Genomic DNA, 69,620 nt, shown 5'->3' with positions numbered 1-69,620 from the left:
GAGCAGAGGCCAACCGTTCGTGCTCTACTCCCTGGGATGCTGGGCAGCCCAGCACGGGTGCCAAAGAGGTTCCATTGTAATGGACTTTGAGTTGGGAAATGGAGGAGCGACAGCAATGCGGATGGCACCGTTGCAAAGCTGACTTTCTGCAGAAGAGGCACAGCTCCAGTTTTTTGCCCTGGCTCTTCGGCTGTGGGAGCAGAAGCCAACCGTCCGTGCTCTACTCCCTGGGATGCTGGGCAGCCCAGCACGGGTGCCAAACAGGTTCCATTGTAATGGCCTTTGAGTTGGGAAATCGAGGAGCGACAGCAATGCGGATGGCACCGTTGCAAAGCTGACTTTCTGCAGAAGAGGCACAGCTCCAGTTTTTTGCCCTGGCTCTTCGGCTGTGGGAGCAGAGGCCAACCGTTCATGCTCTACTCCCTGGGATGCTGGGCAGCCGAGCACGGGTGCCAAAGAGGTTCCATTGTAATGGACTTTGAGTTGGGAAATGGAGGAGCGACAGCAATGCGGATGGCACCGTTGCAAAGCTGACTTTCTGCAGAAGAGGCACAGCTCCAATTTTTTGCCCTGGCTCTTCGGCTGTGGGAGCAGAGGCCAACCGTTCGTGCTCTACTCCCTGGGATGCTGGGCAGCCCAGCACGGGTGTCAAAGAGGTTCCATTGTAATGGACTTTGAGTTGGGAAATGGAGGAGCGACAGCAATGCGGATGGCACCGTTGCAAAGCTGACTTTCTGCAGAAGAGGCACAGCTCAAGTTTTTTGCCCTGGCTCTTCGGCTGTGGGAGCAGAGGCCAACCGTTCGTGCTCTACTCCCTAGGATGCTGGGCAGCCCAGCACGGGTGCCAAAGAGGTTCCATTGTAATGGCCTTTGAGTTGGGAAATCGAGGACCGACAGCAATGCGGATGGCACCGTTGCAAAGCTGACTTTCTGCAGAAGAGGCACAGCTCAAGTTTTTTGCCCTGGCTCTTCAGCTGTGGGAGCAGATGCCAACCGTTCGTGCTCTACTCCCTGGGATGCTGGGCAGCCCAGCACGGGTGCCAAAGAGGTTCCATTGTAATGGACTTTGAGGTGGGAAACGGAGGAGCGACAGCAATGCGGATGGCACCGTTGCAAAGCTGACTTTCTGTAGAAGAGGCACAGCTCAAGGTTTTTGCCCTGGCTCTTCGGCTGTGGGAGCAGAGGCCAACCGTTCGTGCTCTACTCCCTGGGATGCTGGGCAGCCCAGCACGGGTGCCAAAGAGGTTCCATTGTAATGGACTTTGAGTTGGGAAATGGAGGAGCGACAGCAATGCGGATGGCACCGTTGCAAAGCTGACTTTCTGCAGAAGAGGCACAGCTCAAGTTTTTTGCCCTGGCTCTTTGGCTGTGGGAGCAGATGCCAACCGTTCGTGCTCTACTCCCTGGGATGCTGGGCAGCCCAGCACGGGTGCCAAAGAGGTTCCATTGTAATGGACTTTGAGTTGGGAAATCGAGGAGCGACAGCAATGCGGATGGCACCGTTGCAAAGCTGACTTTCTGCAGAAGAGGCACAGCTCAAGTTTTTTGCCCTGGCTCTTCGGCTGTGGGAGCAGAGGCCAACCGTTCGTGCTCTACTCCCTGGGATGCTGGGCAGCCCAGCACGGGTGCCAAAGAGGTTCCATTGTAATGGACTTTGAGTTGGGAAATGGAGGAGCGACAGCAATGCGGATGGCACCGTTGCAAAGCTGACTTTCTGCAGAAGAGGCACAGCTCCAGTTTTTTGCCCTGGCTCTTCGGCTGTGGGAGCAGAGGCCAACCGTTCGTGCTCTACTCCCTGGGATGCTGGGCAGCCCAGCACGGGTGCCAAAGAGGTTCCATTGTAATGGCCTTTGAGTTGGGAAATCGAGGAGCGACAGCAATGCGGATGGCACCGTTGCAAAGCTGACTTTCTGCAGAAGAGGCACAGCTCCAGTTTTTTGCCCTGGCTCTTCGGCTGTGGGAGCAGATGCCAACCGTTCGTGCTCTACTCCCTGGGATGCTGGGCAGTCCAGCACGTGTGCCAAAGAGGTTCCATTGTAATGGACTTTGAATTGGGAAACGGAGGAGCGACAGCAATGCGGATGGCACCGTTGCAAAGCTGACTTTCTGTAGAAGAGGCACAGCTCAAGTTTTTTGCCCTGGCTCAACGGCTGTAGGAGCAGAGGCCAGCCGTTCGTGCTCTACTCCCTGGGATGCTGGGCAGCCCAGCACGGGTGCCAAAGAGGTTCCATTTTAATGGACTTTGAGTTGGGAAATGGAGGAGCGACAGCAATGCGGATGGCACCGTTGCAAAGCTGACTTTCTGCAGAAGAGGCACAGCTCAAGGTTTTTGCCCTGGCTCTTTGGCTGTGGGAGCAGATGCCAACCGTTCGTGCTCTACTCCCTGGGATACTGGGCAGCCCAGCACGGGTGCCAAAGAGGTTCCATTGTAATGGACTTTGAATTGGGAAACGGAGGAGCGACAGCAATGCGGATGGCACCGTTGCAAAGCTGACTTTCTGCAGAAGAGGCACAGCTCCAGTTTTTTGCCCTGGCTCTTCGGCTGTGGGAGCAGATGCCAACCGTTCGTGCTCTACTCCCTGGGATGCTGGGCAGCCCAGCACGGGTGCCAAAGAGGTTCCATTGTAATGGACTTTGAGTTGGGAAATGGAGGAGCGACAGCAATGCGGATGGCACCGTTGCAAAGCTGACTTTCTGCAGAAGAGGCACAGCTCAAGGTTTTTGCCCTGGCTCAACGGCTGTAGGAGCAGAGGCCAACCGTTCGTGCTCTACTCCCTGGGATGCCGGGCAGCCCAGCATGGGTGCCAAAGAGGTTCCATTGTAATGGACTTTGAGTTGGGAAATCGAGGAGCGACAGCAATGCGGATGGCACCGTTGCAAAGCTGACTTTCTGCAGAAGAGGCACAGCTCCAGTTTTTTGCCCTGGCTCTTCGGCTGTGGGAGCAGAAGCCAACCGTTCGTGCTCTACTCCCTGGGATGCTGGGCAGCCCAGCACGGGTGCCAAAGAGGTTCCATTGTAATGGACTTTGAGTTGGGAAATCGAGGAGCGACAGCAATGTGGATGGCACCGTTGCAAAGCTGACTTTCTGCAGAAGAGGCACAGCTCCAGTTTTTTGCCCTGGCTCAAAGGCTGTAGGAGCAGAGGCCAACCGTTCGTGCTCTACTCCCTGGGATGCTGGGCAGCCCAGCACGGGTGCCAAAGAGGTTCCATTTTAATGGACTTTGAGTTGGGAAATGGAGGAGCGACAGCAATGCGGATGGCACCGTTGCAAAGCTGACTTTCTGCAGAAGAGGCACAGCTCAAGTTTTTTGCCCTGGCTCTTCGGCTGTGGGAGCAGAAGCCAACCGTCCGTGCTCTACTCCCTGGGATGCTGGGCAGCCCAGCACGGGTGCCAAACAGGTTCCATTGTAATGGCCTTTGAGTTGGGAAATCGAGGAGCGACAGCAATGCGGATGGCACCGTTGCAAAGCTGACTTTCTGCAGAAGAGGCACAGCTCCAGTTTTTTGCCCTGGCTCTTCGGTTGTGGGAGCAGAGGCCAACCGTTCGTGCTCTACTCCCTGGGATGCTGGGCAGCCCAGCACGGGTGCCAAAGAGGTTCCATTGTAATGGACTTTGAGTTGGGAAACGGAGGAGCGAAAGCAATGCGGATGGCACCGTTGCAAAGCTGAGTTTCTGCAGAAGACGCACACATCAAGTTTTTTGCCCTGTGTCAACGGCTGTGGGAGCAAAGGCCAACCGTTCGTGCTCTACTCCCTGGGATGCTGGGCAGCCGAGCACGGGTGCCAAAGAGGTTCCATTGTAATGGACTTTGAGTTGGGAAATGGAGGAGCGACAGCAATGCGGATGGCATCGTTGCAAAGCTGACTTTCTGCAGAAGAGGCACAGCTCAAGGTTTTTGCCCTGGCTCTTCGGCTGTGGAAGCAGAGGTCAAATGTTTGTGCTCTACTCCCTGGGATGCTGGGCAGCCCAGCACGCGTGCCAAAGAGGTTCCATTTTAATGGACTTTGAGTTGGGAAATCGAGGATCCTCAGCAATGCGGATGGCACCGTTGCAAAGCTGACTTTCTGCAGAAGAGGCACAGCTCCAGTTTTTTGCCCTGGCTCTTCGGCTGTGGGAACAGAAGCCAACCGTCCGTGCTCTACTCCCTGGGATGCTGGGCAGCCCAGCACGGGTGCCAAAGAGGTTCCATTGTAATGGCCTTTGAGTTGGGAAATCGAGGAGCGACAGCAATGCGGATGGCACCGTTGCAAAACTGACTTTCTGCAGAAGAGGCACAGCTCAAGTTTTTTGCCCTGGCTCTTCGGCTGTGGGAGCAGAGGCCAACCGTTCGTGCTCTACTCCCTGGGATGCTGGGCAGCCCAGCACGGGTGCCAAAGAGGTTCCATTGTAATGGACTTTGAGTTGGGAAATGGAGGAGCGACAGCAATGCGGATGGCACCGTTGCAAAGCTGACTTTCTGCAGAAGAGGCACAGCTCCAGTTTTTTGCCCTGGCTCTTCGGCTGTGGGAGAAAAGGCCAACCGTTCGTGCTCTACTCCCTGGGATGCTGGGCAGCCCAGCACGGGTGCCAAAGAGGTTCCATTGTAATGGCCTTTGAGTTGGGAAATCGAGGAGCGACAGCAATGCGGATGGCACCGTTGCAAAGCTGACTTTCTGCAGAAGAGGCACAGCTCCAGTTTTTTGCCCTGGCTCTTCGGCTGTGGGAGCAGATGCCAACCGTTCGTGCTCTACTCCCTGGGATGCTGGGCAGCCCAGCACGGGTGCCAAAGAGGTTCCATTGTAATGGACTTTGAGTTGGGAAACGGAGGAGCGACAGCAATGCGGATGGCACCGTTGCAAAGCTGACTTTCTGTAGAAGAGGCACAGCTCAAGGTTTTTGCCCTGGCTCAACGGCTGTGGGAGCAGAGGCCAACCGTTCGTGCTCTAGTCCCTGGGATGCTGGGCAGCCCAGCACGGGTGCCAAAGAGGTTCCATTGTAATGGACTTTGAGTTGGGAAATGGAGGAGCGACAGCAATGCGGATGGCACCGTTGCAAAGCTGACTTTCTGCAGAAGAGGCACAGCTCAAGTTTTTTGCCCTGGCTCTTTGGCTGTGGGAGCAGATGCCAACCGTTCGTGCTCTACTCCCTGGGATGCTGGGCAGCCCAGCACGGGTGCCAAAGAGGTTCCATTGTAATGGCCTTTGAGTTGGGAAATGGAGGAGCGACAGCAATGCGGATGGCACCGTTGCAAAGCTGACTTTCTGCAGAAGAGGCACAGCTCCAGTTTTTTGCCCTGGCTCTTCGGCTGTGGGAGAAAAGGCCAACCGTTCGTGCTCTACTCCCTGGGATGCTGGGCAGCCCAGCACGGGTGCCAAAGAGGTTCCATTGTAATGGCCTTTGAGTTGGGAAATCGAGGAGCGACAGCAATGCGGATGGCACCGTTGCAAAGCTGACTTTCTGCAGAAGAGGCACAGCTCCAGTTTTTTGCCCTGGCTCTTCGGCTGTGGGAGCAGATGCCAACCGTTCGTGCTCTACTCCCTGGGATGCTGGGCAGCCCAGCACGGGTGCCAAAGAGGTTCCATTGTAATGGACTTTGAGTTGGGAAACGGAGGAGCGACAGCAATGCGGATGGCACCGTTGCAAAGCTGACTTTCTGTAGAAGAGGCACAGCTCAAGGTTTTTGCCCTGGCTCAACGGCTGTGGGAGCAGAGGCCAACCGTTCGTGCTCTAGTCCCTGGGATGCTGGGCAGCCCAGCACGGGTGCCAAAGAGGTTCCATTGTAATGGACTTTGAGTTGGGAAATGGAGGAGCGACAGCAATGCGGATGGCACCGTTGCAAAGCTGACTTTCTGCAGAAGAGGCACAGCTCAAGTTTTTTGCCCTGGCTCTTTGGCTGTGGGAGCAGATGCCAACCGTTCGTGCTCTACTCCCTGGGATGCTGGGCAGCCCAGCACGGGTGCCAAAGAGGTTCCATTGTAATGGACTTTGAGTTGGGAAATGGAGGAGCGACAGCAATGCGGATGGCACCGTTGCAAAGCTGACTTTCTGCAGAAGAGGCACAGCTCAAGGTTTTTGCCCTGGCTCAACGGCTGTAGGAGCAGAGGCCAACCGTTCGTGCTCTACTCCCTGGGATGCCGGGCAGCCCAGCACGGGTGCCAAAGAGGTTCCATTGTAATGGACTTTGAGTTGGGAAATCGAGGAGCGACAGCAATGCGGATGGCACCGTTGCAAAGCTGACTTTCTGCAGAAGACCCACAGCTCAAGTTTTTTGCCCTGGCTCTTCGGCTGTGGGAGCAGAGGCCAACCGTTCGGGCTCTACTCCCTGGGATGCTGGGCAGCCCAGCACGGGTGCCAAAGAGGTTCCATTGTAATGGCCTTTGAGTTGGGAAATCGAGGAGCGACAGCAATGCGGATGGCACCGTTGCAAAGCTGACTTTCTGCAGAAGAGGCACAGCTCAAGTTTTTTGCCCTGGCTCTACAGCTGTGGGAGCAGAGGCCAACCGTTCGTGCTCTACTGCCTGGGATGCTGGGCAGCCCAGCACGGGTGCCAAAGAGGTTCCATTGTAATGGACTTTGAGTTGGGAAATGGAGGAGCGACAGCAATGCGGATGGCACCGTTGCAAAGCTGACTTTCTGCAGAAGAGGCACAGCTCCAGTTTTTTGCCCTGGCTCTTCGGCTGTGGGAGCAGAGGCCAACCGTTCGTGCTCTACTCCCTGGGATGCTGGGCAGCCCAGCACGGGTGCCAAAGAGGTTCCATTGTAATGGCCTTTGAGTTGTGAAATGGAGGAGCGTCAGCAATGCGGATGGCACCGTTGCAAAGCTGACTTTCTGCAGAAGAGGCACAGCTCAACTTTTTTGCCCTGGCTCTTCGGCTGTGGGAGCAGATGCCAACCGTTCGTGCTCTACTCCCTGGGATGCTGGGCAGCCCAGCACGGGTGCCAAAGAGGTTCCATTGTAATGGACTTTGAGTTGGGAAATCGAGGAGCGACAGCAATGTGGATGGCACCGTTGCAAAGCTGACTTTCTGCAGAAGAGGCACAGCTCCAGTTTTTTGCCCTGGCTCAAAGGCTGTAGGAGCAGAGGCCAACCGTTCGTGCTCTACTCCCTGGGATGCTGGGCAGCCCAGCACGGGTGCCAAAGAGGTTCCATTTTAATGGACTTTGAGTTGGGAAATGGAGGAGCGACAGCAATGCGGATGGCACCGTTGCAAAGCTGACTTTCTGCAGAAGAGGCACAGCTCCAGTTTTTTGCCCTGGCTCTTCGGCTGTGGGAGCAGAAGCCAACCGTCCGTGCTCTACTCCCTGGGATGCTGGGCAGCCCAGCACGGGTGCCAAACAGGTTCCATTGTAATGGCCTTTGAGTTGGGAAATCGAGGAGCGACAGCAATGCGGATGGCACCGTTGCAAAGCTGACTTTCTGCAGAAGAGGCACAGCTCCAGTTTTTTGCCCTGGCTCTTCGGTTGTGGGAGCAGAGGCCAACCGTTCGTGCTCTACTCCCTGGGATGCTGGGCAGCCCAGCACGGGTGCCAAAGAGGTTCCATTGTAATGGACTTTGAGTTGGGAAACGGAGGAGCGAAAGCAATGCGGATGGCACCGTTGCAAAGCTGACTTTCTGCAGAAGACGCACACATCAAGTTTTTTGCCCTGTGTCAACGGCTGTGGGAGCAGAGGCCAACCGTTCGTGCTCTACTCCCTGGGATGCTGGGCAGCCCAGCACGGGTGCCAAAGAGGTTCCATTGTAATGGACTCTGAGTTGGGAAATGGAGGAGCGACAGCAATGCGGATGGCACCGTTGCAAAGCTGACTTTCTGCAGAAGAGGCACAGCTCAAGGTTTTTGCCCTGGCTCTTCGGCTGTGGGAGCAGAGGCCAACCGTTCGTGCTCTACTCCCTGGGAGGCTGGGCAGCCCAGCACGGGTGCCAAAGAGGTTCCATTGTAATGGACTTTGAGTTGTGAAATGGAGGAGCGACAGCAATGCGGATGGCACCGTTGCAAAGCTGACTTTCTGCAGAAGACGCACAGATCCAGTTTTTTGCCCTGGCTCTTCGGCTGTGGGAGCAGAGGCCAACCGTTCGTGCTCTACTCCCTGGGATGCTGGGCAGCCCAGCACGGGTGCCAAACAGGTTCCATTGTAATGGCCTTTGAGTTGGGAAATCGAGGAGCGACAGCAATGCGGATGGCACCGTTGCAAAGCTGACTTTCTGCAGAAGAGGCACAGCTCCAGTTTTTTGCCCTGGCTCTTCGGTTGTGGGAGCAGAGGCCAACCGTTCGTGCTCTACTCCCTGGGATGCTGGGCAGCCCAGCACGGGTGCCAAAGAGGTTCCATTGTAATGGACTTTGAGTTGGGAAACGGAGGAGCGAAAGCAATGCGGATGGCACCGTTGCAAAGCTGAGTTTCTGCAGAAGACGCACACATCAAGTTTTTTGCCCTGTGTCAACGGCTGTGGGAGCAAAGGCCAACCGTTCGTGCTCTACTCCCTGGGATGCTGGGCAGCCGAGCACGGGTGCCAAAGAGGTTCCATTGTAATGGACTTTGAGTTGGGAAATGGAGGAGCGACAGCAATGCGGATGGCATCGTTGCAAAGCTGACTTTCTGCAGAAGAGGCACAGCTCAAGGTTTTTGCCCTGGCTCTTCGGCTGTGGAAGCAGAGGTCAAATGTTTGTGCTCTACTCCCTGGGATGCTGGGCAGCCCAGCACGCGTGCCAAAGAGGTTCCATTTTAATGGACTTTGAGTTGGGAAATCGAGGATCCTCAGCAATGCGGATGGCACCGTTGCAAAGCTGACTTTCTGCAGAAGAGGCACAGCTCAAGTTTTTTGCCCTGGCTCTTCGGCTGTGGGAACAGAAGCCAACCGTCCGTGCTCTACTCCCTGGGATGCTGGGCAGCCCAGCACGGGTGCCAAAGAGGTTCCATTGTAATGGCCTTTGAGTTGGGAAATCGAGGAGCGACAGCAATGCGGATGGCACCGTTGCAAAACTGACTTTCTGCAGAAGAGGCACAGCTCAAGTTTTTTGCCCTGGCTCTTCGGCTGTGGGAGCAGAGGCCAACCGTTCGTGCTCTACTCCCTGGGATGCTGGGCAGCCCAGCACGGGTGCCAAAGAGGTTCCATTGTAATGGACTTTGAGTTGGGAAATGGAGGAGTGACAGCAATGCGGATGGCACCGTTGCAAAGCTGACTTTCTGCAGAAGAGGCACAGCTCCAGTTTTTTGCCCTGGCTCTTCGGCTGTGGGAGAAAAGGCCAACCGTTCGTGCTCTACTCCCTGGGATGCTGGGCAGCCCAGCACGGGTGCCAAAGAGGTTCCATTGTAATGGCCTTTGAGTTGGGAAATCGAGGAGCGACAGCAATGCGGATGGCACCGTTGCAAAGCTGACTTTCTGCAGAAGAGGCACAGCTCCAGTTTTTTGCCCTGGCTCTTCGGCTGTGGGAGCAGATGCCAACCGTTCGTGCTCTACTCCCTGGGATGCTGGGCAGCCCAGCACGGGTGCCAAAGAGGTTCCATTGTAATGGACTTTGAGTTGGGAAACGGAGGAGCGACAGCAATGCGGATGGCACCGTTGCAAAGCTGACTTTCTGTAGAAGAGGCACAGCTCAAGGTTTTTGCCCTGGCTCAACGGCTGTGGGAGCAGAGGCCAACCGTTCGTGCTCTAGTCCCTGGGATGCTGGGCAGCCCAGCACGGGTGCCAAAGAGGTTCCATTGTAATGGACTTTGAGTTGGGAAATGGAGGAGCGACAGCAATGCGGATGGCACCGTTGCAAAGCTGACTTTCTGCAGAAGAGGCACAGCTCAAGTTTTTTGCCCTGGCTCTTTGGCTGTGGGAGCAGATGCCAACCGTTCGTGCTCTACTCCCTGGGATGCTGGGCAGCCCAGCACGGGTGCCAAAGAGGTTCCATTGTAATGGCCTTTGAGTTGGGAAATGGAGGAGCGACAGCAATGCGGATGGCACCGTTGCAAAGCTGACTTTCTGCAGAAGAGGCACAGCTCCAGTTTTTTGCCCTGGCTCTTCGGCTGTGGGAGAAAAGGCCAACCGTTCGTGCTCTACTCCCTGGGATGCTGGGCAGCCCAGCACGGGTGCCAAAGAGGTTCCATTGTAATGGCCTTTGAGTTGGGAAATCGAGGAGCGACAGCAATGCGGATGGCACCGTTGCAAAGCTGACTTTCTGCAGAAGAGGCACAGCTCCAGTTTTTTGCCCTGGCTCTTCGGCTGTGGGAGCAGATGCCAACCGTTCGTGCTCTACTCCCTGGGATGCTGGGCAGCCCAGCACGGGTGCCAAAGAGGTTCCATTGTAATGGACTTTGAGTTGGGAAACGGAGGAGCGACAGCAATGCGGATGGCACCGTTGCAAAGCTGACTTTCTGTAGAAGAGGCACAGCTCAAGGTTTTTGCCCTGGCTCAACGGCTGTGGGAGCAGAGGCCAACCGTTCGTGCTCTAGTCCCTGGGATGCTGGGCAGCCCAGCACGGGTGCCAAAGAGGTTCCATTGTAATGGACTTTGAGTTGGGAAATGGAGGAGCGACAGCAATGCGGATGGCACCGTTGCAAAGCTGACTTTCTGCAGAAGAGGCACAGCTCAAGTTTTTTGCCCTGGCTCTTTGGCTGTGGGAGCAGATGCCAACCGTTCGTGCTCTACTCCCTGGGATGCTGGGCAGCCCAGCACGGGTGCCAAAGAGGTTCCATTGTAATGGACTTTGAGTTGGGAAATGGAGGAGCGACAGCAATGCGGATGGCACCGTTGCAAAGCTGACTTTCTGCAGAAGAGGCACAGCTCAAGGTTTTTGCCCTGGCTCAACGGCTGTAGGAGCAGAGGCCAACCGTTCGTGCTCTACTCCCTGGGATGCCGGGCAGCCCAGCACGGGTGCCAAAGAGGTTCCATTGTAATGGACTTTGAGTTGGGAAATCGAGGAGCGACAGCAATGCGGATGGCACCGTTGCAAAGCTGACTTTCTGCAGAAGACCCACAGCTCAAGTTTTTTGCCCTGGCTCTTCGGCTGTGGGAGCAGAGGCCAACCGTTCGGGCTCTACTCCCTGGGATGCTGGGCAGCCCAGCACGGGTGCCAAAGAGGTTCCATTGTAATGGCCTTTGAGTTGGGAAATCGAGGAGCGACAGCAATGCGGATGGCACCGTTGCAAAGCTGACTTTCTGCAGAAGAGGCACAGCTCAAGTTTTTTGCCCTGGCTCTACAGCTGTGGGAGCAGAGGCCAACCGTTCGTGCTCTACTGCCTGGGATGCTGGGCAGCCCAGCACGGGTGCCAAAGAGGTTCCATTGTAATGGACTTTGAGTTGGGAAATGGAGGAGCGACAGCAATGCGGATGGCACCGTTGCAAAGCTGACTTTCTGCAGAAGAGGCACAGCTCCAGTTTTTTGCCCTGGCTCTTCGGCTGTGGGAGCAGAGGCCAACCGTTCGTGCTCTACTCCCTGGGATGCTGGGCAGCCCAGCACGGGTGCCAAAGAGGTTCCATTGTAATGGCCTTTGAGTTGTGAAATGGAGGAGCGTCAGCAATGCGGATGGCACCGTTGCAAAGCTGACTTTCTGCAGAAGAGGCACAGCTCAACTTTTTTGCCCTGGCTCTTCGGCTGTGGGAGCAGATGCCAACCGTTCGTGCTCTACTCCCTGGGATGCTGGGCAGCCCAGCACGGGTGCCAAAGAGGTTCCATTGTAATGGACTTTGAGTTGGGAAATCGAGGAGCGACAGCAATGTGGATGGCACCGTTGCAAAGCTGACTTTCTGCAGAAGAGGCACAGCTCCAGTTTTTTGCCCTGGCTCAAAGGCTGTAGGAGCAGAGGCCAACCGTTCGTGCTCTACTCCCTGGGATGCTGGGCAGCCCAGCACGGGTGCCAAAGAGGTTCCATTTTAATGGACTTTGAGTTGGGAAATGGAGGAGCGACAGCAATGCGGATGGCACCGTTGCAAAGCTGACTTTCTGCAGAAGAGGCACAGCTCCAGTTTTTTGCCCTGGCTCTTCGGCTGTGGGAGCAGAAGCCAACCGTCCGTGCTCTACTCCCTGGGATGCTGGGCAGCCCAGCACGGGTGCCAAACAGGTTCCATTGTAATGGCCTTTGAGTTGGGAAATCGAGGAGCGACAGCAATGCGGATGGCACCGTTGCAAAGCTGACTTTCTGCAGAAGAGGCACAGCTCCAGTTTTTTGCCCTGGCTCTTCGGTTGTGGGAGCAGAGGCCAACCGTTCGTGCTCTACTCCCTGGGATGCTGGGCAGCCCAGCACGGGTGCCAAAGAGGTTCCATTGTAATGGACTTTGAGTTGGGAAACGGAGGAGCGAAAGCAATGCGGATGGCACCGTTGCAAAGCTGACTTTCTGCAGAAGACGCACACATCAAGTTTTTTGCCCTGTGTCAACGGCTGTGGGAGCAAAGGCCAACCGTTCGTGCTCTACTCCCTGGGATGCTGGGCAGCCCAGCACGGGTGCCAAAGAGGTTCCATTGTAATGGACTCTGAGTTGGGAAATGGAGGAGCGACAGCAATGCGGATGGCACCGTTGCAAAGCTGACTTTCTGCAGAAGAGGCACAGCTCAAGGTTTTTGCCCTGGCTCTTCGGCTGTGGGAGCAGAGGCCAACCGTTCGTGCTCTACTCCCTGGGAGGCTGGGCAGCCCAGCACGGGTGCCAAAGAGGTTCCATTGTAATGGACTTTGAGTTGTGAAATGGAGGAGCGACAGCAATGCGGATGGCACCGTTGCAAAGCTGACTTTCTGCAGAAGACGCACAGATCCAGTTTTTTGCCCTGGCTCTTCGGCTGTGGGAGCAGAGGCCAACCGTTCGTGCTCTACTGCCTGGGATGCTGGGAAGCCCAGCACGGGTGCCAAAGAGGTTCCATTGTAATGGACTTTGAGTTGGGAAATGGAGGAGCGTCAGCAATGCGGATGGCACCGTTGCAAAGCTGACTTTCTGCAGAAGAGGCACAGCTCAACTTTTTTGCCCTGGCTCTTCGGCTGTGGGAGCAGATGCCAACCGTTCGTGCTCTACTCCCTGGGATGCTGGGCAGCCCAGCACTGGTGCCAAAGAGGTTCCATTGTAATGGACTTTGAGTTGGGAAATGGAGGAGCGACAGCAATGTGGATGGCACCGTTGCAAAGCTGACTTTCTGCAGAAGAGGCACAGCTCCAGTTTTTTGCCCTGGCTCAAAGGCTGTAGGAGCAGAGGCCAACCGTTCGTGCTCTACTCCCTGGGATGCTGGGCAGCCCAGCACGGGTGCCAAAGAGGTTCCATTTTAATGGACTTTGAGTTGGGAAATGGAGGAGTGACAGCAAAGCGGATGGCACCGTTGCAAAGCTGACTTTCTGCAGAAGAGGCACAGCTCAAGTTTTTTGCCCTGGCTCTTTGGCTGTGGGAGCAGAAGCCAACCGTCCGTGCTCTACTCCCTGGGATGCTGGGCAGCCCAGCACGGGTGCCAAACAGGTTCCATTGTAATGGCCTTTGAGTTGGGAAATGGAGGAGCGACAGCAATGCGGATGGCACCGTTGCAAAGCTGACTTTCTGCAGAAGAGGCACAGCTCCAGTTTTTTGCCCTGGCTCTTCGGTTGTGGGAGCAGAGGCCAACCGTTCGTGCTCTACTGCCTGGGATGCTGGGCAGCCCAGCACGGGTGCCAAAGAGGTTCCATTGTAATGGACTTTGAGTTGGGAATCGGAGGAGCGAAAGCAATGCGGATGGCACCGTTGCAAAGCTGACTTTCTGCAGAAGACGCACAGATCAAGTTTTTTGCCCTGTGTCAACGGCTGTGGGAGCAGAGGCCAACCGTTCGTGCTCTACTGCCTGGGATGCTGGGCAGCCCAGCACGGGTGCCAAAGAGGTTCCATTGTAATGGACTTTGATTTGGGAAATGGAGGAGCGACAGCAATGCGGATGGCACCGTTGCAAAGCTGACTTTCTGCAGAAGAGGCACAGCTCAAGGTTTTTGCCCTGGCTCTTCGGCTGTGGAAGCAGAGGTCAAATGTTTGTGCTCTACTCCCTGGGATGCTGGGCAGCCCAGCACGGGTGCCAAAGAGGTTCCATTTTAATGGACTTTGAGTTGGGAAATCGAGGATCCTCAGCAATGCGGATGGCACCGTTGCAAAGCTGACTTTCTGCAGAAGAGGCACAGCTCCAGTTTTTTGCCCTGGCTCTTCGGCTGTGGGAGCAGAAGCCAACCGTCCGTGCTCTACTCCCTGGGATGCTGGGCAGCCCAGCACGGGTGCCAAAGAGGTTCCATTGTAATGGCCTTTGAGTTGGGAAATGGAGGAGCGACAGCAATGCGGATGGCACCGTTGCAAAACTGACTTTCTGCAGAAGAGGCACAGCTCAAGTTTTTTGCCCTGGCTCTTCGGCTGTGGGAGCAGAGGCCAACCGTTCGTGCTCTACTCCCTGGGATGCTGGGCAGCCCAGCACGGGTGCCAAAGAGGTTCCATTGTAATGGCCTTTGAGTTGGGAAATGGAGGAGCGACAGCAATGCGGATGGCACCGTTGCAAAGCTGACTTTCTGCAGAAGAGGCACAGCTCCAGTTTTTTGCCCTGGCTCTTCGGCTGTGGGAGAAAAGGCCAACCGTTCGTGCTCTACTCCCTGGGATGCTGGGCAGCCCAGCACGGGTGCCAAAGAGGTTCCATTGTAATGGCCTTTGAGTTGGGAAATCGAGGAGCGACAGCAATGCGGATGGCACCGTTGCAAAGCTGACTTTCTGCAGAAGAGGCACAGCTCCAGTTTTTTGCCCTGGCTCTTTGGGTGTGGGAGCAGATGCCAACCGTTCGTGCTCTACTCCCTGGGATGCTGGGCAGCCCAGCACGGGTGCCAAAGAGGTTCCATTGTAATGGACTTTGAGTTGGGAAACGGAGGAGCGACAGCAATGTGGATGGCACCGTTGCAAAGCTGACTTTCTGTAGAAGAGGCACAGCTCAAGGTTTTTGCCCTGGCTCAACGGCTGTGGGAGCAGAGGCCAACCGTTCGTGCTCTACTCCCTGGGATGCTGGGCAGCCCAGCACGGGTGCCAAAGAGGTTCCATTGTAATGGCCTTTGAGTTGGGAAATCGAGGAGCGACAGCAATGCGGATGGCACCGTTGCAAAGCTGACTTTCTGCAGAAGAGGCACAGCTCCAGTTTTTTGCCCTGGCTCTTCGGCTGTGGGAGCAGATGCCAACCGTTCGTGCTCTACTCCCTGGGATGCTGGGCAGCCCAGCACGGGTGCCAAAGAGGTTCCATTGTAATGGACTTTGAGTTGGGAAACGGAGGAGCGACAGCAATGCGGATGGCACCGTTGCAAAGCTGACTTTCTGCAGAAGAGGCACAGCTCAAGGTTTTTGCCCTGGCTCAACGGCTGTGGGAGCAGAGGCCAACCGTTCGTGCTCTAGTCCCTGGGATGCTGGGCAGCCCAGCACGGGTGCCAAAGAGGTTCCATTGTAATGGACTTTGAGTTGGGAAATGGAGGAGCGACAGCAATGCGGATGGCACCGTTGCAAAGCTGACTTTCTGCAGAAGAGGCACAGCTCAAGTTTTTTGCCCTGGCTCTTTGGCTGTGGGAGCAGATGCCAACCGTTCGTGCTCTACTCCCTGGGATGCTGGGCAGCCCAGCACGGGTGCCAAAGAGGTTCCATTGTAATGGACTTTGAGTTGGGAAATGGAGGAGCGACAGCAATGCGGATGGCACCGTTGCAAAGCTGACTTTCTGCAGAAGAGGCACAGCTCAAGGTTTTTGCCCTGGCTCAACGGCTGTAGGAGCAGAGGCCAACCGTTCGTGCTCTACTCCCTGGGATGCCGGGCAGCCCAGCACGGGTGCCAAAGAGGTTCCATTGTAATGGACTTTGAGTTGGGAAATCGAGGAGCGACAGCAATGCGGATGGCACCGTTGCAAAGCTGACTTTCTGCAGAAGACCCACAGCTCAAGTTTTTTGCCCTGGCTCTTCGGCTGTGGGAGCAGAGGCCAACCGTTCGTGCTCTACTCCCTGGGATGCTGGGCAGCCCAGCACGGGTGCCAAAGAGGTTCCATTGTAATGGCCTTTGAGTTGGGAAATCGAGGAGCGACAGCAATGCGGATGGCACCGTTGCAAAGCTGACTTTCTGCAGAAGAGGCACAGCTCAAGTTTTTTGCCCTGGCTCTACAGCTGTGGGAGCAGAGGCCAACCGTTCGTGCTCTACTCCCTGGGATGCTGGGCAGCCCAGCACGGGTGCCAAAGAGGTTCCATTGTAATGGACTTTGAGTTGGGAAATGGAGGAGCGACAGCAATGCGGATGGCACCGTTGCAAAGCTGACTTTCTGCAGAAGACGCACAGATCCAGTTTTTTGCCCTGGCTCTTCGGCTGTGGGAGCAGAGGCCAACCGTTCGTGCTCTACTGCCTGGGATGCTGGGCAGCCCAGCACGGGTGCCAAAGAGGTTCCATTGTAATGGCCTTTGAGTTGTGAAATGGAGGAGCGTCAGCAATGTGGATGGCACCGTTGCAAAGCTGACTTTCTGCAGAAGAGGCACAGCTCAACTTTTTTGCCCTGGCTCTTCGGCTGTGGGAGCAGATGCCAACCATTCGTGCTCTACTCCCTGGGATGCTGGGCAGCCCAGCACGGGTGCCAAAGAGGTTCCATTGTAATGGACTTTGAGTTGGGAAATCGAGGAGCGACAGCAATGTGGATGGCACCGTTGCAAAGCTGACTTTCTGCAGAAGAGGCACAGCTCCAGTTTTTTGCCCTGGCTCAAAGGCTGTAGGAGCAGAGGCCAACCGTTCGTGCTCTACTCCCTGGGATGCTGGGCAGCCCAGCACGGGTGCCAAAGAGGTTCCATTTTAATGGACTTTGAGTTGGGAAATGGAGGAGCGACAGCAATGCGGATGGCACCGTTGCAAAGCTGACTTTCTGCAGAAGAGGCACAGCTCAAGTTTTTTGCCCTGGCTCTTCGGCTGTGGGAGCAAAGGCCAACCGTTCGTGCTCTACTCCCTGGGATGCTGGGCAGCCGAGCACGGGTGCCAAAGAGGTTCCATTGTAATGGACTTTGAGTTGGGAAATCGAGGAGCGACAGCAATGCGGATGGCACCGTTGCAAAGCTGACTTTCTGCAGAAGACCCACAGCTCAAGTTTTTTGCCCTGGCTCTTCGGCTGTGGGAGCAGAGGCCAACCGTTCGTGCTCTACTGCCTGGGATGCTGGGCAGCCCAGCACGGGTGCCAAAGAGGTTCCATTGTAATGGACTTTGAGTTGGGAAATGGAGGAGCGTCAGCAATGCGGATGGCACCGTTGCAAAGCTGACTTTCTGCAGAAGAGGCACAGCTCAAGCTTTTTGCCCTGGCTCTTCGGCTGTGGAAGCAGAGGTCAAATGTTTGTGCTCTACTCCCTGGGATGCTGGGCAGCCCAACACGCGTGCCAAAGAGGTTCCATTTTAATGGACTTTGAGTTGGGAAATCGAGGATCCTCAGCAATGCGGATGGCACCGTTGCAAAGCTGACTTTCTGCAGAAGAGGCACAGCTCAAGTTTTTTGCCCTGGCTCTTCGGCTGTGGGAACAGAAGCCAACCGTCCGTGCTCTACTCCCTGGGATGCTGGGCAGCCCAGCACGGGTGCCAAAGAGGTTCCATTGTAATGGACTTTGAGTTGGGAAATGGAGGAGCGACAGCAATGCGGATGGCACCGTTGCAAAGCTGACTTTCTGCAGAAGAGGCACAGCTCAAGTTTTTTGCCCTGGCTCTTCGGCTGTGGGAGCAGAGGCCAACCGTTCGTGCTCTACTCCCTGGGATGCTGGGCAGCCCAGCACGGGTGCCAAAGAGGTTCCATTGTAATGGCCTTTGAGTTGGGAAATGGAGGAGCGACAGCAATGCGGATGGCACCGTTGCAAAGCTGACTTTCTGCAGAAGAGGCACAGCTCCAGTTTTTTGCCCTGGCTCTTCGGCTGTGGGAGAAAAGGCCAACCGTTCGTGCTCTACTCCCTGGGATGCTGGGCAGCCCAGCACGGGTGCCAAAGAGGTTCCATTGTAATGGACTTTGAGTTGGGAAATCGAGGAGCGACAGCAATGCGGATGGCACCGTTGCAAAGCTGACTTTCTGCAGAAGAGGCACAGCTCCAGTTTTTTGCCCTGGCTCTTCGGCTGTGGGAGCAGATGCCAACCGTTCGTGCTCTACTCCCTGGGATGCTGGGCAGCCCAGCACGGGTGCCAAAGAGGTTCCATTGTAATGGACTTTGAGTTGGGAAACGGAGGAGCGACAGCAATGCGGATGGCACCGTTGCAAAGCTGACTTTCTGTAGAAGAGGCACAGCTCAAGGTTTTTGCCCTGGCTCAACGGCTGTGGGAGCAGAGGCCAACCGTTCGTGCTCTAGTCCCTGGGATGCTGGGCAGCCCAGCACGGGTGCCAAAGAGGTTCCATTGTAATGGACTTTGAGTTGGGAAATGGAGGAGCGACAGCAATGCGGATGGCACCGTTGCAAAGCTGACTTTCTGCAGAAGAGGCACAGCTCAAGTTTTTTGCCCTGGCTCTTTGGCTGTGGGAGCAGATGCCAACCGTTCGTGCTCTACTCCCTGGGATGCTGGGCAGCCCAGCACGGGTGCCAAAGAGGTTCCATTGTAATGGACTTTGAGTTGGGAAATGGAGGAGCGACAGCAATGCGGATGGCACCGTTGCAAAGCTGACTTTCTGCAGAAGAGGCACAGCTCAAGGTTTTTGCCCTGGCTCAACGGCTGTGGGAGCAGAGGCCAACCGTTCGTGCTCTACTCCCTGGGATGCCGGGCAGCCCAGCACGGGTGCCAAAGAGGTTCCATTGTAATGGACTTTGAGTTGGGAAATCGAGGAGCGACAGCAATGCGGATGGCACCGTTGCAAAGCTGACTTTCTGCAGAAGACCCACAGCTCAAGTTTTTTGCCCTGGCTCTTCGGCTGTGGGAGCAGAGGCCAACCGTTCGTGCTCTACTGCCTGGGATGCTGGGCAGCCCAGCACGGGTGCCAAAGAGGTTCCATTGTAATGGCCTTTGAGTTGGGAAATGGAGGAGCGACAGCAATGCGGATGGCACCGTTGCAAAGCTGACTTTCTGCAGAAGAGGCACAGCTCAACTTTTTTGCCCTGGCTCTTCGGCTGTGGGAGCAGATGCCAACCGTTCGTGCTCTACTCCCTGGGATGCTGGGCAGCCCAGCACGGGTGCCAAAGAGGTTCCATTGTAATGGACTTTGAGTTGGGAAATCGAGGAGCGACAGCAATGTGGATGGCACCGTTGCAAAGCTGACTTTCTGCAGAAGAGGCACAGCTCCAGTTTTTTGCCCTGGCTCAAAGGCTGTAGGAGCAGAGGCCAACCGTTCGTGCTCTACTCCCTGGGATGCTGGGCAGCCCAGCACGGGTGCCAAAGAGGTTCCATTTTAATGGACTTTGAGTTGGGAAATGGAGGAGCGACAGCAATGCGGATGGCACCGTTGCAAAGCTGACTTTCTGCAGAAGAGGCACAGCTCAAGTTTTTTGCCCTGGCTCTTCGGCTGTGGGAGCAGAAGCCAACCGTCCGTGCTCTACTCCCTGGGATGCTGGGCAGCCCAGCACGGGTGCCAAAGAGGTTCCATTGTAATGGCCTTTGAGTTGGGAAATCGAGGAGCGACAGCAATGCGGATGGCACCTTTGCAAAGCTGACTTTCTGCAGAAGAGGCACAGCTCCAGTTTTTTGCCCTGGCTCTTCGGTTGTGGGAGCAGAGGCCAACCGTTCGTGCTCTACTCCCTGGGATGCTGGGCAGCCCAGCACGGGTGCCAAAGAGGTTCCATTGTAATGGACTTTGAGTTGGGAAATGGAGGAGCGAAAGCAATGCGGATGGCACCGTTGCAAAGCTGACTTTCTGCAGAAGACGCACACATCAAGTTTTTTGCCCTGTGTCAACGGCTGTGGGAGCAAAGGCCAACCGTTCGTGCTCTACTCCCTGGGATGCTGGGCAGCCGAGCACGGGTGCCAAAGAGGTTCCATTGTAATGGACTTTGAGTTGGGAAATGGAGGAGCGACAGCAATGCGGATGGCACCGTTGCAAAGCTGACTTTCTGCAGAAGAGGCACAGCTCAAGGTTTTTGCCCTGGCTCTTCGGCTGTGGAAGCAGAGGTCAAATGTTTGTGCTCTACTCCCTGGGATGCTGGGCAGCCCAGCACGCGTGCCAAAGAGGTTCCATTGTAATGGCCTTTGAGTTGGGAAATCGAGGAGCGACAGCAATGCGGATGGCACCGTTGCAAAGCTGACTTTCTGCAGAAGAGGCACAGCTCAAGTTTTTTGCCCTGGCTCTTCGGCTGTGGGAGCAGAAGCCAACCGTTCGTGCTCTAGTCCCTGGGATGCTGGGCAGCCCAGCACGGGTGCCAAAGAGGTTCCATTGTAATGGACTTTGAGTTGGGAAATGGAGGAGCGACAGCAATGCGGATGGCACCGTTGCAAAGCTGACTTTCTGCAGAAGAGGCACAGCTCAAGTTTTTTGCCCTGGCTCTTTGGCTGTGGGAGCAGATGCCAACCGTTCGTGCTCTACTCCCTGGGATGCTGGGCAGCCCAGCACGGGTGCCAAAGAGGTTCCATTGTAATGGACTTTGAGTTGGGAAATGGAGGAGCGACAGCAATGCGGATGGCACCGTTGCAAAGCTGACTTTCTGCAGAAGAGGCACAGCTCAAGGTTTTTGCCCTGGCTCAACGGCTGTGGGAGCAGAGGCCAACCGTTCGTGCTCTACTCCCTGGGATGCCGGGCAGCCCAGCACGGGTGCCAAAGAGGTTCCATTGTAATGGACTTTGAGTTGGGAAATCGAGGAGCGACAGCAATGCGGATGGCACCGTTGCAAAGCTGACTTTCTGCAGAAGACCCACAGCTCAAGTTTTTTGCCCTGGCTCTTCGGCTGTGGGAGCAGAGGCCAACCGTTCGTGCTCTACTGCCTGGGATGCTGGGCAGCCCAGCACGGGTGCCAAAGAGGTTCCATTGTAATGGCCTTTGAGTTGGGAAATGGAGGAGCGACAGCAATGCGGATGGCACCGTTGCAAAGCTGACTTTCTGCAGAAGAGGCACAGCTCAACTTTTTTGCCCTGGCTCTTCGGCTGTGGGAGCAGATGCCAACCGTTCGTGCTCTACTCCCTGGGATGCTGGGCAGCCCAGCACGGGTGCCAAAGAGGTTCCATTGTAATGGACTTTGAGTTGGGAAATCGAGGAGCGACAGCAATGTGGATGGCACCGTTGCAAAGCTGACTTTCTGCAGAAGAGGCACAGCTCCAGTTTTTTGCCCTGGCTCAAAGGCTGTAGGAGCAGAGGCCAACCGTTCGTGCTCTACTCCCTGGGATGCTGGGCAGCCCAGCACGGGTGCCAAAGAGGTTCCATTGTAATGGACTTTGAGTTGGGAAATGGAGGAGCGACAGCAATGCGGATGGCACCGTTGCAAAGCTGACTTTCTGCAGAAGAGGCACAGCTCAAGTTTTTTGCCCTGGCTCTTCGGCTGTGGGAGCAGAAGCCAACCGTCCGTGCTCTACTCCCTGGGATGCTGGGCAGCCCAGCACGGGTGCCAAAGAGGTTCCATTGTAATGGCCTTTGAGTTGGGAAATCGAGGAGCGACAGCAATGCGGATGGCACCTTTGCAAAGCTGACTTTCTGCAGAAGAGGCACAGCTCCAGTTTTTTGCCCTGGCTCTTCGGTTGTGGGAGCAGAGGCCAACCGTTCGTGCTCTACTCCCTGGGATGCTGGGCAGCCCAGCACGGGTGCCAAAGAGGTTCCATTGTAATGGACTTTGAGTTGGGAAATGGAGGAGCGAAAGCAATGCGGATGGCACCGTTGCAAAGCTGACTTTCTGCAGAAGACGCACACATCAAGTTTTTTGCCCTGTGTCAACGGCTGTGGGAGCAAAGGCCAACCGTTCGTGCTCTACTCCCTGGGATGCTGGGCAGCCGAGCACGGGTGCCAAAGAGGTTCCATTGTAATGGACTTTGAGTTGGGAAATGGAGGAGCGACAGCAATGCGGATGGCACCGTTGCAAAGCTGACTTTCTGCAGAAGAGGCACAGCTCAAGGTTTTTGCCCTGGCTCTTCGGCTGTGGAAGCAGAGGTCAAATGTTTGTGCTCTACTCCCTGGGATGCTGGGCAGCCCAGCACGCGTGCCAAAGAGGTTCCATTGTAATGGCCTTTGAGTTGGGAAATCGAGGAGCGACAGCAATGCGGATGGCACCGTTGCAAAGCTGACTTTCTGCAGAAGAGGCACAGCTCAAGTTTTTTGCCCTGGCTCTTCGGCTGTGGGAGCAGAAGCCAACCGTTCGTGCTCTAGTCCCTGGGATGCTGGGCAGCCCAGCACGGGTGCCAAAGAGGTTCCATTGTAATGGACTTTGAGTTGGGAAATGGAGGAGCGACAGCAATGCGGATGGCACCGTTGCAAAGCTGACTTTCTGCAGAAGAGGCACAGCTCCAGTTTTTTGCCCTGGCTCTTCGGCTGTGGGAGAAAAGCGCCAACCGTTCGTGCTCTACTCCCTGGGATGCTGGGCAGCCCAGCACGGGTGCCAAAGAGGTTCCATTGTAATGGCCTTTGAGTTGGGAAATCGAGGAGCGACAGCAATGCGGATGGCACCGTTGCAAAGCTGACTTTCTGCAGAAGAGGCACAGCTCCAGTTTTTTGCCCTGGCTCTTCGGCTGTGGGAGCAGATGCCAACCGTTCGTGCTCTACTCCCTGGGATGCTGGGCAGCCCAGCACGGGTGCCAAAGAGGTTCCATTGTAATGGACTTTGAGTTGGGAAACGGAGGAGCGACAGCAATGCGGATGGCACCGTTGCAAAGCTGACTTTCTGTAGAAGAGGCACAGCTCAAGGTTTTTGCCCTGGCTCAACGGCTGTGGGAGCAGAGGCCAACCGTTCGTGCTCTAGTCCCTGGGATGCTGGGCAGCCCAGCACGGGTGCCAAAGAGGTTCCATTGTAATGGCCTTTGAGTTGGGAAATGGAGGAGCGACAGCAATGCGGATGGCACCGTTGCAAAGCTGACTTTCTGCAGAAGAGGCACAGCTCAAGTTTTTTGCCCTGGCTCTTTGGCTGTGGGAGCAGATGCCAACCGTTCGTGTTCTACTCCCTGGGATGCTGGGCAGCCCAGCACGGGTGCCAAAGAGGTTCCATTGTAATGGACTTTGAGTTGGGAAATGGAGGAGCGACAGCAATGCGGATGGCACCGTTGCAAAGCTGACTATCTGTAGAAGAGGCACAGCTCAAGGTTTTTGCCCTGGCTCAACGGCTGTAGGAGCAGAGGCCAACCGTTCGTGCTCTACTCCCTGGGATGCTGGGCAGCCCAGCACGGGTGCCAAAGAGGTTCCATTGTAATGGACTTTGAGTTGGGAAATGGAGGAGCGACAGCAATGCGGATGGCACCGTTGCAAAGCTGACTTTCTGCAGAAGACCCACAGCTCAAGTTTTTTGCCCTGGCTCTTCGGCTGTGGGAGCAGAGGCCAACCGTTCGTGCTCTACTCCCTGGGATGCTGGGCAGCCCAGCACGGGTGCCAAAGAGGTTCCATTGTAATGGCCTTTGAGTTGGGAAATCGAGGAGAGACAGCAATGCGGATGGCACCGTTGCAAAGCTGACTTTCTGCAGAAGAGGCACAGCTCAAGTTTTTTGCCCTGGCTCTTCAGCTGTGGGAGCAGAGGCCAACCGTTCGTGCTCTACTCCCTGGGATGCTGGGCAGCCCAGCACGGGTGCCAAAGAGGTTCCATTGTAATGGACTTTGAGTTGGGAAATGGAGGAGCGACAGCAATGCGGATGGCACCGTTGCAAAGCTGACTTTCTGCAAAAGACGCACAGATCCAGTTTTTTGCCCTGGCTCTTCGGCTGTGGGAGCAGAGGCCAACCGTTCGTGCTCTACTGCCTGGGATGCTGGGCAGCCCAGCACGGGTGCCAAAGAGGTTCCATTGTAATGGCCTTTGAGTTGTGAAATGGAGGAGCGTCAGCAATGCGGATGGCACCGTTGCAAAGCTGACTTTCTGCAGAAGAGGCACAGCTCAAGTTTTTTGCCCTGGCTCTTCGGCTGTGGGAGCAGATGCCAACCGTTCGTGCTCTACTCCCTGGGATGCTGGGCAGCCCAGCACGGGTGCCAAAGAGGTTCCATTGTAATGGACTTTGAGTTGGGAAATCGAGGAGCGACAGCAATGCGGATGGCACCGTTGCAAAGCTGACTTTCTGCAGAAGAGGCACAGCTCCAGTTTTTTGCCCTGGCTCTTCGGCTGTGGGAGCAGAAGCCAACCGTCCGTGCTCTACTCCCTGGGATGCTGGGCAGCCGAGCACGGGTGCCAAACAGATTCCATTGTAATGGCCTTTGAGTTGGGAAATCGAGGAGCGACAGCAATGCGGATGGCACCGTTGCAAAGCTGACTTTCTGCAGAAGAGGCACAGCTCCAGTTTTTTGCCCTGGCTCTTCGGTTGTGGGAGCAGAGGCCAACCGTTCGTGCTCTACTCCCTGGGATGCTGGGCAGCCCAGCACGGGTGCCAAAGAGGTTCCATTGTAATGGACTTTGAGTTGGGAAACGGAGGAGCGAAAGCAATGCGGATGGCACCGTTGCAAAGCTGACTTTCTGCAGAAGACGCACAGATCAAGTTTTTTGCCCTGTGTCAACGGCTGTGGGAGCAAAGGCCAACCGTTCGTGCTCTACTCCCTGGGATGCTGGGCAGCCCAGCACGGGTGCCAAAGAGGTTCCATTGTAATGGACTTTGAGTTGGGAAATGGAGGAGCGACAGCAATGCGGATGGCACCGTTGCAAAGCTGACTATCTGTAGAAGAGGCACAGCTCAAGGTTTTTGCCCTGGCTCAACGGCTGTAGGAGCAGAGGCCAACCGTTCGTGCTCTACTCCCTGGGATGCCGGGCAGCCCAGCACGGGTGCCAAAGATGTTCCATTGTAATGGACTTTGAGTTGGGAAATGGAGGAGCGACAGCAATGCGGATGGCACCGTTGCAAAGCTGACTTTCTGCAGAAGACCCACAGCTCAAGTTTTTTGCCCTGGCTCTTCGGCTGTGGGAGCAGAGGCCAACCGTTCGTGCTCTACTCCCTGGGATGCTGGGCAGCCCAGCACGGGTGCCAAAGAGGTTCCATTGTAATGGCCTTTGAGTTGGGAAATCGAGGAGAGACAGCAATGCGGATGGCACCGTTGCAAAGCTGACTTTCTGCAGAAGAGGCACAGCTCAAGTTTTTTGCCCTGGCTCTTCAGCTGTGGGAGCAGAGGCCAACCGTTCGTGCTCTACTCCCTGGGATGCTGGGCAGCCCAGCACGGGTGCCAAAGAGGTTCCATTGTAATGGACTTTGAGTTGGGAAATGGAGGAGCGACAGCAATGCGGATGGCACCGTTGCAAAGCTGACTTTCTGCAGAAGACGCACAGATCCAGTTTTTTGCCCTGGCTCTTCGGCTGTGGGAGCAGAGGCCAACCGTTCGTGCTCTACTCCCTGGGATGCTGGGCAGCCCAGCACGGGTGCCAAAGAGGTTCCATTGTAATGGCCTTTGAGTTGTGAAATGGAGGAGCGTCAGCAATGCGGATGGCACCGTTGCAAAGCTGACTTTCTGCAGAAGAGGCACAGCTCAAGTTTTTTGCCCTGGCTCTTCGGCTGTGGGAGCAGATGCCAACCGTTCGTGCTCTACTCCCTGGGATGCTGGGCAGCCCAGCACTGGTGCCAAAGAGGTTCCATTGTAATGGACTTTGAGTTGGGAAATCGAGGAGCGACAGCAATGTGGATGGCACCGTTGCAAAGCTGACTTTCTGCAGAAGAGGCACAGCTCCAGTTTTTTGCCCTGGCTCAAAGGCTGTAGGAGCAGAGGCCAACCGTTCGTGCTCTACTCCCTGGGATGCTGGGCAGCCCAGCACGGGTGCCAAAGAGGTTCCATTTTAATGGACTTTGAGTTGGGAAATGGAGGAGCGACAGCAATGCGGATGGCACCGTTGCAAAGCTGACTTTCTGCAGAAGAGGCACAGCTCCAGTTTTTTGCCCTGGCTCTTCGGCTGTGGGAGCAGAAGCCAACCGTCCGTGCTCTACTCCCTGGGATGCTGGGCAGCCCAGCACGGGTGCCAAACAGGTTCCATTGTAATGGCCTTTGAGTTGGGAAATGGAGGAGCGACAGCAATGCGGATGGCACCGTTGCAAAGCTGACTTTCTGCAGAAGAGGCACAGCTCCAGTTTTTTGCCCTGGCTCTTCGGTTGTGGGAGCAGAGGCCAACCGTTCGTGCTCTACTCCCTGGGATGCTGGGCAGCCCAGCACGGGTGCCAAAGAGGTTCCATTGTAATGGACTTTGAGTTGGGAAACGGAGGAGCGAAAGCAATGCGGATGGCACCGTTGCAAAGCTGACTTTCTGCAGAAGACGCACAGATCAAGTTTTTTGCCCTGTGTCAACGGCTGTGGGAGCAAAGGCCAACCGTTCGTGCTCTACTCCCTGGGATGCTGGGCAGCCGAGCACGGGTGCCAAAGAGGTTCCATTGTAATGGACTTTGAGTTGGGAAATGGAGGAGCGACAGCAATGCGGATGGCACCGTTGCAAAGCTGACTTTCTGCAGAAGAGGCACAGCTCAAGGTTTTTGCCCTGGCTCTTCGGCTGTGGAAGCAGAGGTCAAATGTTTGTGCTCTACTCCCTGGGATGCTGGGCAGCCCAGCACGCGTGCCAAAGAGGTTCCATTTTAATGGACTTTGAGTTGGGAAATCGAGGATCCTCAGCAATGCGGATGGCACCGTTGCAAAGCTGACTTTCTGCAGAAGAGGCACAGCTCAAGTTTTTTGCCCTGGCTCTTCGGCTGTGGGAGCAGAAGCCAACCGTTCGTGCTCTACTCCCTGGGATGCTGGGCAGCCCAGCACGGGTGCCAAAGAGGTTCCATTGTAATGGCCTTTGAGTTGGGAAATCGAGGAGCGACAGCAATGCGGATGGCACCGTTGCAAAACTGACTTTCTGCAGAAGAGGCACAGCTCAAGTTTTTTGCCCTGGCTCTTCGGCTGTGGGAGCAGAGGCCAACCGTTCGTGCTCTACTCCCTGGGATGCTGGGCAGCCCAGCACGGGTGCCAAAGAGGTTCCATTGTAATGGCCTTTGAGTTGGGAAATGGAGGAGTGACAGCAATGCGGATGGCACCGTTGCAAAGCTGACTTTCTGCAGAAGAGGCACAGCTCCAGTTTTTTGCCCTGGCTCTTCGGCTGTGGGAGCAGATGCCAACCGTTCGTGCTCTACTCCCTGGGATGCTGGGCAGCCCAGCACGGGTGCCAAAGAGGTTCCATTGTAATGGACTTTGAGTTGGGAAACGGAGGAGCGACAGCAATGCGGATGGCACCGTTGCAAAGCTGACTTTCTGTAGAAGAGGCACAGCTCAAGGTTTTTGCCCTGGCTCAACGGCTGTGGGAGCAGAGGCCAACCGTTCGTGCTCTAGTCCCTGGGATGCTGGGCAGCCCAGCACGGGTGCCAAAGAGGTTCCATTGTAATGGACTTTGAGTTGGGAAACGGAGGAGCGACAGCAATGCGGATGGCACCGTTGCAAAGCTGACTTTCTGCAGAAGAGGCACAGCTCAAGTTTTTTGCCCTGGCTCTTTGGCTGTGGGAGCAGATGCCAACCGTTCGTGCTCTACTCCCTGGGATGCTGGGCAGCCCAGCACGGGTGCCAAAGAGGTTCCATTGTAATGGACTTTGAGTTGGGAAATGGAGGAGCGACAGCAATGCGGATGGCACCGTTGCAAAGCTGACTTTCTGCAGAAGAGGCACAGCTCAAGGTTTTTGCCCTGGCTCAACGGCTGTGGGAGCAGAGGCCAACCGTTCGTGCTCTACTCCCTGGGATGCCGGGCAGCCCAGCACGGGTGCCAAAGAGGTTCCATTGTAATGGACTTTGAGTTGGGAAATCGAGGAGCGACAGCAATGCGGATGGCACCGTTGCAAAGCTGACTTTCTGCAGAAGACCCACAGCTCAAGTTTTTTGCCCTGGCTCTTCGGCTGTGGGAGCAGAGGCCAACCGTTCGTGCTCTACTCCCTGGGATGCTGGGCAGCCCAGCACGGGTGCCAAAGAGGTTCCATTGTAATGGCCTTTGAGTTGGGAAATCGAGGAGCGACAGCAATGCGGATGGCACCGTTGCAAAGCTGACTTTCTGCAGAAGAGGCACAGCTCCAGTTTTTTGCCCTGGCTCTTCAGCTGTGGGAGCAGAGGCCAACCGTTCGTGCTCTACTCCCTGGGATGCTGGGCAGCCCAGCACGGGTGCCAAAGAGGTTCCATTGTAATGGACTTTGAGTTGGGAAATGGAGGAGCGACAGCAATGCGGATGGCACCGTTGCAAAGCTGACTTTCTGCAGAAGACGCACAGATCCAGTTTTTTGCCCTGGCTCTTCGGCTGTGGGAGCAGAGGCCAACCGTTCGTGCTCTACTGCCTGGGATGCTGGGCAGCCCAGCACGGGTGCCAAAGAGGTTCCATTGTAATGGACTTTGAGTTGGGAAATGGAGGAGCGTCAGCAATGCGGATGGCACCGTTGCAAAGCTGACTTTCTGCAGAAGAGGCACAGCTCCAGTTTTTTGCCCTGGCTCTTCGGTTGTGGGAGCAGAGGCCAACCGTTCGTGCTCTACTCCCTGGGATGCTGGGCAGCCCAGCACGGGTGCCAAAGAGGTTCCACTGTAATGGCCTTTGAGTTGGGAAACGGAGGAGCGAAAGCAATGCGGATGGCACCGTTGCAAAGCTGACTTTCTGCAGAAGACGCACAGATCAAGTTTTTTGCCCTGTGTCAACGGCTGTGGGAGCAAAGGCCAACCGTTCGTGCTCTACTCCCTGGGATGCTGGGCAGCCCAGCACGGGTGCCAAAGAGGTTCCATTGTAATGGACTTTGAGTTGGGAAATATAGGAGCGACAGCAATGCGGATGGCACCGTTGCAAAGCTGACTTTCTGCAGAAGAGGCACAGCTCAAGGTTTTTGCCCTGGCTCTTCGGCTGTGGAAGCAGAGGTCAAATGTTTGTGCTCTACTCCCTGGGATGCTGGGCAGCCCAGCACGCGTGCCAAAGAGGTTCCATTTTAATGGACTTTGAGTTGGGAAATCGAGGATCCTCAGCAATGCGGATGGCACCGTTGCAAAGCTGACTTTCTGCAGAAGAGGCACAGCTCAAGTTTTTTGCCCTGGCTCTTCGGCTGTGGGAGCAGAAGCCAACCGTCCGTGCTCTACTCCCTGGGATGCTGGGCAGCCCAGCACGGGTGCCAAAGAGGTTCCATTGTAATGGCCTTTGAGTTGGGAAATCGAGGAGCGACAGCAATGCGGATGGCACCGTTGCAAAGCTGACTTTCTGCAGAAGAGGCACAGCTCCAGTTTTTTGCCCTGGCTCTTCGGCTGTGGGAGCAGATGCCAACCGTTCGTGCTCTACTCCCTGGGATGCTGGGCAGCCGAGCACGGGTGCCAAAGAGGTTCCATTGTAATGGACTTTGAGTTGGGAAACGGAGGAGCGACAGCAATGCGGATGGCACCGTTGCAAAGCTGACTTTCTGCAGAAGAGGCACAGCTCAAGGTTTTTGCCCTGGCTCAACGGCTGTGGGAGCAGAGGCCAACCGTTCGTGCTCTACTCCCTGGGATGCTGGGCAGCCCAGCACGGGTGCCAAAGAGGTTCCATTGTAATGGACTTTGAGTTGGGAAATGGAGGAGCGACAGCAATGCGGATGGCACCGTTGCAAAGCTGACTTTCTGCAGAAGAGGCACAGCTCAAGTTTTTTGCCCTGGCTCTTTGGCTGTGGGAGCAGATGCCAACCGTTCGTGCTCTACTCCCTGGGATGCTGGGCAGCCCAGCACGGGTGCCAAAGAGGTTCCATTGTAATGGACTTTGAGTTGGGAAATGGAGGAGCGACAGCAATGCGGATGGCACCGTTGCAAAGCTGACTTTCTGCAGAAGAGGCACAGCTCAAGTTTTTTGCCCTGGCTCTTCGGCTGTGGGAGCAGAGGCCAACCGTTCGTGCTCTACTCCCTGGGATGCTGGGCAGCCCAGCACGGGTGCCAAAGAGATTCCATTGTAATGGACTTTGAGTTGGGAAATGGAGGAGCGACAGCAATGCGGATGGCACCGTTGCAAAGCTGACTTTCTGCAGAAGAGGCACAGCTCAAGTTTTTTGCCCTGGCTCTTCAGCTGTGGGAGCAGAGGCCAACCGTTCGTGCTCTACTCCCTGGGATGCTGGGCAGCCCAGCACGGGTGCCAAAGAGGTTCCATTTTAATGGACTTTGAGTTGGGAAATCGAGGATCCTCAGCAATGCGGATGGCACCGTTGCAAAGCTGACTTTCTGCAGAAGAGGCACAGCTCAAGTTTTTTGCCCTGGCTCTTCGGCTGTGGGAGCAGAGGCCAACCGTTCGTGCTCTACTCCCTGGGATGCTGGGCAGCCCAGCACGGGTGCCAAAGAGGTTCCATTGTAATGGCCTTTGAGTTGGGAAATCGAGGAGCGACAGCAATGCGGATGGCACCGTTGCAAAGCTGACTTTCTGCAGAAGAGGCACAGCTCCAGTTTTTTGCCCTGGCTCTTCAGCTGTGGGAGCAGAGGCCAAACGTTCGTGCTCTACTCCCTGGGATGCTGGGCAGCCCAGCACGGGTGCCAAAGAGGTTCCATTGTAATGGACTTTGAGTTGGGAAATGGAGGAGCGACAGCAATGCGGATGGCACCGTTGCAAAGCTGACTTTCTGCAGAAGACGCACAGATCCAGTTTTTTGCCCTGGCTCTTCGGCTGTGGGAGCAGAGGCCAACCGTTTGTGCTCTACTGCCTGGGATGCTGGGCAGCCCAGCACGGGTGCCAAAGAGGTTCCATTGTAATGGACTTTGAGTTGTGAAATGGAGGAGCGTCAGCAATGCGGATGGCACCGTTGCAAAGCTGACTTTCTGCAGAAGAGGCACAGCTCAAGTTTTTTGCCCTGGCTCTTCGGCTGTGGGAGAAAAGGCCAACCGTTCGTGCTCTACTCCCTGGGATGCTGGGCAGCCCAGCACTGGTGCCAAAGAGGTTCCATTGTAATGGACTTTGAGTTGGGAAATCGAGGAGCGACAGCAATGTGGATGGCACCGTTGCAAAGCTGACTTTCTGCAGAAGAGGCACAGCTCCAGTTTTTTGCCCTGGCTCAACGGCTGTAGGAGCAGAGGCCAACCGTTCGTGCTCTACTCCCTGGGATGCTGGGCAGCCCAGCACGGGTGCCAAAGAGGTTCCATTGTAATGGACTTTGAGTTGGGAAATGGAGGAGCGACAGCAATGCGGATGGCACCGTTGCAAAGCTGACTTTCTGCAGAAGAGGCACAGCTCCAGTTTTTTGCCCTGGCTCTTCAGCTGTGGGAGCAGAAGCCAACCGTCCGTGCTCTACTCCCTGGGATGCTGGGCAGCCCAGCACGGGTGCCAAACAGGTTCCATTGTAATGGCCTTTGAGTTGGGAAATCGAGGAGCGACAGCAATGCGGATGGCACCGTTGCAAAGCTGACTTTCTGCAGAAGAGGCACAGCTCCAGTTTTTTGCCCTGGCTCTTCGACTGTGGGAGCAGAGGCCAACCGTTCGTGCTCTACTCCCTGGGATGCTGGGCAGCCCAGCACGGGTGCCAAAGAGGTTCCATTGTAATGGACTTTGAGTTGGGAAATGGAGGAGCGAAAGCAATGCGGATGGCACCGTTGCAAAGCTGACTTTCTGCAGAAGACGCACAGATCAAGTTTTTTGCCCTGTGTCAACGGCTGTGGGAGCAAAGGCCAACCGTTCGTGCTCTACTCCCTGGGATGCTGGGCAGCCGAGCACGGGTGCCAAAGAGGTTCCATTGTAATGGACTTTGAGTTGGGAAATGGAGGAGCGACAGCAATGCGGATGGCACCGTTGCAAAGCTGACTTTCTGCAGAAGAGGCACAGCTCAAGGTTTTTGCCCTGGCTCTTCGGCTGTGGAAGCAGAGGTCAAATGTTTGTGCTCTACTCCCTGGGATGCTGGGCAGCCCAGCACGCGTGCCAAAGAGGTTCCATTTTAATGGACTTTGAGTTGGGAAATCGAGGATCCTCAGCAATGCGGATGGCACCGTTGCAAAGCTGACTTTCTGCAGAAGAGGCACAGCTCAAGGTTTTTGCCCTGGCTCTTCGGCTGTGGAAGCAGAGGTCAAATGTTTGTGCTCTACTCCCTGGGATGCTGGGCAGCCCAGCACGCGTGCCAAAGAGGTTCCATTTTAATGGACTTTGAGTTGGGAAATCGAGGATCCTCAGCAATGCGGATGGCACCGTTGCAAAGCTGACTTTCTGCAGAAGAGGCACAGCTCAAGTTTTTTGCCCTGGCTCTTCGGCTGTGGGAGCAGAGGCCAACCGTTCGTGCTCTACTCCCTGGGATGCTGGGCAGCCCAGCACGGGTGCCAAAGAGGTTCCATTGTAATGGCCTTTGAGTTGGGAAATCGAGGAGCGACAGCAATGCGGATGGCACCGTTGCAAAGCTGACTTTCTGCAGAAGAGGCACAGCTCCAGTTTTTTGCCCTGGCTCTTCAGCTGTGGGAGCAGAGGCCAAACGTTCGTGCTCTACTCCCTGGGATGCTGGGCAGCCCAGCACGGGTGCCAAAGAGGTTCCATTGTAATGGACTTTGAGTTGGGAAATGGAGGAGCGACAGCAATGCGGATGGCACCGTTGCAAAGCTGACTTTCTGCAGAAGACGCACAGATCCAGTTTTTTGCCCTGGCTCTTCGGCTGTGGGAGCAGAGGCCAACCGTTTGTGCTCTACTGCCTGGGATGCTGGGCAGCCCAGCACGGGTGCCAAAGAGGTTCCATTGTAATGGACTTTGAGTTGTGAAATGGAGGAGCGTCAGCAATGCGGATGGCACCGTTGCAAAGCTGACTTTCTGCAGAAGAGGCACAGCTCAAGTTTTTTGCCCTGGCTCTTCGGCTGTGGGAGAAAAGGCCAACCGTTCGTGCTCTACTCCCTGGGATGCTGGGCAGCCCAGCACTGGTGCCAAAGAGGTTCCATTGTAATGGACTTTGAGTTGGGAAATCGAGGAGCGACAGCAATGTGGATGGCACCGTTGCAAAGCTGACTTTCTGCAGAAGAGGCACAGCTCCAGTTTTTTGCCCTGGCTCTTCAGCTGTGGGAGCAGAAGCCAACCGTCCGTGCTCTACTCCCTGGGATGCTGGGCAGCCCAGCACGGGTGCCAAACAGGTTCCATTGTAATGGACTTTGAGTTGGGAAATCGAGGAGCGACAGCAATGCGGATGGCACCGTTGCAAAGCTGACTTTCTGCAGAAGAGGCACAGCTCCAGTTTTTTGCCCTGGCTCTTCGGTTGTGGGAGCAGAGGCCAACCGTTCGTGCTCTACTCCCTGGGATGCTGGGCAGCCCAGCACGGGTGCCACAGAGGTTCCATTGTAATGGACTTTGAGTTGGGAAACGGAGGAGCGAAAGCAATGCGGATGGCACCGTTGCAAAGCTGACTTTCTGCAGAAGACGCACAGATCAAGTTTTTTGCCCTGTGTCAACGGCTGTAGGAGCAAAGGCCAACCGTTCGTGCTCTACTCCCTGGGATGCTGGGCAGCCGAGCACGGGTGCCAAAGAGGTTCCATTGTAATGGACTTTGAGTTGGGAAATGGAGGAGCGACAGCAATGCGGATGGCACCGTTGCAAAGCTGACTTTCTGCAGAAGAGGCACAGCTCAAGGTTTTTGCCCTGGCTCTTCGGCTGTGGAAGCAGAGGTCAAATGTTTGTGCTCTACTCCCTGGGATGCTGGGCAGCCCAGCACGCGTGCCAAAGAGGTTCCATTTTAATGGACTTTGAGTTGGGAAATCGAGGATCCTCAGCAATGCGGATGGCACCGTTGCAAAGCTGACTTTCTGCAGAAGAGGCACAGCTCAAGTTTTTTGCCCTGGCTCTTCGGCTGTGGGAGCAGAAGCCAACCGTCCGTGCTCTACTCCCTGGGATGCTGGGCAGCCCAGCACGGGTGCCAAAGAGGTTCCATTGTAATGGCCTTTGAGTTGGGAAATCGAGGAGCGACAGCAATGCGGATGGCACCGTTGCAAAACTGACTTTCTGCAGAAGAGGCACAGCTCAAGTTTTTTGCCCTGGCTCTTCGGCTGTGGGAGCAGAGGCCAACCGTTCGTGCTCTACTCCCTGGGATGCTGGGCAGCCCAGCACGGGTGCCAAAGAGGTTCCATTGTAATGGCCTTTGAGTTGGGAAATGGAGGAGTGACAGCAATGCGGATGGCACCGTTGCAAAGCTGACTTTCTGCAGAAGAGGCACAGCTCCAGTTTTTTGCCCTGGCTCTTCGGCTGTGGGAGAAAAGGCCAACCGTTCGTGCTCTACTCCCTGGGATGCTGGGCAGCCCAGCACGGGTGCCAAAGAGGTTCCATTGTAATGGCCTTTGAGTTGGGAAATCGAGGAGCGACAGCAATGCGGATGGCACCGTTGCAAAGCTGACTTTCTGCAGAAGAGGCACAGCTCCAGTTTTTTGCCCTGGCTCTTCGGCTGTGGGAGCAGATGCCAACCGTTCGTGCTCTACTCCCTGGGATGCTGGGCAGCCCAGCACGGGTGCCAAAGAGGTTCCATTGTAATGGACTTTGAGTTGGGAAACGGAGGAGCGACAGCAATGCGGATGGCACCGTTGCAAAGCTGACTTTCTGCAGAAGAGGCACAGCTCAAGGTTTTTGCCCTGGCTCAACGGCTGTGGGAGCAGAGGCCAACCGTTCGTGCTCTACTCCCTGGGATGCTGGGCAGCCCAGCACGGGTGCCAAAGAGGTTCCATTGTAATGGACTTTGAGTTGGGAAATGGAGGAGCGACAGCAATGCGGATGGCACCGTTGCAAAGCTGACTTTCTGCAGAAGAGGCACAGCTCAAGTTTTTTGCCCTGGCTCTTCAGCTGTGGGAGCAGAGGCCAACCGTTCGTGCTCTACTCCCTGGGATGCTGGGCAGCCCAGCACGGGTGCCAAAGAGGTTCCATTGTAATGGACTTTGAGTTGGGAAATGGAGGAGCGACAGCAATGCGGATGGCACCGTTGCAAAGCTGACTTTCTGCAGAAGACGCACAGATCCAGTTTTTTGCCCTGGCTCTTCGGCTGTGGGAGCAGAGGCCAACCGTTTGTGCTCTACTGCCTGGGATGCTGGGCAGCCCAGCACGGGTGCCAAAGAGGTTCCATTGTAATGGACTTTGAGTTGGGAAATGGAGGAGCGTCAGCAATGCGGATGGCACCGTTGCAAAGCTGACTTTCTGCAGAAGAGGCACAGCTCAAGTTTTTTGCCCTGGCTCTTCGGCTGTGGGAGAAAAGGCCAACCGTTCATGCTCTACTCCCTGGGATGCTGGGCAGCCCAGCACTGGTGCCAAAGAGGTTCCATTGTAATGGACTTTGAGTTGGGAAATCGAGGAGCGACAGCAATGTGGATGGCACCGTTGCAAAGCTGACTTTCTGCAGAAGAGGCACAGCTCCAGTTTTTTGCCCTGGCTCAACGGCTGTAGGAGCAGAGGCCAACCGTTCGTGCTCTACTCCCTGGGATGCTGGGCAGCCCAGCACGGGTGCCAAAGAGGTTCCATTTTAATGGACTTTGAGTTGGGAAATGGAGGAGCGACAGCAATGCGGATGGCACCGTTGCAAAGCTGACTTTCTGCAGAAGAGGCACAGCTCCAGTTTTTTGCCCTGGCTCTTCAGCTGTGGGAGCAGAAGCCAACCGTCCGTGCTCTACTCCCTGGGATGCTGGGCAGCCCAGCACGGGTGCCAAACAGGTTCCATTGTAATGGCCTTTGAGTTGGGAAATCGAGGAGCGACAGCAATGCGGATGGCACCGTTGCAAAGCTGACTTTCTGCAGAAGAGGCACAGCTCCAGTTTTTTGCCCTGGCTCTTCGGTTGTGGGAGCAGAGGCCAACCGTTCGTGCTCTACTGCCTGGGATGCTGGGCAGCCCAGCACGGGTGCCAAAGAGGTTCCATTGTAATGGACTTTGAGTTGGGAAACGGAGGAGCGAAAGCAATGCGGATGGCACCGTTGCAAAGCTGACTTTCTGCAGAAGACGCACAGATCAAGTTTTTTGCCCTGTGTCAACGGCTGTGGGAGCAAAGGCCAACCGTTCGTGCTCTACTCCCTGGGATGCTGGGCAGCCCAGCACGGGTGCCAAAGAGGTTCCATTGTAATGGACTTTGAGTTGGGAAATGGAGGAGCGACAGCAATGCGGATGGCACCGTTGCAAAGCTGACTTTCTGCAGAAGAGGCACAGCTCAAGGTTTTTGCCCTGGCTCTTCGGCTGTGGAAGCAGAGGTCAAATGTTTGTGCTCTACTCCCTGGGATGCTGGGCAGCCCAGCACGCGTGCCAAAGAGGTTCCATTTTAATGGACTTTGAGTTGGGAAATCGAGGATCCTCAGCAATGCGGATGGCACCGTTGCAAAGCTGACTTTCTGCAGAAGAGGCACAGCTCAAGTTTTTTGCCCTGGCTCTTCGGCTGTGGGAGCAGAGGCCAACCGTCCGTGCTCTACTCCCTGGGATGCTGGGCAGCCCAGCACGGGTGCCAAAGAGGTTCCATTGTAATGGCCTTTGAGTTGGGAAATGGAGGAGCGACAGCAATGCGGATGGCACCGTTGCAAAACTGACTTTCTGCAGAAGAGGCACAGCTCAAGTTTTTTGCCCTGGCTCTTCGGCTGTGGGAGCAGAGGCCAACCGTTCGTGCTCTACTCCCTGGGATGCTGGGCAGCCCAGCACGGGTGCCAAAGAGGTTCCATTGTAATGGCCTTTGAGTTGGGAAATGGAGGAGTGACAGCAATGCGGATGGCACCGTTGCAAAGCTGACTTTCTGCAGAAGAGGCACAGCTCCAGTTTTTTGCCCTGGCTCTTCGGCTGTGGGAGAAAAGGCCAACCGTTCGTGCTCTACTCCCTGGGATGCTGGGCAGCCCAGCACGGGTGCCAAAGAGGTTCCATTGTAATGGCCTTTGAGTTGGGAAATCGAGGAGCGACAGCAATGCGGATGGCACCGTTGCAAAGCTGACTTTCTGCAGAAGAGGCACAGCTCCAGTTTTTTGCCCTGGCTCTTCGGCTGTGGGAGCAGATGCCAACCGTTCGTGCTCTACTCCCTGGGATGCTGGGCAGCCCAGCACGGGTGCCAAAGAGGTTCCATTGTAATGGACTTTGAGTTGGGAAACGGAGGAGCGACAGCAATGCGGATGGCACCGTTGCAAAGCTGACTTTCTGTAGAAGAGGCACAGCTCAAGGTTTTTGCCCTGGCTCAACGGCTGTGGGAGCAGAGGCCAACCGTTCGTGCTCTACTCCCTGGGATGCTGGGCAGCCCAGCATGGGTGCCAAAGAGGTTCCATTGTAATGGACTTTGAGTTGGGAAATGGAGGAGCGACAGCAATGCGGATGGCACCGTTGCAAAGCTGACTTTCTGCAGAAGAGGCACAGCTCAAGTTTTTTGCCCTGGCTCTTTGGCTGTGGGAGCCGATGCCAACCGTTCGTGCTCTACTCCCTGGGATGCTGGGCAGCCCAGCACGGGTGCCAAAGAGGTTCCATTGTAATGGCCTTTGAGTTGGGAAATGGAGGAGCGACAGCAATGCGGATGGCACCGTTGCAAAACTGACTTTCTGCAGAAGAGGCACAGCTCAAGTTTTTTGCCCTGGCTCTTCGGCTGTGGGAGCAGAGGCCAACCGTTCGTGCTCTACTCCCTGGGATGCTGGGCAGCCCAGCACGGGTGCCAAAGAGGTTCCATTGTAATGGCCTTTGAGTTGGGAAATGGAGGAGCGACAGCAATGCGGATGGCACCGTTGCAAAGCTGACTTTCTGCAGAAGAGGCACAGCTCAAGTTTTTTGCCCTGGCTCTTCAGCTGTGGGAGCAGAGGCCAACCGTTCGTGCTCTACTCCCTGGGATGCTGGGCAGCCCAGCACGGGTGCCAAAGAGGTTCCATTTTAATGGACTTTGAGTTGGGAAATCGAGGATCCTCAGCAATGCGGATGGCACCGTTGCAAAGCTGACTTTCTGCAGAAGAGGCACAGCTCCAGTTTTTTGCCCTGGCTCTTCGGCTGTGGGAGCAGAGGCCAACCGTTCGTGCTCTACTCCCTGGGATGCTGGGCAGCCCAGCACGGGTGCCAAAGAGGTTCCATTGTAATGGACTTTGAATTGGGAAACGGAGGAGCGACAGCAATGCGGATGGCACCGTTGCAAAGCTGACTATCTGTAGAAGAGGCACAGCTCAAGGTTTTTGCCCTGGCTCAACGGCTGTAGGAGCAGAGGCCAACCGTTCGTGCTCTACTCCCTGGGATGCCGGGCAGCCCAGCACGGGTGCCAAAGAGGTTCCATTGTAATGGACTTTGAGTTGGAAAATCGAGGAGCGACAGCAATGCGGATGGCACCGTTGCAAAGCTGACTTTCTGCAGAAGACCCACAGCTCAAGTTTTTTGCCCTGGCTCTTCGGCTGTGGGAGCAGAGGCCAACCGTTCGTGCTCTACTCCCTGGGATGCTGGGCAGCCCAGCACGGGTGCCAAAGAGGTTCCATTGTAATGGCCTTTGAGTTGGGAAATCGAGGAGCGACAGCAATGCGGATGGCACCGTTGCAAAGCTGACTTTCTGCAGAAGAGGCACAGCTCAAGTTTTTTGCCCTGGCTCTTCAGCTGTGGGAGCAGAGGCCAACCGTTCGTGCTCTACTCCCTGGGATGCTGGGCAGCCCAGCACGGGTGCCAAAGAGGTTCCATTGTAATGGACTTTGAGTTGGGAAATGGAGGAGCGACAGCAATGCGGATGGCACCGTTGCAAAGCTGACTTTCTGCAGAAGACGCACAGATCCAGTTTTTTGCCCTGGCTCTTCGGCTGTGGGAGCAGAGGCCAACCATTCGTGCTCTACTGCCTGGGATGCTGGGCAGCCCAGCACGGGTGCCAAAGAGGTTCCATTGTAATGGCCTTTGAGTTGTGAAATGGAGGAGCGTCAGCAATGAGGATGGCACCGTTGCAAAGCTGACTTTCTGCAGAAGAGGCACAGCTCAAGTTTTTTGCCCTGGCTCTTCGGCTGTGGGAGCAGATGCCAACCGTTCGTGCTCTACTCCCTGGGATGCTGGGCAGCCCAGCACGGGTGCCAAAGAGGTTCCATTGTAATGGACTTTGAGTTGGGAAATGGAGGAGCGACAGCAATGTGGATGGCACCGTTGCAAAGCTGACTTTCTGCAGAAGAGGCACAGCTCCAGTTTTTTGCCCTGGCTCAAAGGCTGTAGGAGCAGAGGCCAACCGTTCGTGCTCTACTCCCTGGGATGCTGGGCAGCCAAGCACGGGTGCCAAACAGGTTCCATTGTAATGGACTTTGAGTTGGGAAATGGAGGAGCGACAGCAATGCGGATGGCACCGTTGCAAAGCTGACTTTCTGTAGAAGAGGCACAGCTCCAGTTTTTTGCCCTGGCTCTTCGGCTGTGGGAGCAGAAGCCAACCGTCCGTGCTCTACTCCCTGGGATGCTGGGCAGCCCAGCACGGGTGCCAAACAGGTTCCATTGTAATGGCCTTTGAGTTGGGAAATCGAGGAGCGACAGCAATGCGGATGGCACCGTTGCAAAGCTGACTTTCTGCAGAAGAGGCACAGCTCCAGTTTTTTGCCCTGGCTCTTCGGTTGTGGGAGCAGAGGCCAACCGTTCGTGCTCTACTGCCTGGGATGCTGGGCAGCCCAGCACGGGTGCCAAAGAGGTTCCATTGTAATGGACTTTGAGTTGGGAAACGGAGGAGCGAAAGCAATGCGGATGGCACCGTTGCAAAGCTGACTTTCTGCAGAAGACGCACAGATCAAGTTTTTTGCCCTGTGTCAACGGCTGTGGGAGCAAAGGCCAACCGTTCGTGCTCTACTCCCTGGGATGCTGGGCAGCCGAGCACGGGTGCCAAAGAGGTTCCATTGTAATGGACTTTGAGTTGGGAAATGGAGGAGCGACAGCAATGCGGATGGCACCGTTGCAAAGCTGACTTTCTGCAGAAGAGGCACAGCTCAAGGTTTTTGCCCTGGCTCTTCGGCTGTGGAAGCAGAGGTCAAATGTTTGTGCTCTACTCCCGGGGATGCTGGGCAGCCCAGCACGCGTGCCAAAGAGGTTCCATTTTAATGGACTTTGAGTTGGGAAATCGAGGATCCTCAGCAATGCGGATGGCACCGTTGCAAAGCTGACTTTCTGCAGAAGAGGCACAGCTCAAGTTTTTTGCCCTGGCTCTTCGGCTGTGGGAGCAGAAGCCAACCGTCCGTGCTCTACTCCCTGGGATGCTGGGCAGCCCAGCACGGGTGCCAAAGAGGTTCCATTGTAATGGACTTTGAGTTGGGAAATCGAGGAGCGACAGCAATGCGGATGGCACCGTTGCAAAGCTGACTTTCTGCAGAAGAGGCACAGCTCAAGTTTTTTGCCCTGGCTCTTCAGCTGTGGGAGCAGAGGCCAACCGTTCGTGCTCTACTCCCTGGGATGCTGGGCAGCCCAGCACGGGTGCCAAAGAGGTTCCATTGTAATGGACTTTGAGTTGGGAAATGGAGGAGCGACAGCAATGCGGATGGCACCGTTGCAAAGCTGACTTTCTGCAGGAGAGGCACAGCTCAAGGTTTTTGCCCTGGCTCTTCGGCTGTGGGAGCAGAGGTCAAATGTTCGTGCTCTACTGCCTGGGATGCTGGGCAGCCCAGCACGGGTGCCAAAGAGGTTCCATTGTAATGGACTTTGAGTTGGGAAATGGAGGAGCGACAGCAATGCGGATGGCACCGTTGCAAAGCTGACTTTCTGCAGAAGAGGCACAGCTCAAGTTTTTTGCCCTGGCTCTTTGGCTGTGGGAGCAGATGCCAACCGTTCGTGCTCTACTCCCTGGGATGCTGGGCAGCCGGGCACGGGTGCCAAAGAGGTTCCATTGTAATGGACTTTGAGTTGGGAAATGGAGGAGCGACAGCAATGCGGATGGCACCGTTGCAAAGCTGACTTTCTGCAGAAGAGGCACAGCTCAAGTTTTTTGCCCTGGCTCTTCGGCTGTGGGAGCAGAGGCCAACCGTTCGTGCTCTACTCCCTGGGATGCTGGGCAGCCCAGCACGGGTGCCAAAGAGGTTCCATTGTAATGGACTTTGAGTTGGGAAATGGAGGAGCGACAGCAATGCGGATGGCACCGTTGCAAAGCTGACTTTCTGCAGAAGACGCACAGCTCAAGGTTTTTGCCCTGGCTCTTCGGCTGTGGGAGCAGAGGTCAAATGTTCGTGCTCTACTCCCTGGGATGCTGGGCAGCCCAGCACGGGTGCCAAAGAGGTTCCATTGTAATGGACTTTGAGTTGGGAAATGGAGGAGCGACAGCAATGCGGATGGCACCGTTGCAAAGCTGACTTTCTGTAGAAAAGGCACAGCTCAAGGTTTTTGCCCTGGCTCAACGGCTGTGGGAGCAGAGGCCAACCGTTCGTGCTCTACTCCCTGGGATGCTGGGCAGCCCAGCACGGGTGCCAAAGAGGTTCCATTGTAATGGACTTTGAGTTGGGAAACGGAGGAGCGACAGCAATGCGGATGGCACCGTTGCAAAGCTGACTTTCTGTAGAAGAGGCACAGCTCAAGGTTTTTGCCCTGGCTCAACGGCTGTGGGAGCAGAGGCCAACCGTTCGTGCTCTACTCCCTGGGATGCTGGGCAGCCCAGCACGGGTGCCAAAGAGGTTCCATTGTAATGGCCTTTGAGTTGGGAAATCGAGGAGCGACAGCAATGCCGATGGCACCGTTGCAAAGCTGACTTTCTGCAGAAGAGGCACAGCTCCAGTTTTTTGCCCTGGCTCTTCGGCTGTGGGAGCAGATGCCAACCGTTCGTGCTCTACTCCCTGGGATGCTGGGCAGCCCAGCACGGGTGCCAAAGAGGTTCCATTGTAATGGACTTTGAGTTGGGAAACGGAGGAGCGACAGCAATGCGGATGGCTCCGTTCCAAAGCTGACTTTCTGTAGAAGAGGCACAGCTCAAGGTTTTTGCCCTGGCTCAACGGCTGTGGGAGCAGAGGCCAACCGTTCGTGCTCTACTCCCTGGGATGCTGGGCAGCCCAGCACGGGTGCCAAAGAGGTTCCATTGTAATGGACTTTGAGTTGGGAAATGGAGGAGCGACAGCAATGCGGATGGCACCGTTGCAAAGCTGACTTTCTGCAGAAGAGGCACAGCTCCAGTTTTTTGCCCTGGCTCTTCGGTTGTGGGAGCAGAGGCCAACCGTTCGTGCTCTACTCCCTGGGATGCTGGGCAGCCCAGCACGGGTGCCAAAGAGGTTCCATTGTAATGGACTTTGAGTTGGGAAACGGAGGAGCGAAAGCAATGCGGATGGCACCGTTGCAAAGCTGACTTTCTGCAGAAGACGCACAGATCAAGTTTTTTGCCCTGTGTCAACGGCTGTGGGAGCAAAGGCCAACCGTTCGTGCTCTACTCCCTGGGATGCTGGGCAGCCCAGCACGGGTGCCAAAGAGGTTCCATTGTAATGGACTTTGAGTTGGGAAATGGAGGAGCGACAGCAATGCGGATGGCACCGTTGCAAAGCTGACTTTCTGCAGAAGAGGCACAGCTCAAGGTTTTTGCCCTGGCTCTTCGGCTGTGGAAGCAGAGGTCAAATGTTTGTGCTCTACTCCCGGGGATGCTGGGCAGCCCAGCACGCGTGCCAAAGAGGTTCCATTTTAATGGACTTTGAGTTGGGAAATCGAGGATCCTCAGCAATGCGGATGGCACCGTTGCAAAGCTGACTTTCTGCAGAAGAGGCACAGCTCAAGTTTTTTGCCCTGGCTCTTCGGCTGTGGGAGCAGAAGCCAACCGTCCGTGCTCTACTCCCTGGGATGCTGGGCAGCCCAGCACGGGTGCCAAAGAGGTTCCATTGTAATGGCCTTTGAGTTGGGAAATCGAGGAGCGACAGCAATGCGGATGGCACCGTTGCAAAGCTGACTTTCTGCAGAAGAGGCACAGCTCAAGTTTTTTGCCCTGGCTCTTCAGCTGTGGGAGCAGAGGCCAACCGTTCGTGCTCTACTCCCTGGGATGCTGGGCAGCCCAGCACGGGTGCCAAAGAGGTTCCATTTTAATGGACTTTGAGTTGGGAAATGGAGGAGCGACAGCAATGCGGATGGCACCGTTGCAAAGCTGACTTTCTGCAGAAGAGGCACAGCTCAAGTTTTTTGCCCTGGCTCTTTGGCTGTGGGAGCAGATGCCAACCGTTCGTGCTCTACTCCCTGGGATGCTGGGCAGCCGGGCACGGGTGCCAAAGAGGTTCCATTTTAATGGACTTTGAGTTGGGAAATGGAGGAGCGACAGCAATGCGGATGGCACCGTTGCAAAGCTGACTTTCTGCAGAAGAGGCACAGCTCAAGTTTTTTGCCCTGGCTCTTCGGCTGTGGGAGCAGAGGCCAACCGTTCGTGCTCTACTCCCTGGGATGCTGGGCAGCCCAGCACGGGTGCCAAAGAGGTTCCATTGTAATGGACTTTGAGTTGGGAAATGGAGGAGCGACAGCAATGCGGATGGCACCGTTGCAAAGCTGACTTTCTGCAGAAGACGCACAGCTCAAGGTTTTTGCCCTGGCTCTTCGGCTGTGGGAGCAGAGGTCAAATGTTCGTGCTCTACTCCCTGGGATGCTGGGCAGCCCAGCACGGGTGCCAAACAGGTTCCATTGTAATGGACTTTGAGTTGGGAAATGGAGGAGCGACAGCAATGCGGATGGCACCGTTGCAAAGCTGACTTTCTGTAGAAAAGGCACAGCTCAAGGTTTTTGCCCTGGCTCAACGGCTGTGGGAGCAGAGGCCAACCGTTCGTGCTCTACTCCCTGGGATGCTGGGCAGCCCAGCACGGGTGCCAAAGAGGTTCCATTGTAATGGACTTTGAGTTGGGAAACGGAGGAGCGACAGCAATGCGGATGGCACCGTTGCAAAGCTGACTTTCTGTAGAAGAGGCACAGCTCAAGGTTTTTGCCCTGGCTCAACGGCTGTGGGAGCAGAGGCCAACCGTTCGTGCTCTACTCCCTGGGATGCTGGGCAGCCCAGCACGGGTGCCAAAGAGGTTCCATTGTAATGGCCTTTGAGTTGGGAAATCGAGGAGCGACAGCAATGCCGATGGCACCGTTGCAAAGCTGACTTTCTGCAGAAGAGGCACAGCTCCAGTTTTTTGCCCTGGCTCTTCGGCTGTGGGAGCAGATGCCAACCGTTCGTGCTCTACTCCCTGGGATGCTGGGCAGCCCAGCACGGGTGCCAAAGAGGTTCCATTGTAATGGACTTTGAGTTGGGAAACGGAGGAGCGACAGCAATGCGGATGGCACCGTTCCAAAGCTGACTTTCTGTAGAAGAGGCACAGCTCAAGGTTTTTGCCCTGGCTCAACGGCTGTGGGAGCAGAGGCCAACCGTTCGTGCTCTACTCCCTGGGATGCTGGGCAGCCCAGCACGGGTGCCAAAGAGGTTCCATTGTAATGGACTTTGAGTTGGGAAATGGAGGAGCGACAGCAATGCGGATGGCACCGTTGCAAAGCTGACTTTCTGCAGAAGAGGCACAGCTCAAGTTTTTTGCCCTGGCTCTTTGGCTGTGGGAGCAGATGCCAACCGTTCGTGCTCTACTCCCTGGGATGCTGGGCAGCCCAGCACGGGTGCCAAAGAGGTTCCATTGTAATGGACTTTGAGTTGGGAAATGGAGGAGCGACAGCAATGCGGATGGCACCGTTGCAAAGCTGACTTTCTGCAGAAGAGGCACAGCTCAAGTTTTTTGCCCTGGCTCTTCGGCTGTGGGAGCAGAGGCCAACCGTTCGTGCTCTACTCCCTGGGATGCTGGGCAGCCCAGCACGGGTGCCAAAGAGGTTCCATTGTAATGGACTTTGAGTTGGGAAATGGAGGAGCGACAGCAATGCGGATGGCACCGTTGCAAAGCTGACTTTCTGCAGAAGACGCACAGATCCAGTTTTTTGCCCTGGCTCTTCGGCTGTGGGAGCAGAGGCCAACCGTTCGTGCTCTACTGCCTGGGATGCTGGGCAGCCCAGCACGGGTGCCAAAGAGGTTCCATTGTAATGGCCTTTGAGTTGTGAAATGGAGGAGCGTCAGCAATGCGGATGGCACCGTTGCAAAGCTGACTTTCTGCAGAAGAGGCACAGCTCCAGTTTTTTGCCCTGGCTCTTCGGCTGTGGGAGCAGAGGTCAAATGTTCGTGCTCTACTGCCTGGGATGCTGGGCAGCCCAGCACGGGTGCCAAAGAGGTTCCATTTTAATGGACTTTGAGTTGGGAAATGGAGGAGCGACAGCAATGCGGATGGCACCGTTGCAAAGCTGACTTTCTGCAGAAGAGGCACAGCTCAAGTTTTTTGCCCTGGCTCTTTGGCTGTGGGAGCAGATGCCAACCGTTCGTGCTCTACTCCCTGGGATGCTGGGCAGCCGGGCACGGGTGCCAAAGAGGTTCCATTGTAATGGACTTTGAGTTGGGAAATGGAGGAGCGACAGCAATGCGGATGGCACCGTTGCAAAGCTGACTTTCTGCAGAAGAGGCACAGCTCAAGTTTTTTGCCCTGGCTCTTCGGCTGTGGGAGCAGAGGCCAACCGTTCGTGCTCTACTCCCTGGGATGCTGGGCAGCCCAGCACGGGTGCCAAAGAGGTTCCATTGTAATGGACTTTGAGTTGGGAAATGGAGGAGCGACAGCAATGCGGATGGCACCGTTGCAAAGCTGACTTTCTGCAGAAGACGCACAGCTCAAGGTTTTTGCCCTGGCTCTTCGGCTGTGGGAGCAGAGGTCAAATGTTCGTGCTCTACTCCCTGGGATGCTGGGCAGCCCAGCACGGGTGCCAAAGAGGTTCCATTGTAATGGACTTTGAGTTGGGAAATGGAGGAGCGACAGCAATGCGGATGGCACCGTTGCAAAGCTGACTTTCTGTAGAAAAGGCACAGCTCAAGGTTTTTGCCCTGGCTCAACGGCTGTGGGAGCAGAGGCCAACCGTTCGTGCTCTACTCCCTGGGATGCTGGGCAGCCCAGCACGGGTGCCAAAGAGGTTCCATTGTAATGGACTTTGAGTTGGGAAACGGAGGAGCGACAGCAATGCGGATGGCACCGTTGCAAAGCTGACTTTCTGTAGAAGAGGCACAGCTCAAGGTTTTTGCCCTGGCTCAACGGCTGTGGGAGCAGAGGCCAACCGTTCGTGCTCTACTCCCTGGGATGCTGGGCAGCCCAGCACGGGTGCCAAAGAGGTTCCATTGTAATGGCCTTTGAGTTGGGAAATCGAGGAGCGACAGCAATGCCGATGGCACCGTTGCAAAGCTGACTTTCTGCAGAAGAGGCACAGCTCCAGTTTTTTGCCCTGGCTCTTCGGCTGTGGGAGCAGATGCCAACCGTTCGTGCTCTACTCCCTGGGATGCTGGGCAGCCCAGCACGGGTGCCAAAGAGGTTCCATTGTAATGGACTTTGAGTTGGGAAACGGAGGAGCGACAGCAATGCGGATGGCTCCGTTCCAAAGCTGACTTTCTGTAGAAGAGGCACAGCTCAAGGTTTTTGCCCTGGCTCAACGGCTGTGGGAGCAGAGGCCAACCGTTCGTGCTCTACTCCCTGGGATGCTGGGCAGCCCAGCACGGGTGCCAAAGAGGTTCCATTGTAATGGACTTTGAGTTGGGAAATGGAGGAGCGACAGCAATGCGGATGGCACCGTTGCAAAGCTGACTTTCTGCAGAAGAGGCACAGCTCCAGTTTTTTGCCCTGGCTCTTCGGTTGTGGGAGCAGAGGCCAACCGTTCGTGCTCTACTCCCTGGGATGCTGGGCAGCCCAGCACGGGTGCCAAAGAGGTTCCATTGTAATGGACTTTGAGTTGGGAAACGGAGGAGCGAAAGCAATGCGGATGGCACCGTTGCAAAGCTGACTTTCTGCAGAAGACGCACAGATCAAGTTTTTTGCCCTGTGTCAACGGCTGTGGGAGCAAAGGCCAACCGTTCGTGCTCTACTCCCTGGGATGCTGGGCAGCCGAGCACGGGTGCCAAAGAGGTTCCATTGTAATGGACTTTGAGTTGGGAAATGGAGGAGCGACAGCAATGCGGATGGCACCGTTGCAAAGCTGACTTTCTGCAGAAGAGGCACAGCTCAAGGTTTTTGCCCTGGCTCTTCGGCTGTGGAAGCAGAGGTCAAATGTTTGTGCTCTACTCCCGGGGATGCTGGGCAGCCCAGCACGCGTGCCAAAGAGGTTCCATTTTAATGGACTTTGAGTTGGGAAATCGAGGATCCTCAGCAATGCGGATGGCACCGTTGCAAAGCTGACTTTCTGCAGAAGAGGCACAGCTCAAGTTTTTTGCCCTGGCTCTTCGGCTGTGGGAGCAGAAGCCAACCGTCCGTGCTCTACTCCCTGGGATGCTGGGCAGCCCAGCACGGGTGCCAAAGAGGTTCCATTGTAATGGCCTTTGAGTTGGGAAATCGAGGAGCGACAGCAATGCGGATGGCACCGTTGCAAAGCTGACTTTCTGCAGAAGAGGCACAGCTCAAGTTTTTTGCCCTGGCTCTTCAGCTGTGGGAGCAGAGGCCAACCGTTCGTGCTCTACTCCCTGGGATGCTGGGCAGCCCAGCACGGGTGCCAAAGAGGTTCCATTGTAATGGACTTTGAGTTGGGAAATGGAGGAGCGACAGCAATGCGGATGGCACCGTTGCAAAGCTGACTTTCTGCAGAAGACGCACAGCTCAAGGTTTTTGCCCTGGCTCTTCGGCTGTGGGAGCAGAGGTCAAATGTTCGTGCTCTACTGCCTGGGATGCTGGGCAGCCCAGCACGGGTGCCAAAGAGGTTCCATTTTAATGGACTTTGAGTTGGGAAATGGAGGAGCGACAGCAATGCGGATGGCACCGTTGCAAAGCTGACTTTCTGCAGAAGAGGCACAGCTCAAGTTTTTTGCCCTGGCTCTTTGGCTGTGGGAGCAGATGCCAACCGTTCGTGCTCTACTCCCTGGGATGCTGGGCAGCCGGGCACGGGTGCCAAAGAGGTTCCATTTTAATGGACTTTGAGTTGGGAAATGGAGGAGCGACAGCAATGCGGATGGCACCGTTGCAAAGCTGACTTTCTGCAGAAGAGGCACAGCTCAAGTTTTTTGCCCTGGCTCTTCGGCTGTGGGAGCAGAGGCCAACCGTTCGTGCTCTACTCCCTGGGATGCTGGGCAGCCCAGCACGGGTGCCAAAGAGGTTCCATTGTAATGGACTTTGAGTTGGGAAATGGAGGAGCGACAGCAATGCGGATGGCACCGTTGCAAAGCTGACTTTCTGCAGAAGACGCACAGCTCAAGGTTTTTGCCCTGGCTCTTCGGCTGTGGGAGCAGAGGTCAAATGTTCGTGCTCTACTCCCTGGGATGCTGGGCAGCCCAGCACGGGTGCCAAAGAGGTTCCATTGTAATGGACTTTGAGTTGGGAAATGGAGGAGCGACAGCAATGCGGATGGCACCGTTGCAAAGCTGACTTTCTGTAGAAAAGGCACAGCTCAAGGTTTTTGCCCTGGCTCAACGGCTGTGGGAGCAGAGGCCAACCGTTCGTGCTCTACTCCCTGGGATGCTGGGCAGCCCAGCACGGGTGCCAAAGAGGTTCCATTGTAATGGACTTTGAGTTGGGAAACGGAGGAGCGACAGCAATGCGGATGGCACCGTTGCAAAGCTGACTTTCTGTAGAAGAGGCACAGCTCAAGGTTTTTGCCCTGGCTCAACGGCTGTGGGAGCAGAGGCCAACCGTTCGTGCTCTACTCCCTGGGATGCTGGGCAGCCCAGCACGGGTGCCAAAGAGGTTCCATTGTAATGGCCTTTGAGTTGGGAAATCGAGGAGCGACAGCAATGCCGATGGCACCGTTGCAAAGCTGACTTTCTGCAGAAGAGGCACAGCTCCAGTTTTTTGCCCTGGCTCTTCGGCTGTGGGAGCAGATGCCAACCGTTCGTGCTCTACTCCCTGGGATGCTGGGCAGCCCAGCACGGGTGCCAAAGAGGTTCCATTGTAATGGACTTTGAGTTGGGAAACGGAGGAGCGACAGCAATGCGGATGGCACCGTTCCAAAGCTGACTTTCTGTAGAAGAGGCACAGCTCAAGGTTTTTGCCCTGGCTCAACGGCTGTGGGAGCAGAGGCCAACCGTTCGTGCTCTACTCCCTGGGATGCTGGGCAGCCCAGCACGGGTGCCAAAGAGGTTCCATTGTAATGGACTTTGAGTTGGGAAATGGAGGAGCGACAGCAATGCGGATGGCACCGTTGCAAAGCTGACTTTCTGCAGAAGAGGCACAGCTCAAGTTTTTTGCCCTGGCTCTTTGGCTGTGGGAGCAGATGCCAACCGTTCGTGCTCTACTCCCTGGGATGCTGGGCAGCCCAGCACGGGTGCCAAAGAGGTTCCATTGTAATGGACTTTGAGTTGGGAAATGGAGGAGCGACAGCAATGCGGATGGCACCGTTGCAAAGCTGACTTTCTGCAGAAGAGGCACAGCTCAAGTTTTTTGCCCTGGCTCTTCGGCTGTGGGAGCAGAGGCCAACCGTTCGTGCTCTACTGCCTGGGATGCTGGGCAGCCCAGCACGGGTGCCAAAGAGGTTCCATTGTAATGGACTTTGAGTTGGGAAATGGAGGAGCGACAGCAATGCGGATGGCACCGTTGCAAAGCTGACTTTCTGCAGAAGACGCACAGATCCAGTTTTTTGCCCTGGCTCTTCGGCTGTGGGAGCAGAGGCCAACCGTTCGTGCTCTACTGCCTGGGATGCTGGGCAGCCCAGCACGGGTGCCAAAGAGGTTCCATTGTAATGGCCTTTGAGTTGTGAAATGGAGGAGCGTCAGCAATGCGGATGGCACCGTTGCAAAGCTGACTTTCTGCAGAAGAGGCACAGCTCCAGTTTTTTGCCCTGGCTCTTCGGCTGTGGGAGCAGATGCCAACCGTTCGTGCTCTACTCCCTGGGATGCTGGGCAGCCCAGCACGGGTGCCAAAGAGGTTCCATTGTAATGGACTTTGAGTTGGGAAATCGAGGAGCGACAGCAATGTGGATGGCACCGTTGCAAAGCTGACTTTCTGCAGAAGAGGCACAGCTCCAGTTTTTTGCCCTGGCTCAAAGGCTGTAGGAGCAGAGGCCAACCGTTCGTGCTCTACTCCCTGGGATGCTGGGCAGCCCAGCACGGGTGCCAAAGAGGTTCCATTTTAATGGACTTTGAGTTGGGAAATGGAGGAGCGACAGCAATGCGGATGGCACCGTTGCAAAGCTGACTTTCTGCAGAAGAGGCACAGCTCAAGTTTTTTGCCCTGGCTCTTCGGCTGTGGGAGCAGAAGCCAACCGTCCGTGCTCTACTCCCTGGGATGCTGGGCAGCCCAGCACGGGTGCCAAACAGGTTCCATTGTAATGGCCTTTGAGTTGGGAAATCGAGGAGCGACAGCAATGCGGATGGCACCGTTGCAAAGCTGACTTTCTGCAGAAGAGGCACAGCTCCAGTTTTTTGCCCTGGCTCTTCGGTTGTGGGAGCAGAGGCCAACCGTTCGTGCTCTACTCCCTGGGATGCTGGGCAGCCCAGCACGGGTGCCAAAGAGGTTCCATTGTAATGGACTTTGAGTTGGGAAACGGAGGAGCGAAAGCAATGCGGATGGCACCGTTGCAAAGCTGACTTTCTGCAGAAGACGCACAGATCAAGTTTTTTGCCCTGTATCAACGGCTGTGGGAGCAAAGGCCAATCGTTCGTGCTCTACTCCCTGGGATGCTGGGCAGCCCAGCACGGGTGCCTTAAGAGGTTCCATTGTAATGGACTTTGAGTTGGGAAATGGAGGAGCGACAGCAATGCGGATGGCACCGTTGCAAAGCTGACTTTCTGCAGAAGAGGCACAGCTCAAGGTTTTTGCCCTGGCTCTTCGGCTGTGGAAGCAGAGGTCAAATGTTTGTGCTCTACTCCCTGGGATGCTGGGCAGCCCAGCACGCGTGCCAAAGAGGTTCCATTTTAATGGACTTTGAGTTGGGAAATCGAGGATCCTCAGCAATGCGGATGGCACCGTTGCAAAGCTGACTTTCTGCAGAAGAGGCACAGCTCCAGTTTTTTGCCCTGGCTCTTCGGCTGTGGGAGCAGAAGCCAACCGTTCGTGCTCTACTCCCTGGGATGCTGGGCAGCCCAGCACGGGTGCCAAAGAGGTTCCATTGTAATGGCCTTTGAGTTGGGAAATCGAGGAGCGACAGCAATGCGGATGGCACCGTTGCAAAACTGACTTTCTGCAGAAGAGGCACAGCTCAAGTTTTTTGCCCTGGCTCTTCGGCTGTGGGAGCAGAGGCCAACCGTTCGTGCTCTACTCCCTGGGATGCTGGGCAGCCGAGCACGGGTGCCAAAGAGGTTCCATTGTAATGGCCTTTGAGTTGGGAAATGGAGGAGTGACAGCAATGCGGATGGCACCGTTGCAAAGCTGACTTTCTGCAGAAGAGGCACAGCTCCAGTTTTTTGCCCTGGCTCTTCGGCTGTGGGAGAAAAGGCCAACCTTTCGTGCTCTACTCCCTGGGATGCTGGGCAGCCAGGCGCGGGTGCCAAAGAGGTTCCATTGTAATGGCCTTTGAGTTGGGAAATCGAGGAGCGACAGCAATGCCGATGGCACCGTTGCAAAGCTGACTTTCTGCAGAAGAGGCACAGCTCCAGTTTTTTGCCCTGGCTCTTCGGCTGTGGGAGCAGATGCCAACCGTTCGTGCTCTACTCCCTGGGATGCTGGGCAGCCCAGCACGGGTGCCAAAGAGGTTCCATTGTAATGGACTTTGAGTTGGGAAACGGAGGAGCGACAGCAATGCGGATGGCACCGTTGCAAAGCTGACTTTCTGTAGAAGAGGCACAGCTCAAGGTTTTTGCCCTGGCTCAACGGCTGTGGGAGCAGAGGCCAACCGTTCGTGCTCTACTCCCTGGGATGCTGGGCAGCCCAGCACGGGTGCCAAAGAGGTTCCATTGTAATGGCCTTTGAGTTGGGAAATCGAGGAGCGACAGCAATGCCGATGGCACCGTTGCAAAGCTGACTTTCTGCAGAAGAGGCACAGCTCCAGTTTTTTGCCCTGGCTCTTCGGCTGTGGGAGCAGAGGCCAACCGTTCGTGCTCTACTCCCTGGGATGCTGGGCAGCCCAGCACGGGTGCCAAAGAGGTTCCATTGTAATGGACTTTGAGTTGGGAAACGGAGGAGCGACAGCAATGCGGATGGCACCGTTGCAAAGCTGACTTTCTGTAGAAGAGGCACAGCTCAAGGTTTTTGCCCTGGCTCAACGGCTGTGGGAGCAGAGGCCAACCGTTCGTGCTCTACTCCCTGGGATGCTGGGCAGCCCAGCACGGGTGCCAAAGAGGTTCCATTGTAATGGACTTTGAGTTGGGAAATGGAGGAGCGACAGCAATGCGGATGGCACCGTTGCAAAGCTGACTTTCTGCAGAAGAGGCACAGCTCAAGTTTTTTGCCCTGGCTCTTTGGCTGTGGGAGCAGATGCCAACCGTTCGTGCTCTACTCCCTGGGATGCTGGGCAGCCCAGCACGGGTGCCAAAGAGGTTCCATTGTAATGGACTTTGAGTTGGGAAATGGAGGAGCGACAGCAATGCGGATGGCACCGTTGCAAAGCTGACTTTCTGCAGAAGAGGCACAGCTCAAGTTTTTTGCCCTGGCTCTTCGGCTGTGGGAGCAGAGGCCAACCGTTCGTGCTCTACTCCCTGGGATGCTGGGCAGCCCAGCACGGGTGCCAAAGAGGTTCCATTGTAATGGACTTTGAGTTGGGAAATGGAGGAGCGACAGCAATGCGGATGGCACCGTTGCAAAGCTGACTTTCTGCAGAAGAGGCACAGCTCCAGTTTTTTGCCATGGCTCTTCGGCTGTGGGAGCAGATGCCAACCGTTCGTGCTCTACTCCCTGGGATGCTGGGCAGCCCAGCACTGGTGCCAAAGAGGTTCCATTGTAATGGACTTTGAGTTGGGAAATCGAGGAGCGACAGCAATGTGGATGGCACCGTTGCAAAGCTGACTTTCTGCAGAAGAGGCACAGCTCCAGTTTTTTGCCTTGGCTCAAAGGCTGTAGGAGCAGAGGCCAACCGTTCGTGCTCTACTCCCTGGGATGCTGGGCAGCCCAGCACGGGTGCCAAAGAGGTTCCATTTTAATGGACTTTGAGTTGGGAAATGGAGGAGCGACAGCAATGCGGATGGCACCGTTGCAAAGCTGACTTTCTGCAGAAGAGGCACAGCTCAAGTTTTTTGCCCTGGCTCTTCGGCTGTGGGAGCAGAAGCCAACCGTCCGTGCTCTACTCCCTGGGATGCTGGGCAGCCCAGCACGGGTGCCAAACAAGTTCCATTGTAATGGCCTTTGAGTTGGGAAATCGAGGAGCGACAGCAATGCGGATGGCACCGTTGCAAAGCTGACTTTCTGCAGAAGAGGCACAGCTCCAGTTTTTTGCCCTGGCTCTTCGGCTGTGGGAGAAAAGGCCAACCGTTCGTGCTCTACTCCCTGGGATGCTGGGCAGCCCAGCACGGGTGCCAAAGAGGTTCCATTGTAATGGACTTTGAGTTGGGAAATCGAGGATCCTCAGCAATGCGGATGGCACCGTTGCAAAGCTGACTTTCTGCAGAAGAGGCACAGCTCAAGTTTTTTGCCCTGGCTCTTCGGCTGTGGGAGCAGAAGCCAACCGTCCGTGCTCTACTCCCTGGGATGCTGGGCAGCCCAGCACGGGTGCCAAAGAGGTTCCATTGTAATGGACTTTGAGTTGGGAAATGGAGGAGCGACAGCAATGCGGATGGCACCGTTGCAAAGCTGACTTTCTGCAGAAGAGGCACAGCTCCAGTTTTTTGCCCTGGCTCTTCGGCTGTGGGAGAAAAGGCCAACCGTTCTTGCTCTACTCCCTGGGATGCTGGGCAGCCCAGCACGGGTGCCAAAGAGGTTCCATTGTAATGGCCTTTGAGTTGGGAAATCGAGGAGCGACAGCAATGCGGATGGCACCGTTGCAAAGCTGACTTTCTGTAGAAGAGGTACAGCTCCAGTTTTTTGCCCTGGCTCTTCGGCTGTGGGAGCAGATGCCAACCGTTCGTGCTCTACTCCCTGGGATGCTGGGCAGCCCAGCACGGGTGCCAAAGAAGTTCCATTGTAATGGACTTTGAGTTGGGAAACGGAGGAGCGACAGCAATGCGGATGGCACCGTTGCAAAGCTGACTTTCTGTAGAAGAGGCACAGCTCAAGGTTTTTGCCCTGGCTCAACGGCTGTGGGAGCAGAGGCCAACCGTTCGTGCTCTAGTCCCTGGGATGCTGGGCAGCCCAGCACGGGTGCCAAAGAGGTTCCATTGTAATGGACTTTGAGTTGGGAAATGGAGGAGCGACAGCAATGCGGATGGCACCGTTGCAAAGCTGACTTTCTGCAGAAGAGGCACAGCTCAAGTTTTTTGCCCTGGCTCTTTGGCTGTGGGAGCAGATGCCAACCGTTCGTGCTCTACTCCCTGGGATGCTGGGCAGCCCAGCACGGGTGCCAAAGAGGTTCCATTGTAATGGACTTTGAGTTGGGAAATGGAGGAGCGACAGCAATGCGGATGGCACCGTTGCAAAGCTGACTATCTGTAGAAGAGGCACAGCTCAAGGTTTTTGCCCTGGCTCAACGGCTGTAGGAGCAGAGGCCAACCGTTCGTGCTCTACTCCCTGGGATGCCGGGCAGTCCAGCACGGGTGCCAAAGAGGTTCCATTGTAATGGACTTTGAGTTGGGAAATCGAGGAGCGACAGCAATGCGGATGGCACCGTTGCAAAGCTGACTTTCTGCAGAAGACCCACAGCTCAAGTTTTTTGCCCTGGCTCTTCGGCTGTAGGAGCAGAGGCCAACCATTCGTGCTCTACTCCCTGGGATGCTGGGCAGCCCAGCACGGGTGCCAAAGAGGTTCCATTGTAATGGCCTTTGAGTTGGGAAATCGAGGAGAGACAGCAATGCGGATGGCACCGTTGCAAAGCTGACTTTCTGCAGAAGAGGCACAGCTCAAGTTTTTTGCCCTGGCTCTTCAGCTGTGGGAGCAGAGGCCAACCGTTCGTGCTCTACTCCCTGGGATGCTGGGCAGCCCAGCACGGGTGCCAAAGAGGTTCCATTGTAATGGACTTTGAGTTGGGAAATGGAGGAGCGACAGCAATGCGGATGGCACCGTTGCAAAGCTGACTTTCTGCAGAAGAGGCACAGCTCCAGTTTTTTGCCCTGGCTCTTCGGCTGTGGGAGCAGAGGCCAACCGTTCGTGCTCTACTCCCTGGGATGCTGGGCAGCCCAGCACGGGTGCCAAAGAGGTTCCATTGTAATGGCCTTTGAGTTGTGAAATGGAGGAGCGTCAGCAATGCGGATGGCACCGTTGCAAAGCTGACTTTCTGCAGAAGAGGCACAGCTCAAGTTTTTTGCCCTGGCTCTTCGGCTGTGGGAGCAGATGCCAACCGTTCGTGCTCTACTCCCTGGGATGCTGGGCAGCCCAGCACTGGTGCCAAAGAGGTTCCATTGTAATGGACTTTGAGTTGGGAAATCGAGGAGCGACAGCAATGTGGATGGCACCGTTGCAAAGCTGACTTTCTGCAGAAGAGGCACAGCTCCAGTTTTTTGCCCTGGCTCAAAGGCTGTAGGAGCAGAGGCCAACCGTTCGTGCTCTACTCCCTGGGATGCTGGGCAGCCCAGCACGGGTGCCAAAGAGGTTCCATTTTAATGGACTTTGAGTTGGGAAATGGAGGAGCGACAGCAATGCGGATGGCACTGTTGCAAAGCTGACTTTCTGCAGAAGAGGCACAGCTCCAGTTTATTGCCCTGGCTCTTCGGCTGTGGGAGCAGAAGCCAACCGTCCGTGCTCTACTCCCTGGGATGCTGGGCAGCCGAGCACGGGTGCCAAACAGGTTCCATTGTAATGGCCTTTGAGTTGGGAAATCGAGGAGCGACAGCAATGCGGATGGCACCGTTGCAAAGCTGACTTTCTGCAGAAGAGGCACAGCTCCAGTTTTTTGCCCTGGCTCTTCGGTTGTGGGAGCAGAGGCCAACCGTTCGTGCTCTACTCCCTGGGATGCTGGGCAGCCCAGCACGGGTGCCAAAGAGGTTCCTTTGTAATGGACTTTGAGTTGGGAAACGGAGGAGCGAAAGCAATGCGGATGGCACCGTTGCAAAGCTGACTTTCTGCAGAAGACGCACAGATCAAGTTTTTTGCCCTGTGTCAACGGCTGTGGGAGCAAAGGCCAACCGTTCGTGCTCTACTCCCTGGGATGCTGGGCAGCCCAGCACGGGTGCCAAAGAGGTTCCATTGTAATGGACTTTGAGTTGGGAAATGGAGGAGCGACAGCAATGCGGATGGCACCGTTGCAAAGCTGACTTTCTGCAGAAGAGGCACAGCTCAAGTTTTTTGCCCTGGCTCTTCGGCTGTGGGAGCAGAGGTCAAATGTTTGTGCTCTACTCCCTGGGATGCTGGGCAGCCCAGCACGCGTGCCAAAGAGGTTCCATTTTAATGGACTTTGAGTTGGGAAATCGAGGATCCTCAGCAATGCGGATGGCACCGTTGCAAAGCTGACTTTCTGCAGAAGAGGCACAGCTCAAGTTTTTTGCCCTGGCTCTTCGGCTGTGGGAGCAGAAGCCAACCGTCCGTGCTCTACTCCCTGGGATGCTGGGCAGCCCAGCACGGGTGCCAAAGAGGTTCCATTGTAATGGCCTTTGAGTTGGGAAATCGAGGAGCGACAGCAATGCGGATGGCACCGTTGCAAAACTGACTTTCTGCAGAAGAGGCACAGCTCAAGTTTTTTGCCCTGGCTCTTCGGCTGTGGGAGCAGAGGCCAACCGTTCGTGCTCTACTCCCTGGGATGCTGGGCAGCCCAGCACGGGTGCCAAAGAGGTTCCATTGTAATGGCCTTTGAGTTGGGAAATGGAGGAGTGACAGCAATGCGGATGGCACCGTTGCAAAGCTGACTTTCTGCAGAAGAGGCACAGCTCCAGTTTTTTGCCCTGGCTCTTCGGCTGTGGGAGAAAAGGCCAACCGTTCGTGCTCTACTCCCTGGGATGCTGGGCAGCCCAGCACGGGTGCCAAAGAGGTTCCATTGTAATGGCCTTTGAGTTGGGAAATCGAGGAGCGACAGCAATGCGGATGGCACCGTTGCAAAGCTGACTTTCTGCAGAAGAGGCACAGCTCCAGTTTTTTGCCCTGGCTCTTTGGCTGTGGGAGCAGATGCCAACCGTTCGTGCTCTACTCCCTGGGATGCTGGGCAGCCCAGCACGGGTGCCAAAGAGGTTCCATTGTAATGGACTTTGAGTTGGGAAACGGAGGAGCGACAGCAATGCGGATGGCACCGTTGCAAAGCTGACTTTCTGTAGAAGAGGCACAGCTCAAGGTTTTTGCCCTGGCTCTTCGGCTGTGGGAGCAGAGGCCAACCGTTCGTGCTCTACTCCCTGGGATGCTGGGCAGCCCAGCACGGGTGCCAAAGAGGTTCCATTGTAATGGACTTTGAGTTGGGAAATGGAGGAGCGACAGCAATGCGGATGGCACCGTTGCAAAGCTGACTTTCTGCAGAAGAGGCACAGCTCAAGTTTTTTGCCCTGGCTCTTTGGCTGTGGGAGCAGATGCCAACCGTTCGTGCTCTACTCCCTGGGATGCTGGGCAGCCCAGCACGGGTGCCAAAGAGGTTCCATTGTAATGGACTTTGAGTTGGGAAATGGAGGAGCGACAGCAATGCGGATGGCACCGTTGCAAAGCTGACTTTCTGCAGAAGAGGCACAGCTCAAGTTTTTTGCCCTGGCTCTTCGGCTGTGGGAGCAGAGGCCAACCGTTCGTGCTCTACTCCCTGGGATGCTGGGCAGCCCAGCACGGGTGCCAAAGAGGTTCCATTGTAATGGCCTTTGAGTTGGGAAATCGAGGAGCGACAGCAATGCGGATGGCACCGTTGCAAAGCTGACTTTCTGCAGAAGAGGCACAGCTCAAGTTTTTTGCCCTGGCTCTTCAGCTGTGGGAGCAGAGGCCAACCGTTCGTGCTCTACTCCCTGGGATGCTGGGCAGCCCAGCACGGGTGCCAAAGAGGTTCCATTGTAATGGACTTTGAGTTGGGAAATGGAGGAGCGACAGCAATGCGGATGGCACCGTTGCAAAGCTGACTTTCTGCAGAAGACGCACAGATCCAGTTTTTTGCCCTGGCTCTTCGGCTGTGGGAGCAGAGGCCAACCGTTCGTGCTCTACTCCCTGGGATGCTGGGCAGCCCAGCACGGGTGCCAAAGAGGTTCCATTGTAATGGCCTTTGAGTTGTGAAATGGAGGAGCGTCAGCAATGCGGATGGCACCGTTGCAAAGCTGACTTTCTGCAGAAGAGGCACAGCTCAAGTTTTTTGCCCTGGCTCTTCGGCTGTGGGAGCAGATGCCAACCGTTCGTGCTCTACTCCCTGGGATGCTGGGCAGCCCAGCACTGGTGCCAAAGAGGTTCCATTGTAATGGACTTTGAGTTGGGAAATCGAAGAGCGACAGCAATGTGGATGGCACCGTTGCAAAGCTGACTTTCTGCAGAAGAGGCACAACTCCAGTTTTTTGCCCTGGCTCAAAGGCTGTAGGAGCAGAGGCCAACCGTTCGTGCTCTACTCCCTGGGATGCTGGGCAGCCCAGCACGGGTGCCAAAGAGGTTCCATTGTAATGGACTTTGAGTTGGGAAACGGAGGAGCGAAAGCAATGCGGATGGCACCGTTGCAAAGCTGACTTTCTGCAGAAGACGCACAAATCAAGTTTTTTGCCCTGTGTCAATGGCTGTGGGAGCAAAGGCCAACCGTTCGTGCTCTACTCCCTGGGATGCTGGGCAGCCGAGCACGGGTGCCAAAGAGGTTCCATTGTAATGGACTTTGAGTTGGGAAATGGAGGAGCGACAGCAATGCGGATGGCACCGTTGCAAAGCTGACTTTCTGCAGAAGAGGCACAGCTCAAGGTTTTTGCCCTGGCTCTTCGGCTGTGGAAGCAGAGGTCAAATGTTTGTGCTCTACTCCCTGGGATGCTGGGCAGCCCAGCACGCGTGCCAAAGAGGTTCCATTTTAATGGACTTTGAGTTGGGAAATCGAGGATCCTCACCAATGCGGATGGCACCGTTGCAAAGCTGACTTTCTGCAGAAGAGGCACAGCTCAAGTTTTTTGCCCTGGCTCTTCGGCTGTGGGAGCAGAAGCCAACCGTCCGTGCTCTACTCCCTGGGATGCTGGGCAGCCCAGCACGGGTGCCAAAGAGGTTCCATTGTAATGGCCTTTGAGTTGGGAAATCGAGGAGCGACAGCAATGCGGATGGCACCGTTGCAAAACTGACTTTCTGCAGAAGAGGCACAGCTCAAGTTTTTTGCCCTGGCTCTTCGGCTGTGGGAGCAGAGGCCAACCGTTCGTGCTCTACTCCCTGGGATGCTGGGCAGCCCAGCACGGGTGCCAAAGAGGTTCCATTGTAATGGCCTTTGAGTTGGGAAATGGAGGAGTGACAGCAATGCGGATGGCACCGTTGCAAAGCTGACTTTCTGCAGAAGAGGCACAGCTCCAGTTTTTTGCCCTGGCTCTTCGGCTGTGGGAGAAAAGGCCAACCGTTCGTGCTCTACTCCCTGGGATGCTGGGCAGCCCAGCACGGGTGCCAAAGAGGTTCCATTGTAATGGCCTTTGAGTTGGGAAATCGAGGAGCGACAGCAATGCGGATGGCACCGTTGCAAAGCTGACTTTCTGCAGAAGAGGCACAGCTCCAGTTTTTTGCCCTGGCTCTTCGGCTGTGGGAGCAGATGCCAACCGTTCGTGCTCTACTCCCTGGGATGCTGGGCAGCCCAGCACTGGTGCCAAAGAGGTTCCATTGTAATGGACTTTGAGTTGGGAAATGGAGGAGCGACAGCAATGTGGATGGCACCGTTGCAAAGCTGACTTTCTGCAGAAGAGGCACAGCTCAAGGTTTTTGCCCTGGCTCTTCGGCTCTGGAAGCAGAGGTCAAATGTTTGTGCTCTACTCCCTGGGATGCTGGGCAGCCCAGCACGCGTGCCAAAGAGGTTCCATTTTAATGGACTTTGAGTTGGGAAATCGAGGATCCTCAGCAATGCGGATGGCACCGTTGCAAAGCTGACTTTCTGCAGAAGAGGCACAGCTCAAGGTTTTTGCCCTGGCTCTTCGGCTGTAGGAGCAGAAGCCAACCGTCCGTGCTCTACTCCCTGGGATGCTGGGCAGCCCAGCACGGGTGCCAAAGAGGTTCCATTGTAATGGCCTTTGAGTTGGGAAATCGAGGAGCGACAGCAATGCGGATGGCACCGTTGCAAAACTGACTTTCTGCAGAAGAGGCACAGCTCAAGTTTTTTGCCCTGGCTCTTCGGCTGTGGGAGCAGAGGCCAACCGTTCGTGCTCTACTCCCTGGGATGCTGGGCAGCCCAGCACGGGTGCCAAAGAGGTTCCATTGTAATGGACTTTGAGTTGGGAAATGGAGGAGCGACAGCAATGCCGATGGCACCGTTGCAAAGCTGAATTTCTGCAGAAGAGGCACAGCTCAAGTTTTTTGCCCTGGCTCTTCAGCTGTGGGAGCAGAGGCCAACCGTTCGTGCTCTACTCCCTGGGATGCTGGGCAGCCCAGCACGGGTGCCAAAGACGTTCCATTGTAATGGACTTTGAGTTGGGAAATGGAGGAGCGACAGCAATGCGGATGGCACCGTTGCAAAGCTGACTTTCTGCAGAAGACGCACAGCTCAAGGTTTTTGCCCTGGCTCTTCGGCTGTGGGAGCAGAGGTCAAATGTTCGTGCTCTACTCCCTGGGATGCTGGGCAGCCCAGCACGGGTGCCAAAGAGGTTCCATTTTAATGGACTTTGAGTTGGGAAATGGAGGAGCGACAGCAATGCGGATGGCACCGTTGCAAAGCTGACTTTCTGCAGAAGAGGCACAGCTCAAGTTTTTTGCCCTGGCTCTTTGGCTGTGGGAGCAGATGCCAACCGTTCGTGCTCTACTCCCTGGGATGCTGGGCAGCCGGGCACGGGTGCCAAAGAGGTTCCATTTTAATGGACTTTGAGTTGGGAAATGGAGGAGCGACAGCAATGCGGATGGCACCGTTGCAAAGCTGACTTTCTGCAGAAGAGGCACAGCTCAAGTTTTTTGCCCTGGCTCTTCGGCTGTGGGAGCAGAGGCCAACCGTTCGTGCTCTACTCCCTGGGATGCTGGGCAGCCCAGCACGGGTGCCAAAGAGGTTCCATTGTAATGGACTTTGAGTTGGGAAATGGAGGAGCGACAGCAATGCGGATGGCACCGTTGCAAAGCTGACTTTCTGCAGAAGAGGCACAGCTCAAGGTTTTTGCCCTGGCTCTTCGGCTGTGGGAGCAGAGGTCAAATGTTCGTGCTCTACTCCCTGGGATGCCGGGCAGCCCAGCACGGATGCCAAAGAGATTCCATTGTAATGGACTTTGAGTTGGGAAATGGAGGAGCGACAGCAATGCGGATGGCACCGTTGCAAAGCTGACTTTCTGTAGAAGAGGCACAGCTCAAGGTTTTTGCCCTGGCTCAACGGCTGTGGGAGCAGAGGCCAACCGTTCGTGCTCTACTCCCTGGGATGCTGGGCAGCCCAGCACGGGTGCCAAAGAGGTTCCATTGTAATGGACTTTGAGTTGGGAAATGGAGGAGTGACAGCAATGCGGATGGCACCGTTGCAAAGCTGACTTTCTGCAGAAGAGGCACAGCTCAAGTTTTTTGCCCTGGCTCTTTGGCTGTGGGAGCAGATGCCAACCGTTCGTGCTCTACTCCCTGGGATGCTGGGCAGCCCAGCACGGGTGCCAAAGAGGTTCCATTGTAATGGACTTTGAGTTGGGAAATGGAGGAGCGACAGCAATGCGGATGGCACCGTTGCAAAGCTGACTTTCTGCAGAAGAGGCACAGCTCAAGGTTTTTGCCCTGGCTCAACGGCTGTAGGAGCAGAGGCCAACCGTTCGTGCTCTACTGCCTGGGATGCCGGGCAGCCCAGCACGGGTGCCAAAGAGGTTCCATTGTAATGGACTTTGAGTTGGGAAATCGAGGAGCGACAGCAATGCGGATGGCACCGTTGCAAAGCTGACTTTCTGCAGAAGACCCACAGCTCAAGTTTTTTGCCCTGGCTCTTCGGCTGTGGGAGCAGAGGCCAACCGTTCGTGCTCTACTCCCTGGGATGCTGGGCAGCCCAGCACGGGTGCCAAAGAGGTTCCATTGTAATGGCCTTTGAGTTGGGAAATCGAGGAGCGACAGCAATGCGGATGGCATCGTTGCAAAGCTGACTTTCTGCAGAAGAGGCACAGCTCAAGTTTTTTGCCCTGGCTCTTCAGCTGTGGGAGCAGAGGCCAACCGTTCGTGCTCTACTCCCTGGGATGCTGGGCAGCCGAGCACGGGTGCCAAAGAGGTTCCATTGTAATGGACTTTGAGTTGGGAAATCGTGGAGCGACAGCAATGCGGATGGCACCGTTGCAAAGCTGACTTTCTGCAGAAGACGCACAGATCCAGTTTTTTGCCCTGGCTCTTCGGCTGTGGGAGCAGAGGCCAACCGTTCGTGCTCTACTGCCTGGGATGCTGGGCAGCCCAGCACGGGTGCCAAAGAGCTTCCATTGTAATGGACTTTGAGTTGTGAAATGGAGGAGCGTCAGCAATGCGGATGGCACCGTTGCAAAGCTGACTTTCTGCAGAAGAGGCACAGCTCAACTTTTTTGCCCTGGCTCTTCGGCTGTGGGAGCAGATGCCAACCGTTCGTGCTCTACTCCCTGGGATGCTGGGCAGCCGAGCACGGGTGCCAAAGAGGTTCCATTGTAATGGACTTTGAGTTGGGAAATGGAGGAGCGACAGCAATGCGGATGGCACCGTTGCAAAGCTGACTTTCTGCAGAAGACGCACAGATCAAGTTTTTTGCCCTGTGTCAACGGCTGTGGGAGCAAAGGCCAACCGTTCGTGCTCTACTCCCTGGGATGCTGGGCAGCCGAGCACGGGTGCCAAAGAGGTTCCATTGTAATGGACTTTGAGTTGGGAAATGGAGGAGCGACAGCAATGCGGATGGCACCGTTGCAAAGCTGACTTTCTGCAGAAGACGCACAGCTCAAGGTTTTTGCCCTGGCTCTTCGGCTGTGGAAGCAGAGGTCAAATGTTTGTGCTCTACTCCCTGGGATGCTGGGCAGCCCAGCACGCGTGCCAAAGAGGTTCCATTTTAATGGACTTTGAGTTGGGAAATCGAGGATCCTCAGCAATGCGGATGGCACCGTTGCAAAGCTGACTTTCTGCAGAAGAGGCACAGCTCAAGTTTTTTGCCCTGGCTCTTCGGCTGTGGGAGCAGAAGCCAACCGTCCGTGCTCTACTCCCTGGGATGCTGGGCAGCCCAGCACGGGTGCCAAAGAGGTTCCATTGTAATGGCCTTTGAGTTGGGAAATCGAGGAGCGACAGCAATGCGGATGGCACCGTTGCAAAACTGACTTTCTGCAGAAGAGGCACAGCTCAAGTTTTTTGCCCTGGCTCTTCGGCTGAGGGAGCAGAGGCCAACCGTTCGTGCTCTACTCCCTGTTATGCTGGGCAGCCGAGCACGGGTGCCAAAGAGGTTCCATTGTAATGGCCTTTGAGTTGGGAAATGGAGGAGTGACAGCAATGCGGATGGCACCGTTGCAAAGCTGACTTTCTGCAGAAGAGGCACAGCTCAAGTTTTTTTGCCCTGGCTCTTCGGCTGTGGGAGAAAAGGCCAACCGTTCGTGCTCTACTCCCTGGGATGCTGGGCAGCCCAGCATGGGTGCCAAAGAGGTTCCATTGTAATGGCCTTTGAGTTGGGAAATCGAGGAGCGACAGCAATGCGGATGGCACCGTTGCAAAGCTGACTTTCTGCAGAAGAGGCACAGCTCCAGTTTTTTGCCCTGGCTCTTCGGCTGTGGGAGCAGATGCCAACCGTTCGTGCTCTACTCCCTGGGATGCTGGGCAGCCCAGCACGGGTGCCAAAGAAGTTCCATTGTAATGGACTTTGAGTTGGGAAACGGAGGAGCGACAGCAATGCGGATGGCACCGTTGCAAAGCTGACTTTCTGTAGAAGAGGCACAGCTCAAGGTTTTTGCCCTGGCTCAACGGCTGTGGGAGCAGATGCCAACCGTTCGTGCTCTACTGCCTGGGATGCTGGGCAGCCCAGCACGGGTGCCAAAGAGGTTCCATTGTAATGGACTTTGAGTTGGGAAATGGAGGAGCGACAGCAATGCGGATGGCACCGTTGCAAAGCTGACTTTCTGCAGAAGAGGCACAGCTCAAGTTTTTTGCCCTGGCTCTTCGGCTGTGGGAGCAGAGGCCAACCGTTCGTGCTCTACTCCCTGGGATGCTGGGCAGCCCAGCACGGGTGCCAAAGAGGTTCCATTGTAATGGACTTTGAGTTGGGAAATGGAGGAGCGACAGCAATGCGGATGGCACCGTTGCAAAGCTGACTTTCTGCAGAAGAGGCACAGCTCAAGTTTTTTGCCCTGGCTCTTCAGCTGTGGGAGCAGAGGCCAACCGTTCGTGCTCTACTCCCTGGGATGCTGGGCAGCCCAGCACGGGTGCCAAAGAGGTTCCATTTTAATGGACTTTGAGTTGGGAAATCGAGGATCCTCAGCAATGCGGATGGCACCGTTGCAAAGCTGACTTTCTGCAGAAGAGGCACAGCTCAAGTTTTTTGCCCTGGCTCTTCGGCTGTGGGAGCAGAGGCCAACCGTTCGTGCTCTACTCCCTGGGATGCTGGGCAGCCCAGCACGGGTGCCAAAGAGGTTCCATTGTAATGGCCTTTGAGTTGGGAAATCGAGGAGCGACAGCAATGCGGATGGCACCGTTGCAAAGCTGACTTTCTGCAGAAGAGGCACAGCTCCAGTTTTTTGCCCTGGCTCTTCGGCTGTGGGAGCAGATGCCAACCGTTCGTGCTCTACTCCCTGGGATGCTGGGCAGCCCAGCACGGGTGCCAAAGAGGTTCCATTGTAATGGACTTTGAATTGGGAAACGGAGGAGCGACAGCAATGCGGATGGCACCGTTGCAAAGCTGACTTTCTGTAGAAGAGGCACAGCTCAAGGTTTTTGCCCTGGCTCAACGGCTGTAGGAGCAGAGGCCAACCGTTCGTGCTCTACTCCCTGGGATGCTGGACAGCCCAGCACGGGTGCCATAGAGGTTCCATTTTAATGGACTTTGAGTTGGGAAATGGAGGAGCGACAGCAATGCGGATGGCACCGTTGCAAAGCTGACTTTCTGCAGAAGAGGCACAGCTCAACTTTTTTGCCCTGGCTCTTCGGCTGTGGGAGCAGAGGCCAACCGTTCGTGCTCTACTGCCTGGGATGCTGGGCAGCCCAGCACGGGTGCCAAAGAGCTTCCATTGTAATGGACTTTGAGTTGTGAAATGGAGGAGCGTCAGCAATGCGGATGGCACCGTTGCAAAGCTGACTTTCTGCAGAAGAGGCACAGCTCAACTTTTTTGCCCTGGCTCTTCGGCTGTGGGAGCAGATGCCAACCGTTCGTGCTCTACTCCCTGGGATGCTGGGCAGCCCAGCACTGGTGCCAAAGAGGTTCCATTGTAATGGACTTTGAGTTGGGAAATCGAGGAGCGACAGCAATGCGGATGGCACCGTTGCAAAGCTGACTTTCTGCAGAAGATGCACAGATCAAGTTTTTTGCCCTGTGTCAACGGCTGTGGGAGCAAAGGCCAACCGTTCGTGCTCTACTCCCTGGGATGCTGGGCAGCCGAGCACGGGTGCCAAAGAGGTTCCATTGTAATGGACTTTGAGTTGGGAAATGGAGGAGCGACAGCAATGCGGATGGCACCGTTGCAAAGCTGACTTTCTGCAGAAGACGCACAGCTCAAGGTTTTTGCCCTGGCTCTTCGGCTGTGGAAGCAGAGGTCAAATGTTTGTGCTCTACTCCCTGGGATGCTGGGCAGCCCAGCACGCGTGCCAAAGAGGTTCCATTTTAATGGACTTTGAGTTGGGAAATCGAGGATCCTCAGCAATGCGGATGGCACCGTTGCAAAGCTGACTTTCTGCAGAAGAGGCACAGCTCAAGTTTTTTGCCCTGGCTCTTCGGCTGTGGGAGCAGAAGCCAACCGTCCGTGCTCTACTCCCTGGGATGCTGGGCAGCCCAGCACGGGTGCCAAAGAGGTTCCATTGTAATGGTCTTTGAGTTGGGAAATCGAGGAGCGACAGCAATGCGGATGGCACCGTTGCAAAGCTGACTTTCTGCAGAAGAGGCACAGCTCCAGTTTTTTGCCCTGGCTCTTCGGCTGTGGGAGCAGATGCCAACCGTTCGTGCTCTACTCCCTGGGATGCTGGGCAGCCCAGCACGGGTGCCAAAGAGGTTCCATTGTAATGGACTTTGAGTTGGGAAACGGAGGAGCGACAGCAATGCGGATGGCACCGTTGCAAAGCTGACTTTCTGTAGAAGAGGCACAGCTCAAGGTTTTTGCCCTGGCTCAACGGCTGTGGGAGCAGAGGCCAACCGTTCGTGCTCTACTCCCTGGGATGCTGGGCAGCCCAGCACGGGTGCCAAAGAGGTTCCATTGTAATGGACTTTGAGTTGGGAAATGGAGGAGCGACAGCAATGCGGATGGCACCGTTGCAAAGCTGACTTTCTGCAGAAGAGGCACAGCTCAAGTTTTTTGCCCTGGCTCTTTGGCTGTGGGAGCAGATGCCAACCGTTCGTGCTCTACTCCCTGGGATGCTGGGCAGCCCAGCACGGGTGCCAAAGAGGTTCCATTGTAATGGACTTTGAGTTGGGAAATGGAGGAGCGACAGCAATGCGGATGGCACCGTTGCAAAGCTGACTTTCTGCAGAAGAGGCACAGCTCAAGTTTTTTGCCCTGGCTCTTCGGCTGTGGGAGCAGAGGCCAACCGTTCGTGCTCTACTCCCTGGGATGCTGGGCAGCCCAGCACGAGTGCCAAAGAGGTTCCATTGTAATGGACTTTGAGTTGGGAAATGGAGGAGCGACAGCAATGCGGATGGCACCGTTGCAAAGCTGACTTTCTGCAGAAGAGGCACAGCTCAAGTTTTTTGCCCTGGCTCTTCAGCTGTGGGAGCAGAGGCCAACCGTTCGTGCTCTACTCCCTGGGATGCTGGGCAGCCCAGCACGGGTGCCAAAGAGGTTCCATTTTAATGGACTTTGAGTTGGGAAATCGAGGATCCTCAGCAATGCGGATGGCACCGTTGCAAAGCTGACTTTCTGCAGAAGAGGCACAGCTCAAGTTTTTTGCCCTGGCTCTTCGGCTGTGGGAGCAGAGGCCAACCGTTCGTGCTGTACTCCCTGGGATGCTGGGCAGCCCAGCACGGGTGCCAAAGAGGTTCCATTGTAATGGCCTTTGAGTTGGGAAATCGAGGAGCGACAGCAATGCGGATGGCACCGTTGCAAAGCTGACTTTCTGCAGAAGAGGCACAGCTCCAGTTTTTTGCCCTGGCTCTTCGGCTGTGGGAGCAGATGCCAACCGTTCGTGCTCTACTCCCTGGGATGCTGGGCAGCCCAGCACGGGTGCCAAAGAGGTTCCATTGTAATGGACTTTGAATTGGGAAACGGAGGAGCGACAGCAATGCGGATGGCACCGTTGCAAAGCTGACTTTCTGTAGAAGAGGCACAGCTCAAGGTTTTTGCCCTGGCTCAACGGCTGTAGGAGCAGAGGCCAACCGTTCGTGCTCTACTCCCTGGGATGCTGGACAGCCCAGCACGGGTGCCATAGAGGTTCCATTTTAATGGACTTTGAGTTGGGAAATGGAGGAGCGACAGCAATGCGGATGGCACCGTTGCAAAGCTGACTTTCTGCAGAAGAGGCACAGCTCAAGGTTTTTGCCCTGGCTCTTTGGCTGTGGGAGCAGATGCCAACCGTTCGTGCTCTACTCCCTGGGATGCTGGGCAGCCCAGCACGGGTGTCAAAGAGGTTCCATTGTAATGGACTTTGAATTGGGAAACGGAGGAGCGACAGCAATGCGGATGGCACCGTTGCAAAGCTGACTATCTGTAGAAGAGGCACAGCTCAAGGTTTTTGCCCTGGCTCAACGGCTGTAGGAGCAGAGGCCAACCGTTCGTGCTCTACTCCCTGGGATGCCGGGCAGCCCAGCACGGGTGCCAAAGAGGTTCCATTGTAATGGACTTTGAGTTGGGAAATGGAGGAGCGACAGCAATGCGGATGGCACCGTTGCAAAGCTGACTTTCTGCAGAAGAGGCACAGCTCAAGTTTTTTGCCCTGGCTCTTCGGCTGTGGGAGCAGAGGCCAACCGTTCGTGCTCTACTCCCTGGGATGCTGGGCAGCCCAGCACGGGTGCCAAAGAGGTTCCATTGTAATGGCCTTTGAGTTGGGAAATCGAGGAGCGACAGCAATGCGGATGGCACCGTTGCAAAGCTGACTTTCTGCAGAAGAGGCACAGCTCAAGTTTTTTGCCCTGGCTCTTCAGCTGTGGGAGCAGAGGCCAACCGTTCGTGCTCTACTCCCTGGGATGCTGGGCAGCCCAGCACGGGTGCCAAAGAGGTTCCATTGTAATGGACTTTGAGTTGGGAAATGGAGGAGCGACAGCAATGCGGATGGCACCGTTGCAAAGCTGACTTTCTGCAGAAGAGGCACAGCTCCAGTTTTTTGCCCTGGCTCAAAGGCTGTAGGAGCAGAGGCCAACCGTTCGTGCTCTACTCCCTGGGATGCTGGGCAGCCAAGAACGGGTGCCAAAGAGGTTCCATTTTAATGGACTTTGAGTTGGGAAATGGAGGAGCGACAGCAATGCGGATGGCACCGTTGCAAAGCTGACTTTCTGCAGAAGAGGCACAGCTCAAGTTTTTTGCCCTGGCTCTTCGGCTGTGGGAGCAGAAGCCAACCGTCCGTGCTCTACTCCCTGGGATGCTGGGCAGCCCAGCACGGGTGCCAAACAGGTTCCATTGTAATGGCCTTTGAGTTGGGAAATCGAGGAGCGACAGCGATGCGGATGGCACCGTTGCAAAGCTGACTTTCTGCAGAAGAGGCACAGCTCCAGTTTTTTGCCATGGCTCTTCGGTTGTGGGAGCAGAGGCCAACCGTTCGTGCTCTACTGCCTGGGATGCTGGGCAGCCCAGCACGGGTGCCAAAGAGGTTCCATTGTAATGGCCTTTGAGTTGGGAAATGGAGGAGCGAAAGCAATGCGGATGGCACCGTTGCAAAGCTGACTTTCTGCAGAAGACGCACAGATCAAGTTTTTTGCCCTGTGTCAACGGCTGTGGGAGCAAAGGCCAACCGTTCGTGCTCTTCTCCCTGGGATGCTGGGCAGCCGAGCACGGGTGCCAAAGAGGTTCCATTGTAATGGACTTTGAGTTGGGAAATGGAGGAGCGACAGCAATGCGGATGGCACCGTTGCAAAGCTGACTTTCTGCAGAAGAGGCACAGCTCAAGGTTTTTGCCCTGGCTCTTCGGCTGTGGAAGCAGAGGTCAAATGTTTGTGCTCTACTCCCTGGGATGCTGGGCAGCCCAGCACGCGTGCCAAAGAGGTTCCATTTTAATGGACTTTGAGTTGGGAAATCGAGGATCCTCAGCAATGCGGATGGCACCGTTGCAAAGCTGACTTTCTGCAGAAGAGGCACAGCTCAAGTTTTTTGCCCTGGCTCTTCGGCTGTGGGAGCAGAAGCCAACCGTCCGTGCTCTACTCCCTGGGATGCTGGGCAGCCCAGCACGGGTGCCAAAGAGGTTCCATTGTAATGGCCTTTGAGTTGGGAAATCGAGGAGCGACAGCAATGCGGATGGCACCGTTGCAAAACTGACTTTCTGCAGAAGAGGCACAGCTCAAGTTTTTTGCCCTGGCTCTTCGGCTGTGGGAGCAGAGGCCAACCGTTCGTGCTCTACTCCCTGGGATGCTGGGCAGCCCAGCACGGGTGCCAAAGAGGTTCCATTGTAATGGCCTTTGAGTTGGGAAATGGAGGAGTGACAGCAATGCGGATGGCACCGTTGCAAAGCTGACTTTCTGCAGAAGAGGCACAGCTCCAGTTTTTTGCCCTGGCTCTTCGGCTGTGGGAGAAAAGGCCAACCGTTCGTGCTCTACTCCCTGGGA

Source organism: Psittacula echo, assembly GCF_963264785.1.
Source record: "Psittacula echo genome assembly, chromosome: 24".
Lineage (NCBI taxonomy): Eukaryota > Metazoa > Chordata > Aves > Psittaciformes > Psittacidae > Psittacula > Psittacula echo.
The sequence above is the reverse complement of the archived record's forward strand: the minus strand, read 5'-3'. Positions refer to the sequence as shown.